Raw genomic sequence first — 72,089 nt, forward strand, 5'->3', positions numbered from 1 at the left:
CGTCTAGGCGCCCAAGGGGTATGGTGCCTTGTAATTATATGCATGGACATTATAAAAGATGTTTGGAATTCCCTGGTGAAGAAAAGCTGCCAATTTTGTGTTTTCCCATTGTAGTGCATTATCTCAATAGGCTAACATGAGAAGGCTTTCTTAAACTTTAATAATGTATAATTTTAGCAGGAGTAAGCTAAAATGATACTTCATAGGGTCTAATAATAGTTAGAAGGAGCCCAACAACATGCCAAAGTTAGATTTATTATAACTATGACAGAGAGAAAGGTATAGAACTTGTTTTTCCGTTGTGCCAAAATCCAGCTTTCTAGCTGCCTCTCCTGATTGGACAGCCTTAGACAGGCTGAGTCAAGCTGCTTTGATGAGGTGTGAGGTGGCCTGCATTGAAACAAAGGAAACACCTGGTGGGAGTAGAACTGATTTTGCCAAGCACAGGAAAGGAAGGGGACTGGATAGCCAAACTGGTCTTCAAAGAGCGAATGACAGTTCATGGCAGGAACTGGCCCATCCCCCACTTCCTGCACCCCACGCTAGATAACAGCCCAGTAATTAGATTAGCAGAAGGGCTGAAAAGGGAGTGTTAGGGAAAGTTAACCAAACCTGTTGTTTGGGTTAACTGGACCGTAAGCTCCAAGAGATATTTTCTCCATTTTGTATTTTGACAAACGGTACTTTCTGTGAGAAAGATTTCTCACGCTTTGGAGGAAGTTTTCATACCTGAAGGTAGTCTTTGTTTCCCCCTGCTTGTCACCCCAGAAGCATGGATAAATATGAAAGAGCTGCCCAGCAACTTCAATCCCTGCCTTGAAATTGTAAAAAGAAGAAGGATTGCCCTGCTGGACCCTTGGACTGCAGAATGGAGGACTGAACTAAAATGGATTTCCCCTGGCGTGGTGGCTCCTCCGCTATGGCAGAGAAGCATCACGCCACTGCTCAAAATTAAAAATAAAATGCTAATAATGTATTGTTAGGGGTCCTAGGGATAGGGGTGGCTATGAACTCTTCAAAATAGAGGAGATATCAGCCCCAGGATTGATCGCCATCTGCCTTCACAACTCATCAATGTGGTTTCCCCCGTATGTTCTCCTGTGCTTGAGACTTGTGCATTGAGGTCCCTGATAGGAGCTCTGTATGTGCTGGAGGGGCCTCCTTAACAGATATTTCAACACATTTTGTTAAGACAAAGAAAGGCAGTAGGGCTATAAAACAGCCATAATAGGATTTTTCTGTATAAGTTCATTAGTTAGACCCATACACGCAACTGTTTGTGATTCTACCACCAACAAATCACTACACAAAACTACTTAGCACATACAGAACAGTGGTGTCTATTTTCAACACATGTACTATCATTGATAATATTATTAATCTTTTTTTGGAAACTTCACATTTCCATCATTGGTGATGCCCAGTATTACACTCTGAACCAGGTAGCTGTTGCTTTGGATCCATGGAAGAGCATGTCATTGATCATAATTAGGCTTTCCTATGTTCAGTTTCTATTTTTGGCAAAATCTGGTGGTGTTTTTTCAGTGTTTTCCAGTGATTTCAATACCTCAACAAAACAGTGCTTTTCAGTGGTTACTCATTTTCGTGCCATAAAAAACATCTGAAATACAATTGAAACAGTGTTTTACCAGTGTTTAAGGAGCACTTTGCTTTTATTATTGTTTTTTCAATTTTTCTTCAGAAATTGTATAGTGCTTTATATTTTGGACTGACGAGGCATCAAAGCGCTTTTTTGGAGAATTGCACTCGACTCCGGAACCCATAAAGGATTAGTGTTGAATTAGTATAGTTAAATATGAAGTTAAAGTGAGTGTTGCATATTAGTCAGTTATTTGGATTGAGAAAGAGAGAGGAGGAATAGCAGAGGGAAAAGTTTGGCATTTATATAGTGCTTGTTACCTCCGATGGGGTGTTGAAGCGATTTTTTGGCGAGTAGCATGCTACTCCAGAACTCATTAAAGGATTAGTGTTAAAGTAGTATGGTGAAATAGGAAAGTAATTTGAGTGGTGTATATGTTAGTCAGTTATTATTAGTAGTAGTAGAAGAAGCAGCTGTGCCTCCTTGTGGTAGTTCTGTGGTGCGGGGGAGGGAGAGGGTTGGGGGGTAGTAAACTCGGGCATAAGGCCAAACGGAGGTCAGTTAATAAGTAAATAAATAAAACGAATTTCATTGCGCGCGCTGCAATGCAGCGATGCAACGCAGTGCATAATGAAATTCGTTTTATGTATTTATTTATTTATGAACTGAACTCTATTCAGCCTTATGCCAGAGTTTACTACCCCCCACCCTGTCCCTCCACCCCGCAGCATTCCCACGAGGAGCAGCGGCTGAGAAGAAGTCATCCTTATCTATTGTAACCACCATTAGGTCGTTATTACTATCCCTAATATTATTGTTTAATTTATCACTACTTTTACTAAGATCATTATACACATTACAAACTATCTCTTAAGTGAGAAAGCTGGTCTACTCCAATATACTTCAGACAGATGGACTAACAAATGATAAGTTAGAGAGAGCTGACTGGATTGTCACAACTATTCATTAAGGCTGTGACAAAAAACCATAATATCATATCTTTGCAATGCATCTGTCGTAGCGCTTTCTCATTTAAAATCCATTTCCAGGTGTTAGAAACTGGGTTATATGGTTTTAAACCTGATTTATAGTTCACAGAGTTATTTACACAAAATTTGCTGTTAATTTAACTAACTAATAAGAATCTCAACGTCCCTATTTTCGGTCAAAACTAGGGAACTGGATAAAGGTTTGTCACAAACATGCTCTTCACTTGGGGTGCAATTCAGTCCCCTAAGATCTGGATCAAAGACAATTCTAATTCAGTGAAAAGAAAAAAAAAACAATCCTCGTTTGCCCGCATCACCAGCTTTACAGTGCTTATTGGGTTTTGAGAAATACTGTGACAATGCAGGTCTTGCAAATAAGGTCACTGGTTTCATGCAATTTATACGGCTGTAGCATTTTCTGCACAGTTGTGAATTTGTCCCATTTGCCACATATCTATCATCTACAGCTCAATCTGCAGATTTAGCAGCAAAGAAAAACCTGTTTTTTGCTCAAACAGAAAACAAGTTGTAAAAATGCAGCACCATGTGATGCCGAGAGGTAGAAGGACATTTGTGTGAAGGTTGGCTGGTCCGTTTTTTTTGCTTATGGCTGTATTGGGGTGTTAAACTTGTAAAAACGAGGCATAACTTCTACCCAGACAGTATTAACGTGGGTCAAAATAACAAAAATAGTGAATCTATATTATCATAAAATGGGATACATTAAGCTGCATAAGTGGCATTTTTTTAGCACCTTAATGTAGTCAACAATGCCACATAATATGACCCTCTACTGCCTCATAATACCAGTTGCCATACTTTTCAACCACATACATGCAGTCTTAGATGCGAAAATAGCATGTCGCCAAACCAACAGACTGGCCGGCGTTAGTTTAAGGCCACACGCACAAAGAGGGTGGGGTGGCCCAAGCAAACAAAAAACACCTCTTGCATGAAAAACCTTTGGCATTCTCTGACACGCAGAGCAAATACAGTAACACAAGTCAAGGACTAGCTGCCACTCTCAGTCACTTCTATTTATATTAGGCAGCGTACATTCAACAATGCTCCGTCAGTCCCACAGTGAAATCTGATCCATGCCTGACATCCCATGCAAGGTAAGAGGTGTGAAGAAAACCCCTTCCTCCCATATTCTTGGCGTGACAGAATGGTGAATCTAAGCACACTGATAGAGAGGCTGGGGAGGGGCGACATTTTTGTTTACGAACTTCAGGTCTTTTGAACTTGCATATACACACGACGGCGGAGTGAGGCTTTCATGTAAAAATATGAAACACCCTGCAAGTACTGCCACTGTTCACGATTATTCGCGAGGTAGCACAATGATATACAGAAACAAGAATTATAAATGCAATAGGTCTCACATTTGTTGGAGCTGGAGCTATTTGCATTGTAACTGGCAATGTTTTGTACTTTGCAATGGGTCTTCTATTTGATGGAGCTATTCACATTGTAAATGGCATTTTTTTTATTTATCCTTGGGGTTTTATATAGAGCAAACTTGACAGCCTCAGTTGTGACTTTCGATTCATCAAAGTTTTGTGAGCCCTGACATTTGCACAAGTAAAGTGCTAACAGTATAAATATGTGCACTGTTTAATATACACAGCCACTGCAATACAAGAGAAAAGGTTGTGGTGGTGAGCCTCAGCTAGGCCTACCAGTGCAAGGCATTTGCCCTTCTCTGCACAAGTCCTCAGACCAATAGGAAGAAGTTCGCACAGAAACTGGAATAGAAAATACAAAGTTTTCTTAAACCTCATGAGGTGGAACTACATTCACACAACACCCTTCGGTAGTATATGAAGTAGCACCCTGAACTGAAGGAGAATGGTCCTTTTATACCCACACAGGGGCTCAAAAGAAGGCGGTACAAGTACAAAATACAGGTTTTAGGTACATATAAGGTCATACAGAAAACCTACAGTCAAAAAGTGGGTGGAGCTAGCAGTGGCTAATTCTAGTAAACACATCCTGAAAGTTACAGACTGGGGAAGGCTGCAAGGACAGCCTCAAACTCAACTGAGCACGTGCGAAGCAGGAAAGATTATATATACCTTGTCGCTAGGCAGAATACAAGAGCAGGGGACAGAAAGGTAGGACAGAGCACATGGCGAGCACATGGCATACAAAATGGCTGACAAAATAGCTGACAGAAATACAAAATGGATTCCACAAAACAGACAAGATAGCTTCTAAATACAAGATGGCTTCTGCTAATGCTAACCCAATCGCTGCCAAATTACATAAGATGACATTGTTTATCTTTTAGCATTAACTGAAGACATTAGTTCATCTGGGGTAATCTAGATATGCTTCCTGTACATAGCTGTTCATCATCTCAGTGATCTCTTTATTTAGCATTTGTTTGGCTTTCATTTCTGCAACATTTATTTTGGCAGGTGTACAAGCAGTGATGCACATGGAGCAAAGCATAGTACCACGTTGTATACAGGCACAGCATGTAAATAACATCGCCAACAGTATACATAAGATAGTCAGTAGTTTCCAGCCCCAAGTAGCAAAGAGTGTCCAGAACCATGTCGAAAAAGTCCAGTCTCTGGGTGAATTGCTGCAGCAATCTTGTGCAGTGTTGATATTGCGTCATATATTTGTGGAAAATTAATTCGTATTGATAAACATTATCTGCGCCATCTTGCCTTTTCCCCAATGCCACACTTTTTGTTGCACACAGCAGCCATTTTAGATGCCTTGATCAGACCCTCTCTCTGCACGCCACCGATCTCCAGCGCGGCTCCCCACCCTCGCAAGCATCTCCCCCACGCACTGGTCACCCCCGCTCTCTCTCTCTCTCATGCATGGGCCATAAACCCCCTCCATCTGAGCTGCTCTTCCCTGAGAATCACACCCCGTGCCTGCCCGACACCACCCTTTCATCCTATTCACTATCGCACCCTCTGACACTCCTCTTCCTCCGTGTCCGATTGTCCAGGCTGGTCCCAGGCTATGACCTAGCCCTGCGGATGCAATTTATGGCCCCAACTGTAAAGAATCACCCCTCTTCAAAGGAGTTACAGTAGATCAAGGCCTCCCCACCCCATGAGATTCGTCACACCACACGCATTCCAGGAATCGACGGAATGCCCTGCTGTTCCTACCACCTGATAACGATCCGGTATTGTGATTGGGGAGGGGATTCTCACTGTAGGGATGTGTGGGAACGGGCCCGAAGCGGAAGATCCTGGGGATGTCTTTCATACTTCAAAGTACTTTTATTGTAATAAAGAATGTCTTCCTGCCATAAATGCGTGTATAAGAGGCTAGGCCTCAGAGATGCAGTTGGAGCACCTCGAGAAGATTCCTTGTTGGTCTGATCTGATGTGTTCTCCTCCGGAGAGAATAAACCCTTGTTTCCTGCCTTCCAGTCTCCAGCGCCTGCCTCTTAATTGATGAAATACTTTGTGGGTTAAGAGGCGACATCGCCGGGCAATACTTAAGGTTATTTCGTTCATTGATTGCCTTCCTGTTTTACAATTGGCATCCCAAGCGTGGGGCCCATCAACGACACGTGGATCCAGTGGGAATGGTCCTGACGACAGAGTGAATGACTGCAACGATCGGGAAAGAGCTCCTGCCCGATAGACCCTCGTCTGGCAGCCGATCATCCGAACTTCACTGTTTCCGAATCGACCTCTCTCGAGTGATCTACGGTCCTGACTGGGAACCATCAGGAGTGCCGCGGCAATGTCGGAGATTGGAGGACGATCGGGCGCTGGAAGCGGAAGACAAGAAACAGCCCATGCGGTCCGGGTAAGGTCATGTAAAAACGACAAATTGCGAAACGATGATGGTTCTTTGAGACATTCGCTGCTTACAAACGAGGAAGAGTACAAATACTCTATCTTCCTTTGTGGACAGTGAAGGGTGGGTAACGCAGACTTTTGTCCCCCTTTGTAATCTGTCGTGCCTATCTTTTCTCCCCACTGTTTGTTTGATTGATTGATTGTCAGGGTAGCTCCCTTTTTGATTGTTAGAGTAGCTCCTTTTTGAGATATTCACTGTTTGCAAACAACGTAGAATAAGCAATATTCTGTCTAGTCTTTACAGATAGTGAAGGATAGGTAGTGCGTACCTTTGTCCCCCTTTGTGATCTGTCATGCCTATCTTCTCCCCACTGATTGGTAATTGGTTCCACCCGGACCAGTTATCAGAGGTACATCATCCGGCTCCGCTGGTGGGCACCACTAATAAAAATGACATATATAAAATACGGATTAGTCGTCGTATCTTTTTAGCTAACTATGGCATAAAAATCACTAGAAAAAGGAAAGAAAGGAAATCGAGTAAAATCAGTAGGCCACTGATAGGATCTTTTTGACCCTGCTAAAATAGAAACACTAGGAAATAGCCCTTCGCGAGAAATATGAAACTAATACGCAGTGACATTTTGGTTTGTGCTACTTGCCAAATTATAAACATATATACAGCACTCCACAAAGTAGTATGTTAAAACGCTTTATTAAACAAATATTTACACGGCAGCCTGCTGCAACATCAATCCCAATGCATTCACCGTCGGCTTGACGCTGTCCCTGCCCCTCCTTCCGTAGAGTAGCAGCATTGGGCTACTTTGGGCTACTTTTTAGTTGGCTTCTGGGCTATAGAAAGCCTACAAAATCCATCAGCCGGTGATGTGGCATCGGTGGAGGCCTGGGATGGCCGAGGAAGCTGGGCGAGGAAGTCGTTGTGCAGATAGCCCGGAGCTGACGCAACGTGCAGAGGCATGCCCCCAAATCATCCAGATATAGAGTCCAACCAGTTGCGGGCAGGGGGATGCCTTACCTGCGGCTCCCCCCTTTTTGTTGCCTGGTCCGGCCATCCTATAATGCTGCGCCGAGAGACGGCGTGGGGTGCCCTGGGGGGAGGCGACGCGGATGGGCCTCCCCCACCTCCCCAGGTGAAGGCTCCTCAACTGCAGCAGGGTGACCCTTAGCGTTTCACTCGCCGACCAGCTGCAGCAGGGTGACCCTTAGCGTTTGACTCGCCGGCCAGCTGCAGCAGGACAACCATTAGCGTTTCACCTGCCGGACGGCTGCACCAGGACTGCCATTGACATTCCACTCGGTTGGATGGCCGGGGGACTCGCTCCGGTGGCCGGGGTGAAGAACGGCTGCTGCTGCGGAACACTCAAAATGGCGGCCGACTCCCCGGATTTGGGCCTGAACGGCTCCGGACTACCCTGGAACTCGAATGCTTGCCTGCTCGGACATGAGCCACACTCTTGAAGACATTGTCCAAACTCTAAAGGTCCCCCTGGAGTCATGGGCATTCGACCCCCGCGGGTTTCCGGTTGGGGCACCGCCACTGTTGCTCGATCATCCTCCATTGATGTGCCCCTGCTCCGGGCAACAACCGCTTTATCCCCATCTGGTGCTGCGAGAGAGGCTGATCCAGTGCGTCTGCGGAGGGATACGCCTGCTGTCCCGCTCTCTGGAGTGGCCACGCCGCTGCCGCGAGATGGTGATGCTCCCATACTGACGCCAGTTTTTCCGAATTACCAAGGAACACTGTAAACTACCAACTCGATCAGTTCTGGTGGAACCTCAACGTGAGCTGGTAGGGAAGATTTTGCCTTTCCCCACCTTTGAGTAACGGTCCATGCTGCCTGTCCTTTCTGTTGGTGTTGACGAACTTTTTTGAACTTCCCAAAGGGGTTCTGGTCTGGCTGCGGGTTATTGGAAGGATTTGAACTAAAACTTTGGGCCTGCCCGACCTCAGCCAAAATGGCGCCAATATAGGCGGGACCTGAAAATCCTTACGGTACCCTGGCTGCTTAGCCTTAACGTTACGGGGTATGTACTTTGGACACATGTCGGGCGGACATGCAGACAGCCCTGTTGATATTGGCTTTGCTTGATTATTGATTATTGTATTATCGTAGCTTCAAAACAGTGTTGCTCGTGGTACTCGCCCACGGTGTGCATCTGGATGATTTTTATCATAACTGATCCTGTTATACTTTCGATTATTAAATTAACATTCACTGATCCTGCAACTATTAGACACAATCAGTTTTTAATGGCTCGACTGCTACGTTTTTGTATATACTACAGCGTAATGTCCCCTTACCTTATACGTTTCTAACATGCTCCGTGGCTGATCTATATGGTTGTAGACCCGTATTTGTGTATGGATGTTTTGTACAATAAAGGTAAAAGTACAGAGAATACAGACTCCTTGCCTGAATATTAGGATTGATTGAGATTTTTATCCACCATGCCTGTCTTTCTTAAGATTATGAGAGAATGGTTGCTTTTACTTGAACTAATTGTCAAATGTGAGGTATGGTATTCTGTCCCATAATGTACGACTAATCTAGGAAATACACGCACATAGAAGAAAACTCGAATTTAAAAGACAAGTAAAAACGAGGCAACTTGTTCCTAAAAACTTCACCAAAGAGAATGTCATCTCGTCTGACCTTAGGCAAGATACGTACTATTGAAAACTCAAAAACCTTCAGTGAAACCTGCCGCCCCCTATAGCTTCCATGCTCTGCGGATAGGGACGGCCCCATACCATTGTAGATTGTATCTTTTATTCACAGGAAAACACGAACCCGTCACCTCCTCCACCTTATACTGAGTACTCCTAGCTTTTGACCCTTTCCTACACGCGGTCTGCAATACCACACTCGAGCGACCTATGCAGTGAACCGCCGATAAGTCGGGTACGTGGTAGGTAAAAGGTTTTTGTATTCATGCGCGCTAATGTACTTTGAATGCTGCCCCCCCTCCCCTCCTTCTTTCTTCCTTCCTCTCCAATCTACAAACGGAACTCTCGACCCAAGAACAAAAGAAGACCTAAGCACCGTGTTCCACACAACAGGAGGACTAGCACAATTGGGTGGTATGCTGAGTGGGGAGACTATCTCTGGTAGCAAGGAGCGATTCGTATGATATGGATGCGTATGTGGCATTACTTGTGCAGTATGAAGATGCATGTATCGTGATCCGTGTAGTACGTACGTCTGCATCATGTATGCTTAGGCTGATCTGGGAATGTTTTTTTGTACGACAAGAATACTGACTGAGCGACCCGTGGGAGGAATAAAACAGGCCTGGACGTCGTACTTGTATATGACAAATAAATAGACACGTAGGGGGGTAGCTTACCACAGGGTCCTAGAGGGTTATCACAGTAACGTCAAACAATACCGAAAAGAAAAGCGCCTGACCCTGATTTTAATTAAGCAAGGGGCCGAGAGTACGAAATTTATGTAAAATAGTCCGTCTGTCTCTCTTTTTTTGTACTTGACGTATGTCCTGTTCTAACACTCGTATGTCCCAAACCGCATGCTTTATATGTAAAACAGACCCGTAATGTTCTATGTTGTGTATTGCACTGAATAGTCTATTTTTGTACACGATTACTCCCTCCCTCTCTTACAACTCTCTTCCTTACCGCTTTTCGATGTTAGCCTATTGTTGCGCATTACTCTCCCTCTCTCTCTCTCTCTCTCTCTCTCTCTCTCTCTCTCTCTCTCTCTCTCACCCCTTTTTCTCACCCTGAGGACTCGCTCCTAACCGACCAACCACGATACCCCCCTCCTTGACCCTTGGTACACGACTCAATTGGCTCCAAATACAACAGTATTTGCACAAATTGACTGAGACAAAATATCGTATTGTGCCATGTTACTACCTCTCCTTTCTGTTAACACTGATGAAACTTAAATTGGCTAAGAAGGAAAGGACAGGTAAGACGACTGATGTTCCCTAATCTGACCCTTGAAAGGGGAGCTATATGTCAGTGGTTTTCTAATACCTTAGGTAACTCGACCCTCACTGTCCAGATTGTCTCAATGCCCAAATTAGAGTGATCCAGATGTCCCCGTTTTCCCAGGATGGCCCCAGTTTTGTATCAGCTGCCCCCCCCCCTGGACCAGAGCTTGAAAAGTGTGGCTCGCACCCCGGTTGTAAGAGACGGGTGGACTAACAACTGACACAGGCCAACCGTTGTTCCCAGAAATTATTTAATTAAACAAGCAAGCCACCGAGTTTAGAATGCGAAAAATGTCCCTGAATCCTTGTTGATTGAACTGTAGCCTTCGGCTAGATAACACGCTTATGACACAAAGTAAGATGGTAAACCCTCACCCCAGTAGAAATTAGAATGATGCTTATGAAGTTGAATTAGATCGAAATAAAGAATAGTTGCAGTAGACCCCGCTGAGAGTAAAATGTTTAGCTGAAGGATAGGTTATACCGACATAATGGAAAATTGCTTAGCCCATGTTCCTTTCTCAGAAAGATACCTATCAGCCCATGATGATAGCACTTCACACTTTTTTTGTGAATTACAAAGCCCTGGAGGACAGTATAGCTTTGTAGGATTTGTACATGGAGTCCAACAAGGGCCTCATACATCGGCTGCAAATCGTGCCGAATGCTGCTGCACGTTTCGTCCTAGATCTTCCTAGGGCATCTTCTGCTACTACTGCGAGGAGAGACCTCCACTGGCTGCCTATCCAGCACAGAATTTACTTTAAAATTCTCTGCCTGACCTATAGAGCCCTCGAGGATGGACCTAAAGGCGCCATCAGCTCCCTGCTTACTCGCAACCATCCCACAAGGTGTCTCCGCTCTTCGGGACACTTCCAGCTTGTTGTCCCTCGTTTCAAGCTCACCAGATGGGGAGCCAGGGCCTTCTCTGTCTCTGCCCCCCAGCTCTGGAACATCGTGCCTGTGGAGATCAAAACTCTACCCTCCCTGGATCTGTTCAAAAAGGCCTTAAAAACGTGGTGCTTTTCAAGAGCCTACATAGGTTGAACTGCAGGGTTTTTGTTATGAGCTGGTTCTTGAATTAGGCGCCTTGACGCCCACTGGGCTAAGTTTGCGCACGACAAGATTCCTTTATTATTATTATTATTATTATTATTACTAGAAGAATAGGTCTCTGCCAGAGGAGCTGACCTGAATGTGATGAGCAATTGTAAAGAATAGGTCTCAGACTTCATATCACGATCATAAATGTAACGAAAACGAACGCCAATGACAAAATTATGATAAAAGGTTGTGGAAATACTTGCAACCCTACAAACCAGAAGTGCTTTATAAATTAGTAGCATACACCAATGTGACGGATGTTTCCCCAGTTGCTTGGGGTTGGGAGAAAAATAGACTTGTATAATTACCTTCCCCTGTCAGTTCACTAAAATTTGTTTTTCAAACTTATTTAAGGATGTCATACAGTTACCGGAGGAGAGGGGCCGGACTTGATGATGCACAGCCTGGCAACAGATCGTGGAACGTCTACAACCTCGACCTAGGTGGAACCGCAAGGTAAAGAGTCGCAGGACGAGGCACTACTTCCGACAAGGAGGAAAGAAAGGGCTGACCAAAAGCCCCCGCTTAATGATCAACATGTGCCGGAAAGTCCCAGCCCTCTGAGCCCGACCAATGGGCCCACCTGCATAGAATTTCTTGCCCCCCTGGTCTGTTACCGATCTGATCCCACTCCGCCCTCTCTTCCCTTGACTTTTCGAAAAGATTGCCCCCACACCCCCTTTTTTTCCACATTGATTTCGTGACAATTGACTTGAAGAAGAAACACAACATTCAGATAGAATAGGGCTCATTACGAAAAGGAATGGAATATGGATACCCTGTCTAAGGTACCCATGAAAGAGTAGTCAGGGTACAGGGCACAAAAGGACCTTTGGCCAGGGAACAAGGAATGGCCACGCCCTGCAACGCGAGATCTGGAATAGAGCTGGACGCATAGCTCCACCGCCGGTGCTCAACAGTGCCAACGGAAGACGAAGAAGAACACTGAGTACCTACCAGTAATGACTTGCTGTAATACGACGCTGGAAGGAGCGACACCCTCTTTTGAACATTATCACCCCCCCTCGACTATCACTTATATTAAGTCGCATTTCTCTCCCAAACCACTTCATATTGAGTATGCTCTAATTGGATGTAAAAAGGATTTATTTGTTGAGACACTACCTCAGTCACCTTCGCCTGTACATGTGTAACGAAGAACTTTATATGGTAAAGAATTGTAGAAACGACAGTTGTACATATGGATATACCCACTAGTTTGTATTCCCAATAATTGTAGGCCTCTGTGAAATGTACCCAATGCACTCTCACTGCAAGAACGTTTTTTGTCTGATATGGTGGTATTATGATCTTCCCGCATCATCCTAGTAATATACCCACCTCTAGATCTGAACATGCGCGACCCCACAAATGTATATGTTATGCACTGTTCCCCCACCTAAACTCCCATTTTTACTACCTGTGGTTATTACTAAAGACAAGGATAGGAAATAGGCCAGCAAGATGTCTTGGGAATGTTAAAGGGGGGACTGTGGAAAACTAATTCGTATTGATAAACATTATCTGCGCCATCTTGCCTTTTTCCCAATGCCACACTTTTTTCCGCACACAGCAGCCATTTTAGATGCCTTGATCAGACCCTCTCTCTGCACGCCGCCGATCTCCAGCGCGGCTCCCCACCCTCGCAAGCATCTCCCCCACGCACTGGTCACCCCCGCTCTCTCTCTCTCATGCATGGGCCATAAACCCCCTCCATCTGCGCTGCTCTTCCCTGAGAATCACACCCCGTGCCTGCCCGACACCACCCTTTCATCCTATTCACTATCGCACCCTCTGACACTCCTCTTCCTCCGTGTCCGATTGTCCCGGCCGGTCCCAGGCTATCACCTAGCCCTGCGGATGCAATTTATGGCCCCAATTGTAAAGAATCACCCCTCTTCAAAGGAGTTACAGTAGATCAAGGCCTCCCCACCCCATGAGATTCGTCACACCACACGCATTCCGGGAATCGACGGAATGCCCTGCTGGTCCTACCACCTGATAACGATCCTGTATTGTGATTGGGGAGGGGATTCTCACTGTAGGGATGTGTGGGAACGGGCCCGAAGCGGAAGATTCCGGGGATGTCTTTCATACTTCAAAGTACTATTGTAATAAAAAATGTCTTCCTGCCATAAATGCGTGTATAAGAGGCTAGGCCTCAGAGGTGCAGTTAGAGCACCTCGAGAAGATTCCTTGTTGGTCTGATCTGATGTGTTCTCCTCTGGAGAGAATAAACCCTTGTTTCCTGCCTTCCAGTCTCCAGCGCCTGCCTCTTCATTGATTCAATACTTTGTGGGTTAAGAGGCGACATAGCAATACTTAAGGTTATTTCATTCATTGATTGCCTTCCTGTTTTACATACTGAAGGTGAATGATCGAGTATGAACACACAACAGTTGCTACCAATGATGCAACATGCACCACCTCGATCAGCCAAAATCTCATCAAGCACCACTCTGTTTTGGAGTGCTACAATCCTTGCAATTTGCAGTGCTTCTGTAATGTTCCCAAGTGCCATTGCTGTCTGATTGGTAACAGCTTCAACAGCACGAGTTAATCTTCTTATTTTTCTACTGTTTAATGCAGCTCCCACAAAGAAAAACAAACCTAAATTAAAATCGACATATTGTTGCAAAGTGGCATCAGTCTGATCAACCTCATCTGTACTTATTGTTCATTTGTATCTGTTCTTGGAGATATCATTGTACAGTTTTAAATCCTGGTGATACGATGGAGTGGCTAAGAACACAGATGGTAACAAAAATAATATATAACAGCGTTTCCCAAACTGTGGTCCTCAGACTCCCAGAGGTCAGTGAGACATTCCCAGGGGGTCCGCAGGACTGAAGTGCCTGTCTTTGTAGTGAAAAATGAAACGCCCATGCGTCCTCACAGCACACAAGAGCTGTGAATGTTGGTGCAGGGGCGGCGAGACCACAACAATACAATCGGGAGGCGGGGGCGGTCAGGGGGCCTGAGCCGCAGGGGGCACAGTGGCTGGGGAAACGAGTGGAACAGAATGGACAACGGGCACAAAAACAAGGAAAAAACGAGTGGCACAGAAGGCAGAAGGGCACAAAAAAACCAGTGGAACAGAGGGCAGGAGGGCACAAAAAACAAGGGAAAATGAGTGGAATAGAGGGCAGAAAGGAACAAAAAATGAGTGGAGCAGAGGGCAGAAGTGCACAAAAAACAAGGGAAAAACAAGTGGAACAGAGGGCAGAAAGGCCCAAAAAACGAGTGGAACAGAGGGTAGAAGGGCACAAAAAGAACGGAAAAACGAGTGTCACAGAGGGCAAACTGGCACAAAAAATGAGTGGCACAGAGGCAAAATACAGAAATATAGAGGCAGGTAAGAACAGAAGGCAGAGAGACACAGGGGCAGCGAGGGGAACAGAAGGGAAAACCGGGCAGAGACACGGGGCAGCAAGAGGTACAGAAAGAAAGACCAGGCAGAGAGAGCACAGGACCAGCGAGGGGAACAGAGATAAGAAAAAGGGGCACAGACCACGTACAGGCAGCGGGGGAAGACAGACAACAGCAATCACAGACACAACAATAAAAATACAGGCAATACAATAAAAGCAATAAAGCGTTGAAAGGCACATGTGTATAGGTTACCGTTACTTGGCAGACAGATAAAAATAGATGCAGCCAGGATCAGCAGTAGGATTTTCGTGCTGCTGTCTGATTGCTCACTTTCCACAAGGCCTTGGGTAAATTATGTGTGCTGTCAAACTTCATATTCAGACATATCAAGCTCTTATTCTGTGTAGCCTTTGCAGTTTGTTGTTGGGAAGGGACAGGGCAGTGGGCATCCTAACAGGAGAGGGTCATGTCAGGTGCCATGCGAGGCCTCTCTGAAATATGCCTTTACTGCACTTCTCACTCTTTGGTGGTAAAATGTTGTTCTGCTGTCTGTGACTAAAGTTTATGACTAACAGGGGTTTAAGGTAATTGGCATAGCATTGTTCCATGATCTCGCTGAAACAATATGCCTCCTGTGCAGATACCTTCCTGCCATCTCTTGCACTTCCATGATGAACTCCTAATACAGACCTTCAATTTGCTCTGTACACTGGACTCATCGCTTTGTGCACTATGTTGTTAGAATTCTCACTATATTTGTTGCTCCTTGGGGCATGTCTTTATTATAAAATGCTCCATAATTGTATAATATTTTAGACCTTCTTAAACTGTAAATAGGTAAAAATGCTAATAATTCACAATCATTCAACCTGTTGCTGTAAGGAAGGGTCACCACTCCAAGGCTCTGGAATGAGAATGCAGAGGTGCTGTTATGACTGAGAGCAGGAGACTTGTACCACTAAATAATATACTGCTGTATGCATACATGTCCATGCCAACAGACCCAATTCAGACTGTCTCCCTCTTGAAATTGCCTCTGATTCAAAAGGCGTTTTTAAAATGAAATTTAAAATATACAAATTGCTTGCGTGTCCCCAGCTTCTAGTAGTGATTCAGTGGGGGTCCTCAGGAGTCACCATTGATATATAACATACTTCAGACCATCCAACAGGTAGTTGATAGTATCCCTTATTACCGCAGACAAAATACGTGTTATGCGACGATGTAAAACTACTATTATTAGCTCCTTCAATAGTCAATATCAAAATAAATTCACTCCGTCCCACTGGAATTCTCCCAACACTCCTATACACAAATCTGCTTTAACTCTGGTCATAGAAATTACAAAAGGTCCATTGTTCTTAATAGTTCTCATATTCGTGAAGACATATGGTGTCGAAGTATTGTCAGGTTGATACTCTTCCCATTCCCATTTAGTCCCTTTAGCTTGAGGATACCCATATTTACCTTAATAGCATACTTTATTGAGACAAAAGTTAATCCCACCTACTGAAGGCTTTCCAGAAGCAAACAAAAGCGCAAACCAAGCTTGACATTAACCATTATGAGAATACGGTAGTGGAACAAAAGGTATAGCGTGGCCTTTCTCCGTTTCCAAGATCTCTTGATGATCAGTCAGCAAAGCAGGCTCCACCAAAGCAGGCGATACTCTCTTACAGTGAGTGCTATGGGCCCAGTTCTCTCTGTTCGTCACTCGAACTGCTGTCCTTGTTGCTAGGTGCACCTGCTCCGATCCTCGCCACCTTGGTTCCAAACTGTTCGACCTCTCAAAGACCTTGATCATCACATGGTCTCCAGGACGGAGTTCGTTGGCCTCACCTGTAGATCTGTCTGGAAGCGCTTCTCAAACCTGTTGATGAATAGATATCAAACTGTCGGTTAACTGTGCCAAATAATCATTCATCAGAACACAAGGTACATCATGTACGGGTGTGGCTTAGGAATTCCCCAAATGTTCATCGGTCTTCCAAATACGAACTCATGCGGGGTAAGGCCAGATCGTGACACCGATCTTATGGACAACAATGCCAAGGGTAGTGTACCTGGCCATTTCAGAGACTTGGAAGCAAGAATTTTCGCTAATTTCAATTTCAAAGTAGCGTTGTACCTCTCCTCTAATCCTGCTGATTGTGGGTGGAAAACTGCATGGAATTTCTGCTTGATCCCTAATCCCTTCAATACATGCTCAACAACTTGCCCAATAAAATGAGGTCCGTTGTCACTCCACAAAAGTTTGGAAACACCATATCTAGGGAAAAACTCTTTCAGAAGCACCTTCGCTGTAGTGAGAGCTGTATTATCCTTTGTAGGGTATGCCTCTATACATTTGCTCAAGGCACATACTACCACTAGAACATACTTTAGATTGTTGCAGCATTCAAGTTGGATGTAATCCATCTGCAAAACTTCAAAAGGTGCAGTCGGTGTAGCAAACCCTCCTGTAGGAGTTTGTGTCCCTTTTCCAGGATTATACTGCCAACAGATCAAACAGGATTGTACTATTCGTTTCACTGTGCCAGCAATCTCTGGATGCTCCCAGACTTGTGTGAGCAATTTTGTTATTGCTAGAGCTCCAACATGTGCCGGCCCATGTGCCATTTGAACCATAGGCTGTAAATAAGCAGCAGGCAATTTTCTTTCTTACGCCAACAGCCCTCATCGTCTAACATTCCTTCTTTAGACCATTGCTCAAGTTCTGTCACGGAGGCGGATCTCTGTATATCCCATACTTCCTCTCTAGCATCATGCCAATGCTCAGCTTGTGATTTCACTACGTACATGGATGTAGTGCTTCGTTGCATCGCAGTCTCACAAGCTACGCCGTCTGCACAGGCATTGCCTTGTCCTATTTTATCAATAACTTTCTTGTGTGTGCTACACTTCATAATAGTAATTTTCTTTGGATATGTAAATGCAGTCAAGAGATTATGCACTACTTCGCTGTGCATTATCTGCATCCAGTGGGATGTAGGAAAGCCTCTTTCCTTCCAAAGTAGGCCAAAATCATGAACCACTCCAAAAGCATAGCGGCTATCCGTGTAGATGTTCACACACAATTCAGTGCTAAGTTCACATAATCGTGTAAAAGCTATTAGTTCAGCTGCTTGAGCCGACTTCTGTGATATGCGCGCTGTTTCCACTACTGCCTCAAGTGTCGAGATTGCATATGCAGCTGAGGTCGTGCCAGCTGGTAACTTCAAACAGGACCATTCAACCCACAGTTCCCCATCTATATCCGAAAGGGGCGTATCTTGCAAATCAATGCGACCCTTTGTCTGTTCCTCAGTAAGGAAGATACAATCATGAGGCTCTTTTGATTGAGACTCAGTCACAGGATATGGCAACAAAGTATCTGGGTTTAGTGTCGCACACCTCTTTAGTATAATGTGATGGCCTGTTAGACCTGGCACCTTTGCGTGAGTCTCCCTTCCACTTTTCGCTGATGTGCCTCATATATTTTGCTGGTGTTAGCTGCTCAGGGCATTGTGCCACTGCCAATCAGTGCCACAGTGCAAGTGCTCCCTATGAAAAGTGTATACATTGATTGGTGTCCATGAGTGGCTTATATGGTTTACTGTCAGTCCCCAGTAAAGTGCACCAGAAGTACCAGGGCTTGTAAGTACCAGCGCCGAGACGCCTACGGGTATTTGCACGCGCTCTATAAATATCATTAAATAAATAAATAAATAAATACAAATGCTGCTGGTGGGCCTGCGGAACTGGTTGTGCCACCCACAGTAGTGGCCTAGTAACATGTGTCTAAGGTCTGCCATTGCAGAACCTGCGTGCAGTCTGGTACTGTCATGCTGGCTGGGCAAGCGCACCCACTTGCCAGCCCATAAGCCTTTCCTTTACTTCATATGAGTCACCCCTATGGTAGGGCCAATGGCAGGGTGCATTGTAAAAAAAGGTAGGACCAGCCCTGATGTGTGTGGCAGGTCCTAATAGTGAATTACAGCCATTTTCGTTTTTTACTATTGTAAGGCTACCTGTTCCCATAGGCCAGAATGGGCTGATGGAATTATTACACTCTATAATCCCAGCAGGCTCAAGGAACATGGTAGGAAGTCAAGTTTAGTATGCCTGAACTCAGAATATGAAAATACTTCTTTTAGTAAAGTTTATTTTAATACCCTGTGTTTGCAAATGCTACTTTTAGAAAGTTAGCATTTGCTTGCCTGACCATTTCAGCCCGCCTCTGCTAGGATGTGTATCTGCTGTCTGGTTTCTGTGAGTGACAGGGCTGGGGAATTCCAGGAGACAGTCTGTGCTGCCAGGTAGTGAATAGAGGGATTGCCCCCAGGATAGGTAGGAGGAGTACCCCTTGACTCTGAATAGGGCTGTGCTCTGCCACCACAATGCTGACTCCACCTCCAGCGGAGCATCCGATGTCTCTGCCCTGCACCCTGAAAGAAACAGCAAGGGTCTCCAAAACAAAGTGCTCCAAAACTGGGTTGGACCAGGATAAGGCCCCCTGGCCTGCAAAGACAAAAGAAACTGTGTGTAAAAGTAGGAGCTCTGCTCCCAAACACTAGATCCTGTTTTGACCACGACGAACCTCTGCCCGACTAGAAGGACCTGGAGAAGCTGGAGGAGGAGTACTGTCCCTGACCTGAGAGACTGGCCTGCAGTAGGTGCCTTGCTGAGAAAGGAGAGGAAAGAGGAAAAGACCAGAAAGGACTCTGTAGAACTTGTGCCTGAAACAATCTCCAAGGGCCTGGAAGTGAGCTGGCTCCCAGAACTGAGCCCTAGGACCATTGGGCTCTTCCTGCCTTCGCCCATCTGCTGTTGACCTGCTGTGTCCCTCCCTCGCTGGAGCTGTGATTCCCAGTGCGCCTCTTTGGGCCGTGACCCTTGTGCCCGGCCGCCCCCACCGTCCTTGAGCCTCGCTCAAGTTCGAGCTGCTCACCCCACGTCCCGCTGGGCCGCCCGAACTTCGTCACCTCGCCCGCCTTGCTGCGCACCGTGTGCCTCACCCCTCCCGCCGGAATTAGACCCAAGTGCGGTTTTGAAGCCCCGGACGGCCCGTACTTGGCCGCCCCGCTCCACACCCTCGAGTCTTAAGAGGCCGCACTGCACGTAGAGAGCCGCCGGTATGTTCCGTACTAGCAGCTCCGTGCCGCGCCTGCCTGCATTTGGACGCTGTCAGCCCCGCAGATCCGAAGGTACGACAACCAAGGCAGCGTACCGGTGGAGTATGCCAAAGACGCTCTAGATCCACGAAAAGGTACTGTGACAAGCTGTACTGCTCCCCGCGTCCCGGATGGAAGTGTCTGCGAGGCGCATATCCATTGGCAAGGTTATTGTCGTTTTTATTGTTTCAAACACGGTACGAGTCGCCCTAAAGCTTATGAGTCACACCGCCCTTTACAGACCAAAGCTGCTGGTACCTCTGCATCGTGCATCGCACCCCGGACTGAAGTGTCCGCGAGGCGCGTACTACTTGGAAAGACTTCTTGTTCTATCCCGTGGTATGAGTCACACTGAAGCTTACGACTCGTGCCCCCTTTACAAACCCACTGCGTCGTACGCCGCGTACCTCGAGGCGCTTGGGACTTGGCAGGGCCTCCCTTTTTGACGCGCCCAGAGAGCGAAAGAGCGCTACGAAACATACAGCCTCTAACGAATCTTGCGTGGAGTGTTCTGGGACAGTTTAAGTTTAAAGAACTGGTGGATTGAGCCTTGTTTAAAGCATTTTAAAGAACTCTTTACAACTAAAGTACTGTCCTGATTCAAGAGGGTATCAACCGCATGGGGTACTAGCACCAATAGTTTATGTGACAAATTAAACTATCCCTTCATTCTGACGTATGGACACAGCTGTTGCTGCAACTGAACGAAAGCACCCAGGCAATGCACGAGCAACAGGATCAAGAACTGCAGAAAAATACGCACAGGGGCACTGCTTGTAACCCTGTTTCTGTCCTAAAACTGACAATGCACACCCACCTTTTTCCCTTCTCGCAAACGGACTGCATCAGCACCCAGTTTAACCAAACGTCTGATTGTGTCAGCCACCTGGGAGAAGACAAAAATACCATAACGCAGTTGCTTACACTCATTTGCTATATCAACGGGCTCCAATTCTTCTGAAAACTTCCTAAACCGCTCATGGACTTCTGCGGCAAAAAACTCAGTAAAATATATTTGCTCCCTTTCAAGCCAATCCTTCATACTATCTAGAAGTTCAGAAGAATAAGTAGTACTATGAACTGTTTTACGAGCAGCAGCTCTAATGTCAGCTGCACGCACAGCATAACATAGAGCGAGTTTCTCGGGCTTTGTCCTGGTCTGTAGGAGAGTCCTCATCCGACTCATAAGGAGCAGAAGGAAGATTATACGGAGGTGGAGAACGATATAATAAGAGAGAGTCATCTTGTGATTTATTAAGAATAGGATAAAGAGGTCTACAAACAGCGTATGGGCCATTTACCTGTAAAGGATGCTCCCTATCTTCCCTCTCTTTAATTTCTTTATTTTTCATTACTAATGCTTTCGCATGAATGCTCTTATGTTGTTCTTTTTCAATCAAGGCTTGCTCACGCTTTATTCGCTCATGCACTTCTTTCTACCACATTCGAACACAGTCCAACATATGATGTGATTTGATTTGATTTGATTTGATTTTTGGATTTATAGAGGTCGTAGATACCCAAGGGCGTCCAAGCGCTATAGTATCAGCTTGAAGTGCTCCTGGGGTGGAATTATTGGGGGAAGAGCAAGGTCTTCAGTAGCCTGCGGTATGACAGCAGGTTGGATTCTTTACGGATGCTAAGGGGGCGACTATTCCAGAGCTTAGGGGCGTTATATGCGAAGAGGCGTCCACCTGAGCGCGCTCTTCTTATTCTGGGGATGCTGGCAAGGAAAAGGGAGTCCGACCTGAGCTGTCTGATGGATTTATGGGGTTTGATGAGTGGTTTTAGTATTGGAGGGCTTTTACCTTGTAAGATTTTATGAGAGATGCATAGGGTTTTAAAGGTGATGCGCTCTTGAATGGGGAACCAGTGAAGAGCTTTGAGGGAGGGGTTAGCCGAGCATCTGGATTTCGTCCCCGTGAGGAGTCTTGCTGCGGCATTCTGAGCGTGCTGAAGTTTTTTAATGACAGCTACTGGGGCGCCCAGGTACAGGGCATTTCCATAATCCAATCTAGAGATTATAAGGCCCTGGATAAGAATTTTTCTAGACTGGGGTCGTATAAGAGGGAGGATCTTCCGGGCAGCTCGCATGAGCCCAAAGCATGTGCCGGCTGTCTTTCTCGCTTGGGATCTGAAGCTGAGATCCTGATCGAGCCAAAAGCCTAAGCTCTTGATTTCATTTTTTGGTGTGGGGGGAGCCCATGCTGGGTGGCCAGGCAAGGGATGTGGGGAGTTTGTGTGGGTCGCCTAGGAGCATAATCTCTGATTTCTCACCATTGAGTTTTAATCGGGAGTCGCCCATCCATTTGGATATATTATGCAGGCAGGCGGCCAGATTCTCCATGGACTGGTCGGACTGATTGATGGAGACGACTAGTTGGGTGTCGTCGGCGTACATGACCACCTTTATGCCAAATGGTGAGGCTATGTTGTCTAAGGGGGCCATGTAAACGTTAAAAAGTGTGGGGCTCAGGGAGGATCCCTGGGCAACCCCACATTGAAGGGGAAGGGCTTTGGAATGGCCGTGACTGTCAGCCACTTGGAAAGTCCTATGCTCCAAAAACAATTTTAACCAGGCCAGGGCGGTCCTAGTGATTCCAGTTTTGTGGAGACGGTGGAGAAGGATGGTGTGGTCCACCTTGTAAAGTCGGCGCTCAGGTCCAGGAGGATCATTGCCACTGATCCCCCTGCATCCAAGATGGATCTGGTCTCCTCTGTCACGGCCAGGAGGGCGGTGCCAGTCCCCTGTCCTGGTCTGAACCCTGTCTGGGAGTGGCGAAGGAGGTTGTTGGTCTCTAAAAATGTTGATAGCTGTTCGTTCACGATTTTTTCTGCCACTTTGCTAATGTCTGGAAGGAGGGAGATAGGTCTAAAGTTTGAGGGATCCGTGGGGTCTAGGTGAGGTTTCTTGAGGAGTGCGCGTACTATCACACTTTTCCAGTTGGCGGGAACTGTCCCTTCGGGAAAGGGAGGCATTTATCACACTGGTTAGGAGGGGGGATATTGTAGGAGCAACAAATTTCAGCTTGCTCATGGGCGCTGGATCGTCCGGGGACCCACTCTTCACTTGATTGAGGGTGGCCACCAACCTCTCGATGGAAATGGGGAGGAAGGCATTCAGGAAGGGGGGTCTTAATCGATGGGCCAGGCTGAAGGGTCTGACGGGGGGTGGAGCTGGGGGAAGGTCTTTAGGATTTTGAGAATTTTAGATGAGAAGAACTCGGCGAGTTGGGTGCATCTGGCGCCGGTGGGGTCCGCGGCAGGCTGAGGTTCGGGGACTTTCATAAGTAACCGTACTATGCAGTAGGAGGAGTTGGCTGCAGCTAGAATTTTCCCTTCGAAATAGGCAGCTTGCGTGTTTTTTATAAGAATTTTATACTGTTTCATGGATGATTTATAAGTTTCTTTGCTGTTTGAGGCCCAATCTTTCCTCCAGAGACGTTCAAGTTTTTGGCATTTTTTTCGTAGTTCACGCAATTCAGGAGTAAACCAGGGTGACTTGAATGATCCCCTCTTACTGGGGAGGTGTATGAAGGGGAGGACCAAGTCTAGGGAGGTTTCTATCCACGTTCGAATTTGGGTGTCTGCTAGTGAGGGGTCCGGATCCAAGGTGGGGGTGGAAGCTGTCAGCTGGCTGGTCCATGCATCCGTGTCTAGTTTGTGCCACGGGTGAGAGGGTGCTTGGGGTGGAAGGCTGTGGGTTGGTTCGGCAGTGATTGGGAGTTTGAGAAGGATCAGGTGGTGATCTGTCCAGGGGATGGGGAGGGGTACTGATGTGGTGAGTTCCGGGATGTTAGAGAAGATATGGTCCAAGAGATGGCCCTTATTGTGGGTGGGGTGAAGATTTTTCAAGGAGAGGCTGAGTGCGGCTAGATCTTCTTTGAAGTCTCCAGCTATTTTGGTCCCTGGGTCATCAAAGTGAATGTTAAGATCTCCTAACACTGTGAAGTTGGAGGAAAGACAGGCTAGGGAGGTGGCTGTGTCCACCAGTGAGTTAGAGTACTGTCCAAGTGGGGTAGATCAATAGTCCCAACAGAGTTTTCTCTGGGGAAAGGTGAATGGAGAAGTGAATGTTTTCGCAGTCGAGGGTTGGGCTGTCCTTGAGTTGACAGGAGAGGTGGGCTTTGGTTATAATTGCTATGCCACCTCCTGGCCCTCGAGGTCCGTCTAGGTGTTTGATTAGGTAGCCCGGGGGTAAGGCGTGGACTATGTCTGGGTCTAATGCTGAGTTGATCAGGTTTCCGTGAGGAACAGCACTTCGATGTCGTTGTGCAGTATTAGAAGGTTGATCTCGGTGCTGTGTTTGGGGAGGGATCTGCAGTTGAGCAGGGCCATTTTGATTGTGCTAACTTTGGGGGAGGAGTGGGGGGTGGGCCTGTATGAGCAGTGGTTGCATTTGTTATGACGCTCTTCGGGTGAGATTGAGTGGAGGCAGGGGGCAGGGGTACTGATCATGAGTTGCTGAAGTGTACCTGCAGAGTAGCTGAGGGGTGACGAGCTGGAAGGTGCAGGGGGACTGGGCCCATGGACCATCCTGGCGTGGAAGGGCGCAGAGGGGCTTGCCTTTGGCGCGCCTTCGGCGCGCTGACGGCACGCCCGCAGTGTGCGTCCGCAGCGCGTCCGGCCGAGGAACCTTCGTTTTTAGGGGGAGTGAAGGGTTGTGGGCTCAGGGCAGTGGCCGTGGCCTGGCTTCCCGGCTAATGGCGGCAACTTAGTGCTCTGACCCGCGGTAGCGTTTAGATCGGCTGCGCGGGGTGATTTTGAGTAGGGATTAAGGAGGGGGAGTGCCCAGGAGAATGTGCAACAACAGGTAAAAACAAGCAATTAGAATTTCAGTTTGGTTAAAAACAAGCGAGCATTCCTCCCGGCTTCCGCCTCAGGAGATATCCTTTTAAGCTAATGTGAGCTTTGTTTCCAGCGCGGCTTATGTAGTGATTCGAGGGGCGTGGCCTCAGGGCAGTGGGCGTGGCCTGGCTTCCCAGCTAATGGCGGCAACTTAGTGCTCTGACCCTCGGCAGCGTTTAGATCAGCTGCATGGGGTGATTTTGAGCAGGGATTAAGGAGGGGGAGTGCCCAGGAGGATTTGCAACATCAGGTAAAAACAAGCAATTAGAATTTCAGTTTGGTTAAAAACGAGCGAGCGTTCCTCCCGGCTTCCGCCTCAGGAGATATCCTTTTAAGCTAATGCGATCTTTATTACCAGCGCGTCTTATTTAGCGATTCGAGGGGAGTGGCCTCAGGGCTGTGGGCGTGGCCTGGCTTCCCGGCTAATGGCGGCATTTTAGTGCTCTGACCCGCGGCAGCATTTAGATCGGCTGCGCGGGGTGATTTTGAGCAGGGATTAAGGAGGGGGAGTGCCCAGGAGAATGTGCCACAACAGGTAAAAACAAGCAATTAGAATTTCAGTTTGGTTAAAAACGAGCGAGCGTTCCTCCCGGCTTCCGCCTCAGTAGATATCTTTTAAGCTAATGCGAGCTTTGTTTCCAGCGCGGCTTGTGTAGCGATTCGAGGGGTGTGGCCTCAGGGCAGTGGGCGTGGCCTGGCTTTCCGGCTAATAGCGGAAACTTAGTGCTCTGAACCGCTGCAGCGTTTAGATCGGCTGCGCGGTGTGATATCTTGCCTAGCCTATCGTTTAAACATTAGTTGTTCCACATACTGAGTCTTTCGCAAATCAAATGACCCATGCATAGGCCAATGCAACCCAGGATCCTTACGAGTATATTTATTCCATAATGTGCTGTACATTATAGAAGAAATACCATATTTAATATACATATTCCTATTAGGCATCCCCTCCTGGGGAGCCGGTTGTGCTTCATTCATTGAGTTTCAAATTGGTACCACTACAAAAGCAACACATCCTACAAAGTGTGCTAGAAACAGGCATGCCAAAAATAGTGCAGAATATGCAGTATTATATCCAAAGTAGCACTTAAAGTACGCTATGTATGATGCGCCGTTCAAACCAATTCAAAATAAAGAAAATTCTCCTCATTACCTGCCTATATAAATTGCAATTCATATATTAATCCCATACAAATCCAAAGTTGGCCAACACAATTCCAAAGCTACAGTAAGCGTTACTAAACTACCTTACCAATCCCAGGAATCAAAACCAACAGCAAGCGCCGCTTAACGACTCTTACCAATCACATGGTGTTCAGGTTCCAACTGCCAAGTTCTCAAATCGACCAAAAGGTCACTGCACAGCGAATCAACAGAAGAGATCTCAGTCGAGGACCAGCACCACTTGGATGGTTAGGTCGGAAAGAGAGAAAAAACGCTGTGGTTTGCCAAGACGCGGGTCCCCTCGGGCAATGATCATCTGTAGCGAGATTCCAATCCTTCGTTTTGACCACTCTTTAGGACATCCGAGTCGCCGATGAGCCCCACTGGTTGGGCCCCAATTTGTGGTGGTGAGCCTTAGCTAGGCCTATCAGTGCAAGGGGTTTGCCCTTCTCTGCACAAGTCCTCAGACCAATAGGAAGAAGTTGGCACAGAAACTGGAATAGAAAATACTAAGTTTTCTTAAACCTCATGAGGTGGAACTACATTCACACAACACCCTTTGGTAGAATATGAAGTAGCACCCTGAACTGAAGGAGCATGGTCCTTTTATACCCACACAGGGGCTCAAAAGAAGGCGGTACAACTACAAAATACAGGTTTTAGGTACATATAAGGTCATACAGAAATCCTACAGTCAACAAGTGGGTGGAGCTAGCAGTGGCTAATTCTAGTAAACACATCCTGACAGTTACAGACTGGGGACAGCTGCAAGGACAGCATCAAAGTCAACTGAGCATGTGCGAAGCAGGAAAGACTACATATACCTTGTCGCTGGCAGAACACAAGAGCAGGGGACAGAAAGGTAGGACAGAGCACATGGCAAGCACGTGGTAGCACATGGCAAACAAAATGGCTGACAGAAATACAAAATGGATTCCACAAATGCATATATTAATCCCATACAAATCCAAAGTTTGCCAACACAATTCCAAAGCCACAGTAAGCGTTACTAAACTACCTTACCAATCCCAGGAATCAAAACCAACAGCAAGCGCCGCTTATCGACTCTTACCAATCACTTGGTGTTCAGGTTCCAACTGCCAAGTTCTCAAATCGACCAAATGGTCACTGCACAGCGAATCAACAGAAGAGATCTCAGTCGAGGACCAGCACCACTTGGATGGTTAGATCGGAAAGAGAGGAAAAACGCCGCGGTTTGCCAAGACGCGGGTCCCCTCGGGCAATGATCATCCGTAGCGAGATTCCAATCCTTTGTTTTGACCACTCTTTAGGACATCCGAGTCGCCGATGAGCCCCACTGGTTGGGTGCCAATTTGTGGTGGTGAGTCTTAGCTAGGCCTACCAGTGCAAGGGGTTTGCCCTTCTCTGCACAAGTCCTCAGACCAATAGGAAGAAATTGGCACAGAAACTGGAATAGAAAATACAAAGTTTTCTTAAACCTCATGAGGTGGAACTACATTCACACAACACCCTTCGGTAGAATATGAAGTAGAACCCTGAACTGAAGGAGCATGGTCCTTTTATACCCACACAGGGGCTCAAAAGAAGGCAGTACACCTACAAAATACAGGTTTTAGGTACATATAAGGTCATACAGAAATCCTACAGTCAACAAGTGGGTGGAGCTAGCAGCGGCTAATTCTAGTAAACACATCCTGACAGTTAAAGACTGGGGACAGCTGCAAGGACAGCATCAAACTCAACTGAGCATGTGCGAAGCAGGAAAGACTAAATATACCTTGTCGCTGGTAGAATACAAGAGCAGGGGACAGAAAGGTAGGACAGAGCACATGGCAAGCACGTGGTAGCACATGGCAAACAAAATGGCTGACAGAAATGCAAAATGGATTCCACAAAATGGACAAGATACCTTCTAAATACAAGATGGCTTCTGCTAATGCTAACCCAATCGCTGCCAAATTACAAACAAGGTGACAGAGTCACTGCTTCTGTGTTGATGGAGTAGCTTACAGTCAATGCCCGTTAAATCTATCTATCCCACTACTATGAGTTAATCAAACTTAATGCTATGTTTTGTTATGTTATGATTTGTTATGCTATGCTGTTTTGTGTTGTTATGCTATGCTATGTTTTGTTATGCTATTCTAAGTTTTCTTATGCTATGTTTTGTTGTGTTTTGTTATGCTGTGTTTTGTTGTGTTTTGTAATGCTATGCTGTGTTTTGTTCTGTTTTGTTATGCTATGCTATGTTTTGTTGTGTTTTGCTATGCTATGGTATGTTTTGTTTTGTTATGCTATGCTATGTTTTGTATTGCTATGCTTTGTTATGCCATGTTTTATATTGTTAAGCTATGCTATGCTATGTTTTGTTATGCTCTGCTATGTTTTGTTATGTTATGCTATGTTTTGTTATGTTTTGTTATGCTATGCTATATTTTGTTATGCTATGCTATGTTTTGTTTTGTTTTGTAATGCTATACTTTTCTTTGTTATGCTATGCTATGGTATGTTTGTTTTGTTATGCTATTCTATTTTTTGTGGTGTTTTGTTATGCTGTGCTATGCTTGTTATGCTATGCTGTGTGTTGTTGTGTTTTGCTATGCTATGCTTTGTTATGCCATGATATGTTTTTTTGTGTTTTTTATGTTATGCTATGTTTTGTTATGCTATGCTATGTTATGCTATGCCATGCTTTGTTATGCTATGCTATGCTTTGTTTTGTTATGCTATACTATGTTTTGTTGTGCTATGCTATGTTTTGTTGTGTTTTGTTATGCTATGCTGTTTTGTTATTCTATGCTATACTTTGTTATTCTATGTGTTGTTGTCTTTTGTTGTGCTATGCTCTGTTTTGTTGTGTTTTGTTATGCCGTGCTATACTGTGTTTTGTTGTGTTTTGTTATGCTATGCTATGTTTTGTTCAGTTTAGTTCAATCTTTATTTCGGTTGAACAAAACATAAAAGGTTGACAATAAAAAGTACAGTACAAACAGCCAGCATAATTTCATGACACACTTAGAACACAATATCACAAAACATAGTGGGCACTCTATAAAATAATCAACCATATTTTAATATTAAATTAATAAATATATCAAAAATGTTGCAATTCCGCATTTCACTGAAAACAAATTATCACAAGAAAAATTGATGTGAGGAATATTCATTTCAGGCACGCCAACAAGATTAAACTATGCAAGTCAATAAATATATCCAAAATAACATATAAAAAACACGTATTTCAATAGTAAGCGTAAAGACTAGTCTGTAGGTTATAATACATTTCATTTTGTAACCAAAAGTGCATCTGCCAATTTATCTCTAGTGTATCAACCTAGAACTTTAGGCCTTCCCTTTTCCTTATTAAACTTACACCACACAGGTACCTACTGATGCTAAAAACCACTGTATGCATGGTGTCTGATCGTAGTAATCTTTCTGCCTCATGGCAGGATCTAATGCCAAGGATTCGGCACATAGGTTTAATCCATTTCCTCCTACACTGTGAATAGACTGGGCAGAAGAACAATAGGTGCAATTCATTTTCTATTCAGCCTGAATCACATAAAATGCATCTACCCTCCTCTGTTTTACCTGACATCAATTTACTGTATTAGCCTTTATCTGTAGGACAACATACCGGAATTTCAAACATAAGGGTTTGGTTAACTGTGGTTGTATTTCATCTACAAAGGGCTCAAACTTCCAAATTGTCTTTATTAGGAGGAACCGTGTTGTCAATGAGCCCACTGTAGAGGAGCGAGATGAAGAATTATGTATGAAAGACCAATACATTTGCTTTAGAAGCTTTTATGAAGCCATGGTCAAGCAAAAGGGCTCCTCCCAGAAGTGCTTGAGACCCAATTTAAAAACCAATCATTTACGTGCTTCAACCAACTCAAGCTAGTACCTCCTTTAAGTCTTAGAATTTCCTTGAGCCCCTCTCTGTAATAAATAAGTTCATCTCTAGACCACAGGCGAACACAAAATAATAGTGGCCCTAGGTTCGCCTGATCATCTATATGACGACAATTTAGGTCCATTAAAACTGGGGTTAGTGGTGTTCGAGTCGGAAGGCTTAAAAGTTTCCTTAGAAACTTGTCTTCACCCACCTTGAATGTATCATTCGACATGGAGCGCCACAGCTCCGCCCCATATAGTGATGCCGATTGCGCCTTATATTTGTATACTTCAAGAGCAAGAGAAACGGCTTTAGACAAGGTACTTTCGACTTTTCTTATTATTGGGAAGGTATTTTGGAGTAATATAGTTTTACTTTTTTCTAGCTGTGGTCTCCAAGTCGTTTTTTTGTCCAAAGTAATACCTAAGTGGGTAAAATCATGCACATACTCAATTATTTGGTTTTGTGTTGGTTGACTGCCATATATTTGGTTTTACTGGAATTTATTTCCAAACCCTTAGCGCCACAGTATGTACCAAAAGTATTTATTAAACTTTGGAGGCCTTTGGAGGTTTGCAAAATTAAAATTGTATCATCAGCGAAGATGAGTGCCGGTACAGGCACCCCCCCTAGCTTGGGAGAGTCATGTTCACAACCCAAAAGGTATTCAGGGATGTCGATGACATATAGCAAAAATACAGTAGGATCCTGCACACATCCCTGCCTTACGCCCCTTTTAACCTGAATAGGCTCAGTAAGTTCGCCAGGGTGGACCCCATCTAACCCTAACCCAGTTATCTTCATGTAGTCTAATTATCTGCAGGAGAATTTCTCCCGGTACCCCCTGGTCTTTTAAAGACTTCCAGAGGAGATTTCTGGGGATAAGGTCAAACGCTGCCTTTAGGTCCATAAAGGCGATATATAAGTGACCCTTCCTAAATGTTGTATATTTCCAGACTGTAAAAAGGAATCAAAAAAACCTGATTAGTCGTACTAGTCTTTGATCTAAAGCCTGCCTGGGATTGCGATAAAATATTATGTTCCTCAATCCAATCGGTCAAATTATTTAACATTTGCCCTGCGTATATCTTCTGTAAAACATCAATTAAACTAATTGGTCGATAGTGTGAAGGATTAGGGCGATTACCCTTTTTAAAAATAGTTATGATCTCTGCCACTTTCCATGTTTCCGGTATAGATGCACCCGAGACGATGGAGTTACACAGCAAATTGATATAAGAGCCCCAAACCTCCTTATCATGTTTCCATAAGTTGCCAGGTATCTTGTCAGGGTAAGGACCTTCCCCGATTTCACTATGTCTATTGCAGCCATTGTTTCTTTCAGAATAAACAATAATGGAGCCACGCTTGTGGCTGTTTCATAACCTTGCGGGCAAAAGTTAATATCTTTTAGGGATGAAGAGTAAAGACACGAAAAGTGTTTTACCCAGATATTTGCATCTAGGAAAAGGTCTTTGCTACATCCCCCGCTCTTATTGCCCTTCGATAGCAGACGCCAAAAGACAAATTGGTCTTTTGCTTAGGCTGCAACCAACAATTCGGTCCAAATGTTATCTTCCCACTCTTTTCTGGTATAGACCAGTAGTCTCTTATATTGAGCCATTTTGTCCCTTAAGGCCACTAAATCTTTGATTTTAGATGCCAAGATGAGCTCTTTTTTTGCCAATCGACATTCTTTATTATACCACGGACTTCTCAACTCACTATCTTCTAAGATCCCTGTTAGACCTGTCTGGCTTTTTGCGTAGTCCCTCCAATTTATTATTTATTTTGTCCCCTTTTTGCCCCTCATACCTTTAATAATTTTTGTCCACTAACTTTTTCTAGGTGTTGGTCAAGGGGATAGGTGTTCTTTTTCCCCCTCATAGTTGTTCACCTCAGGCCCAGAGGCCTGTTCTGACAGAAATAGTTGGTGTCACAAAATGGTGGCTACCAACTGCCCTAACTGCCAAACCCAGAACCAGCCCCATAGAGTAGTATAGGGCGTTCCAGAACCTTCTGGTCCCTTCTGGACTCCTGAGGGTCAGCCTATAAAAGACGGAATGCTGGACAGCCATTTTGTCTGTCAGTGAGGAGCAGCTAGAGTGAAGACTGAGGTCTGGTAGGGGTAGGATCCTGAAGGGTGGATTGCTCTACAAGGGTAACCCTCTGTCAAGGCTTTTCCACCTCCCATTTCCTGTTGTCCTAGCCAAGTTAGTGCATCCTGCTGATCCTGGACAGATAGGTGAAGGGGTTAATTCCAGTAGTCTTGGGAGCTGAGAAGGACCCTGCCCTGGGAGCTGAAGTAAGAGTTCCCTGGTGCCCCTAAGTCTGTCCAGTAAGGAGGGATAGGGGATTAGTGCTGAAGAAGAGCTCTGTGGCTCTACTCTGAAGGAGCCCCCCTTTTACCCTCTCCTCTCTATAGTGTGGTAAGGAAGCACTTCCTCGATATAACAACAGGATATCCTTACTACTGACTGGTCCTGTGGTGTGTGGCAAGCCTTCCAGCCTGTTAGGTGGAAAGTGAGGGGCTAGGATCTCGTTCTCTTCATCAAATTGGGAGCGGGACCCCTGGGGCACCGATCGCGCTCCAGTCGCGTTGCTGTGCAGCGCCCCGGTTGTCAGGAGAGAGTGAGGGCGAGACACTGCCAAAAGGCGCCTTCGGGCATGCCCAAGTCGTCGCAGTTATCTCCTCAGGAGGGGCCTAGGACCGAGCAGGCCCGTGTGAGAAGCGTTCTTCCCTGGGCGCTCGCGCAATAGGAGGCGGCACCAGTGTGGGCGTTCCGCGCATGACAGCGGGAGAGGTGTCTTCGCCGGACCGGCACTGAAGAGGAGCGCCAGGAGTCTCGTCTGCCTGAAGTGTGCTCCGCCTTTTCCCTCTGCTCGCGCGCCACACGGAGGAGCTGGCCCGAGCAGGGAGGGAGAGCTGAGGGGCCCGGTAGGGGCCTGGGGGCATTGTGAAAACGGCCTTTTCCTTCCGCTCGAGCGCCACGCAGAGGAGCTTGCCCGAGTGGGGAGGGAGAGCAGAGGAGCCTCCAGAGGCGAGAGAGCCTCTCCCACACTCGGTTTCTTGGCCATATCGGCGGTGAATTCCCCCTTGCTTCTGGCGCAGGATGATCCCAGCATCGTGGTAATCACAAGTAAGGAGATAAACATGAGGGGGAAGTGACTTCCACAAGAGTAAAACTGGTGCCAGAGATTGAGGCCCAACAAGTGAATAAACAGAGAATCTGTCCCCAGGAGTGCAGTGTCCATGAGGAATCCCTGACAGGGCTTCATTGAATGCTGGTTTAATCTGTATAGCCAGAACTTCTGTGGTCAGTAGTGAATGGGAAAGAAAAGTGTAACCTTCTCTAGAGGAGTATAGGTTTTTCTGCAGGGAAACTCTTGTTCTTTGATGGGAAGGTGACAAGCTAAAAAGGGGAATTGTAGGGTTATCTATGTAATGGTTATTGCATACCTGACTAAATATATGTGCGGATCTTGCCTCTTCTGAAGTAATGCTGTGAGGAGAGTTGCTGAGGAGTAAAGCAGAGTACAGTAAATGCATATCTGAGCTATTGGAGTATAAGTGTTACCTGCCAGTTTTGGTTAAGAGGCCTGACTAAATGTAATGTACTGTAAATGCTGGTTGATAATATGGTTTAGTAGCTTAAAAGTATAGTTATTTCTTCCAAGACAAACTGAAATGCCTAAGTTGTAAATTTTGAAACCAAAGAGCAGAGTATATTATTTTTATAAACCAGTACATATTTTTCTAACAAATTGGTGTAGTGTCCTTTTTAAGTGTTATTGCGTGGATTTACTGCTGGGTGGTTTGCAACCTTCACACTTGTGCCTCTAGAATTGCATGTCTTACCCTAGGACAGGCTACCCTAGGTGACCTGACATCCCAGGTTCCAACAATCCCATTTTTAGATTTCTTCGGAATCTTGCTTAGTATAGTTGTCAAATATTTTACCAATCTACAATGAATTTCCACAATTGGGATCTGGGAAGCAGATAAATCTACATACGGGGAAACCATATTTACAAATGTGTCATAGATCTGCTTGATTGCTAATTAATTACCCCCTATCGAAGGCCATTTCAGAGCTCTATGGCTTTTACTTAGTAGTGGCTCTACATTACCGCTATCAAGTTCTCTAGCCCTCATAGCAGCAAGCTGAAAGAGATGTACTGCAAGTGTGAAACATAATGGTTAATGGTCGCTCTCAGTTGTAGCATTAACTACTAGGTCGTGAACCTGTGGCCATATATCAATCGAGACAAGTATGTAGTCTATACAGCTCTTTACATTACTTCTACAGAATGTAGGGGCATTTGGGCTGTCAGAGGGCAGTCGGCCATTACATGCTCGTAGGCAGTGCCCAGAGTCAAGTCTTAATAATTGCACAACAGCAGTTGTGCAGGGTACTACCGGGGTTCTTTCCAATAGTGGGATATTATTGGCAAGGACTTCTTCTTTGAACGTGTTTTCGAATCCAACCGCAGGTTTGAATTTACGATTGAAATTGCCTCCCAAAAATATCAGAGCCTTTCACTCAATAGAGCTTAAGAAGTTGTCCAGGTACTCAATGACCTCTGATTCCTTACTTTTTAAAATATAGCCTAGAGCAGAGTTCTTCAATCTGTGGGGCGCGCCCCCCTGGGGGGGGCATGACACCGTCTCAGGGGGGGCGCGCACTCCTCCATAAATCTCACCTTTGTCCTCCACTGATTGAAGAAACAAACGGCAGAGTGGAGATGCAGGGGCCCGAAGAAGGGGTGAAAACCATTAAAGACTCATTAGCAAGAAAAAGGTCTTTTAAAGCCCGGACAGACAGGTGGCGTCGAACTTAAACTGACGTCACTGCAGTCAGTGCCCACTGGTAAAGTTAATTGACTTGCTGCTGCCGCGCTTTTTGAAGTTCTGTGGAGCTCCTGCTCCTTCTAACCTCGCCGCAATGCTGCCCCGTTTTCAACGCTAGTATAGAGGATTAAAAATACTGCTTTTGCTTTAGGCAGTGCAGGGCTGCAGGCCAGGCTAAGAGCTGCTGATACAGCCATCTGCGGTAGAGAAGTAAAATCTAAAGCAACCGGGACCCAGAGCCACCATCCGAGCACTTCTGCCCAGTGATGATCATGATGAATAATCAGTAAGTGCCTGGGAGAGGGTAATGTATTAACTGTTGTGATCAATTGCATGTTAAAAATACTTCTCCGTAACTGCATATATATTGCAGCTACAGTACTGTCCTGAGCTATGTGACTAGGTTCATTGTAGCGTACTAACGCGCTAACATTTGCAGTGCTTTCCGATATTTATTTCCTCCCTCAGCCTAAGCCCCTACCCCAGCCCGGGCCCCTGGTAACTATAGTTGTCTCCTGACAACATTCGAACTCCTCATGAACACTAACTGACTGACTGAAGTACTTGTAAAGCGCTCGAATGCCGCGGCATCTTGGCGCTGAGTGACTAGAGAGCAGTGTGAGCCAGTTTTAATACGAGGAGAAGAGCCAGGTTTTCAGTGCTTTTCTGAAACATAGTTTAGATTTTTGTGAGTGCAGTGCAGGGGGCAGAGAGTTCCATAGTCTGGAAACCTGGTAAGAGAAAGATCTGCCACCCCAGCGTTATCTTCTTATTTTAGGTTTGCAGATAAGATCAAGACCGGCTGATCTCAGCGCACGTGATGGCACATATCGAGGAAGAAGTTTGGCAAGATTGTCTGATCCCGTACCGTGCACAGATCCGTGGGCCAGACAGAGGGCCTTAAACTGTATTCTACACCTGACTGGAAGCCAGTGAAGTTTCCTAATGACTTTAGATGTTGGGTGACGATAGGGTAGATTCAGCAGAACCCTGGCTGCAGCGTTTTGAATTGCCTGCAGCTTGTTCAGTTGTTTTTCTCCTGTACCCAAGTAGAAAGAGTTGCAATAGTCCACTCGGGACATTACCAGGGCACCCATAACAGTTTTTTGCAATGTAGGGGGGATGTAAGGTAGAACTTTCCTAAGGACCTTGATGGTATGGAAGCAGGTAGACGTTACCTGGTTAATCTGAGCCTTACAAGATAGTTCTTTATCAACCAGTAAGCCAAGATTCCTGACCTTTTCTGCTGGGCTTGGACAAGAGCCCGCCTCCGGGGGCCACCAGAGGTTGTTCCAGATCAAAGGTTTCTGACCGAACTCGATTATCTCGGTCTTGTCTGCATTTAGTTTTAGAAAGTTAAGGCTCATCCAGTTTGTTACACTGAGAAGACAGTTCTTAAAGCGCTCCGCAGTGGCTTGGATGGACTGGGACACTGAGACTACTATTTGAGTGTCGTCAGCGTAGGACACTAATTGTAGACCATGGGATTGAACTAAGGCAGCTAAGGGGGTGACATATAAATTGAACAGGGTGGGAGATAGTGCCGATCCCTGAGGGACCCCACCTGGAAGGGAGAATTCATCAGTTGTAAGACCTTCCCAGTGCACTTGTTGGATTCGAGAGTCCAGAAAGGATGTTAAGAGGGCTAGGGCAGCGTCCGTGAAGCCAAGTCTTTTTAATCTGTTTAACAGAATTGAGTGGTTCACGGTATCGAATGCCGCTGTGAGGTCCAGTAAAATCAGGGCAGTTCTGCCACCGTCGTCCATTGTTCTTCGAATATTTTCAGTTGCTATAATCAGGGCCGACTCTGTTGAATGGGAAGGGCTGAATCCATGTTGGGAGGGGTCTAGGAGTTTGTTGTGATCAACATAGCGCATCATTTCTAGGTTGATGGCTTTTTCCAGAATCTTGGCAGGTAGCGGCAGGCAGGATATTGGTCGATAATTCTTTGGTTCGGCTGGGTTCAATGAATCCTTCTTCAGGATTGGTCGAATACATGCTTTTTTCCAGCTGTTTGGAAAAACACCCGAGATGATAATGTTGTTAATCAAGGGGGTCAGAACAGCTGCCACTGTCAGCGGGATCATATGTAATATACGCGGTAGACAGGGATCTAGTGGGGATCCCGACTTCATCAGTGTGATGAGGTCTGCCACCTGTGACTCCTCTAATAAGGGAAAGGAGGAATAACTAGGACCAGACCGGGGGACAGTGTCATTATTCTCCTTGGATGTGATCGATGCCGATGAGCTAAGGTCGTCATAAACTGTCTGGACCTTATGTTGGAAAAAGGTAGCAATATTAGTCACAAAGTTTTGGTCAGGGCTAAAGACAGTGTCGCGGGGGGTCTTAGTGAGATGAGTGACAGTTTTAAATAGTTCTTTTGGAGTATTGGAGGCTGCCTGGATGTTATTTGTAAAATAGGCTGATTTAGCCTGCATTATTGCTGTCTTGTATTCCAGCAGGGCTTTGATGTATATTTGTTTGTTTTGAACACTAAAATCCGAGCGCCACGACCGCTCAAGTCGTCGGCATTTTTGTTTTATGTGTTTCACCTCCGTGGAATACCAAGGTGCAGTGGCAAAACGTCTTCTGTTTTTTTTTATTTCTACAGGGGCTACCTTGTCGACTGTCTGCTTAATCCAATCTTGGAATTTGGCCGCTCCTAAATTGGTGTTGCCGGTTTCAAGAGCAGGGGGATCTTTTGCAAGTTACTCTGCCAAAAGGGCGGGTTCAAGCTTGTTCCAAGGACGTGTCTTTTCGGGAATCATAAGGCCTCTTCGATGATGTGTACGTTTAGTCAGAGACATATTAAAAAAGATAGCATAGTGATCAGACCAGGGGACTGCTTTGGTCGAGATAGCTTTGATATGGTTATTGCTAGTAAAAATGCCATCAAGGGTGTGTCCTGCGATATGAGTGGGGTTTGAGACAAGTTGAGTCATCTCAAAACTTAGAAAATTGTCAATTAAAGTCGTTGAGTCAGAGTCATTATTTGCTTCTAAGTGAAAATTAAAGTCACCCAGAACGGTATATGTGGTGGAATTAGATGTTGATTCAAGAAAGGTGTGCAGTGCTCTGATAAATGGTGTTCTCAGACCAGGGGGGCGATACACCAGTAGGCCAGCAAATATAATACAAATTTTTTCTTTAATTTTAAAGCTCAAGGCTTCTGCTTCTAGACCATGCTCGGGTAATGAGAAAACTTTTAAATGGGATTTGTAAATAATCCCAATACCACCTCCCACTGCTCCTGGTCTGTTAGCAAATTCTACATGATAACCTACAGGAACTGCGTCATTCCAGTCCGGTCCAGAGGCATCAGATGCCCAGGTTTCTGTTAGAAACATAAGATCAACGTCATGGTCTGTGATCAGGGCAGAAATTTTGTGTTTGTGTTTAACCATAGATCTTGTGTTCAACAGAATAGATTTCAGAATTCTATTTTCAGCTACCGGGTGGGTTACACCCTTAGGGTTATTGTTGGTAGGCAAATGGGAGTTCTTAGTCTGACGTTTACAAATAGCCGCAGGCAGATTGTAAAACTTCTGGGATTGCGGAGGGGGGTTGTGGGGTATGTGCAGGCCACAGGAGGCGCAGCAGGAGGGTGAGGAAAGATCTCCAAGGTTTACTTCATGCGTGAGGTTACACGGATATTGGTTTAGCTCAAGGAGCTGTGGGCTGGAGTAATGCAGATTTTGGTGATTAGGAGAAGTGGCATAATGTCCGGCACTGGGCGCGGGACTGGCGCGGACGGGCGCAGATGGGCTTGCCTTTGGCGCGCCTACGTCGCGCCGCCGGCGCGCCCGCTGCGCCCGTCCGCTGCGCTCCCTGTGAGGGGGGGGTCATTTTGTAGTTGTGGTTGAGGGAGGGGCCGAGCACTGGACCGCTCGCAATTTTCCCCAGTAAGATGGCAGGCGCTAGAGCCAGTCACAGCCCTGTCAGCGTTAGTTCTGCTGCGAAGGGGGTGGGAAGGGTGTGGGAAGGAGTTTGCTGGCCTTTCACTTTTCTCATGGCTATGCATATACTGGCGGAAGGTCCTCGCAGCCCTCTCGGTCATGATAGGATGTGATATACCCTAATTATGCAGCCCAAATAGTGCTGAGACGGTCGTCTTTCTGCCCCGTGAGACATTCTTATGCAGTGATTGCTTAATGTTATGGGGAAGGGCATTTCATGCAAGAGATGAGAGTCAGTCTGGAGCTGAAGAAAATGGCTCATAATCCAACTAGCCTGAACAGTAAGTGCTCAGCTGTAGGCGACCCAGCAAATTTGTATTTTAGTGAATAAAAGATACACATTTGGTTTTCCCCGGCTTAAAAGGATTGCTTTAATCAGTTATTTTTTCTTGTTTGAAGCAGCCCTTTGTTGTTTTTTCCTATCTAAACGGAGCAATAATACATTATAAGGCTGTGCCCATTTTAACATGCCTGACAGCCAAATTATTAACCCCCTATCTTCCGAGGCAAATTATCACGTTAAAATTGTAACGAGTTATTTTATGTGCTGTCTTTATCTTTATTGATACATATTTGGTGTTGCTGTTATATTGCTGGTACTTTCACAAACCGACATCAATTGTGCGCCAGAAACAAAAAATAATTACACAGTTGGCAATCTTGTGGAGAGTGCTCAAAAGGATTTTATTCAGAATGTGAAACACACCTCTGAGAGTCTTAAGACACTGGCGTCATGTCTCTAATGTGTTAAGTGTCTGGTGAGCATTATTCACAATATTGACCATTACAGTTTTGTGATTGTGTCCATCATAGAAACGATTATAGAAACCTGACTGGAAGTTATTAAGTAGTTAAATGTTTTAATACATTATCTTCCCTTGTCGGAATTCACTAAAGTTTTGGTTGTAAATGAGCATCCTCCCCTTGCCACCTCCTCCTTTTTTTTCTTTTCTCAGCGGCTACCTGATTTTGTATGGTGGCAGAGCCTTGTGGGCTACAGTTGCTTTCATTGCAGATAACTTTGAGTTTCTGTGGGGAGTGGAGCTTGGCTCATGGAAGCTGATGCTGGGTTGCTATGAGTTGGTCACCTGTGGTGCTGTCCACATCAGAGCAGCCAGGATGATGTGATGGAGTATCAGTAATGCAGCACACACAGAAATCACAAAATTGATTTTTTTTAAAGAGTACAAATACAAGGCATTTTGCTTTTTCCATGTGTGCTGCACACATGGATGAATAAAAAATGAGGAGAAATAATGCATTTCTCCTAGTTTTGCCAGCTTAAGACCAGGTTTTCCCTGTTCTTAATTTTAACGCTGCCTCACTTTTACGCTGCCCTTGTAAATAGGGCGCAACATCAAAATCAGTGCCTGTTGCAGTGGAACGCCCACTGCAACCCCCACTGCCCACCCTTTCACGCTAAGCATAGTTTGAAAGCGTTAAGCCAAGTTAAGTGGCTTAACTCTGTCGTGTAAATACGACAATGCCCCCATCACCATCACAATGTCTTAAAAAGTGATGGTGTGGTGTCTATAGGGGCTTGTACATATGCCCCTGAGTGGGATGAAACTATGAGTAGCACTATAAAAAAAAATATAGGTTTGCCAGAAAGGTGCTATAGAGAAATGAGGTGCATTGTTGGTGATTGGTAGTGAGGGAATTCATGGAGAAGGAGGAAAAACTCATTGTTTTGAACATTATTTGCCGGATATGGCCAGGGATATGCGGGTGGCAGTCGATTATATAGTGTACCAGATTCCAGAAATTTCTGTCAGGGGGTGGGGGGGCCCGACATTTAAAAAAATTCAGCTGGGGGGGCTCAACCTTCAAAAGTTTGAAGACCTCTGGCCTAGAGTATATGTTTAATATATAAACTTCTTTTTTATCAGGTGTAATACATTTTATTCCCAGAATATCCTGCAATGGGGTTTCAACTAATTTAACATCTGCACCTACAGTCAGCTTTACCCAAATTAAAAGACCTCCTGAGGGCCTTCCTCTAACTGAGGAGATGGCATCTATAATAAAAATATTTCAAGCCTACTTTATGAAGGGATTCTAAGACCCAAGTTTCTTGCAACAGAATGATATCACTCTGTCCAATATATTCTCGCCATAAAATGTCTTCCATGTCCTTTTAAAGCCCTGCAATATTCCAGGAGATTAATTGTATTCCGCCTTACCATGTTCCTTTTGCACATCTTCGGTTGCTGAGTTATACATAAGATGATGGTCTCTATTATCACGTTTATGATTCGTGGGTAGATTGGCTAGCTCATTATTCAGCCTGTTATCCTCAACCAAGAGTAGCCCATTATCCTCAACCACTTCTGGCGATAATTATTATCATGTACTATGGCATCCTCTCCCTCTTCAGAGTTATAACTTCTATTCTGGTGGCTATTATTTGGATCTGACCTTCCTCCCCCATTTATTAGGATGCTAGAAACTGGTTCATCTCCACCTTGGTTCATACTCATTATTAATTTGTTGTCATTTACAGAAATCTTAGATGTAAGGGCCTGTGACCCGACCGCCAGTGCTCTAGCCAATTGTGGTACAAATGATTGTCAGTCTTGGGCATCCAAGTCTGATAGTGCATGGAATCTATTAGCAGTTGGTACAAGTATGGGCCTATTATTTACCTGGCCTAACTGCGGTCTGTAAAAAACCCCTATGGCAGTGCACAAATATCAGTGCCTGGGGGTTTTGGGCCATTTGATGCCTCCTCTTCTGTACTGTTAAAAATAGACTTAGTAATTTTGCCACCCTTTTAATCCCCATTGTAGGCTGCATGTTGGCATCCATCCACCACTTTCCCGTGGTCCCCCCTGCTTGACTTATGTGCTTTTCTACCTGCCATGTCATGGCCTAAATCTTTTATTACGGTATCCAGATAGTTCAATGTTTCCCAAAGCTGTGTGAAATTATTCTCAAGCTATTTTTGGACATGGATTACTGTTGCAACTGTAATTATTTTGTTAATAGCAACATCAGTTTCATTGGAGGCCTACTTGGCGTTAATGTGTCTGCGACCGTGAGGCACAAAGTACATATCTGCCTGTGTGCCAACAGAACTGCTTTTAAATTGACACTTAGATATATAGTGGTCTATGTTTGGGCAGTCAATTGTTTGGGAGCCCTTCGTGAGTTTAGATTTCTGTACAGGTGCCCTCCATTTCCTTTTTGCTGGCAGAGCTTCCTTTCTTCGTGCTTCAGGACCCTGGTCCTAGTAACTCTGCCCACAGACACTGGTGTAACAGTTTCTGGATCTAACACGGTGGAAGAAGAACAAGATGTAAGAAAGGCATTAGTAGGGGAGTTAATAGACAGTGGACATGGTCTCCTGCTCCAATTACTTGAGTGCCCACTAAATGATGGTCCCAAAAAATGGATGAATCCAGAGAAAGGAGTCGCTCAGTTAATTCTATCTCATGGGTCAGTAATGATTCTGCCCTTTCCAAAAAGGCGTCTAGCGTGCCCGCCACTCCCTTTCGTTTTATCCATTATGTAATAACTCCCAGTTGTAAAATATAAAGAACAAAGTCAAAACAATGATTTGCAGAGGGTTCCACCATTGACAGTACCTTTGTTATAAGTGAATTCCCGGTCAGTCACTCTTGGAGGCAAGATGTTAGAGAACTTGCCCAGCCCAACCTCTTCCAGGCTCTGACGGGCGTTCCACGCTGCGGGAGGGCTACTCGGCTGTTATCGCGCATCCACACACCACAATGACGTCCCCAGCAAGCGTCAGGCAGTGCATGCTGGGGATTGTGAATTTATCACTACTGCTGTTGCCCTCATGGTGGGAACCGGCCGGTATCCCCCCGAGCCGTTCCCCTCATGGCTGGATTTCTGCTATCAGAGGGAAGATGAAAGATGAAGAGCTGTTCCCTTCATTGCACTGGTGTCAGAAACAGGTGAGCAGGTCCAAGCTCTAAAATGGGCACTCTTATTTGGAATTTGAAGTTACTGCGGGCCAATCACTATAACCCCCAGATACTCCCAAGAATTCTCCCCGGAATACTCACAGGTACTCCAGATACTCCGCTCTACAACTCTTTTTCTATTTTCTTTTCAGTTTTGCCTCTGCTCCCTGCTCTCTGCCAACACATGATTGTTCATCCTGTAAGCCCACTCAGGAGGTTCCGGTCACGTGAGATGCGAGCAGCCAGGCAGAGCAGAGCAGAGTCACGGAGCTATGGAGCAAGCCGCGAACTGCCGCGAACCGCGAGCTCTGAGCCACGCTGCCCCCCCAAAGGTGCCGTTCACCGTTTACCGTCGCCATCCTTGTGCTTATTCCGATTCTGGTGGCGGCGGTGCGGTGCAGGGCGGGAGAAGCGCACGGGCTGCTCTCCGTGCTTTGTGTGCTCCTGAGCATCGAGGAGGAGGAGCAAACAGCCTCGGTTGGCGGAAAAGCGAGGAGAGAGGGGCGCGAGGCACTGGCATGAGGGGCGGCTGAGCCTGGGGAGCCTGGGGAGCCTGTGAATCTTTGGCAGTACAGCACAAGAGCACAAGAGCAGCACAAGAGCATGGAGCGGAGCGGTGTTGGTGTAGGGGCACTGCCGGTGCCTGGAGCTGGTGCAGTAACCGAGGTAGAGCCGAGTTCTTGCACGCTCGGCAAGTCCGCCCCCTCCACCCCGCCAGCCAAGCCAAGCTAAGCTAAGCTCAGGTGGTTTTGGGAGTTTTTGGAGCTTTGGAGTTGCTGGTGTTTCCTTAGGAGAACTAGACTCAACGCCAACGTCAACGTCAGGTCTTGCAGCTCACCTAGCAGCCCGTCAGCCCGCCAGAGGAGACTAGGCTCCGAGTCGCACGCAGGTGTGAGCGCTGTGAGAACAACACCACCGCTAGCCCTCAGCTCCAGGGAGGAACTTCAACGTCAGGAAAAGCTGCGGAAAAGCAGCAAGATCACCAGGGAACCCTGCAAGCAGCAGCAGCCTGTACCCGGCAAGTCGGTGAGCCAGGGGTGGGCCGCAGCGGCGCTTGCAGCACATACGTTTTCTCACAACATCTTACGGCGGTGGCATAAGGCATAAGGCATAAGGCTGAACACAAAAAGGGAGACCCAAGGAGCTATATGAAGGTCCAGTGTCCATGCTCCCAAACCAATATCTCAACAAGAAAGAGGACACTGTACCTAGACGTAAGATGCAAAAAGTCATCTGAAACGTCAGGGTGCAAAAAGTCACCCATTCAGTCTAAAGTAAAGGAAAAAGAGGTAAAAGAGAGGAAGAAAAGACTAGGTGTGAAAAGAGACAATATTGTCCATAGTAGCCCTCACACACCCATAGGATGTCATGCTTCATCATCGGGCCATTTTGCTCCACGTAGGGCCGGCGCTGCAATTCCCTACGGGCCCCATTCAGGGACACTTTGGCGGAGATCTTTTAGGACAGCCGGATGGTACATACGGGTGTGCGGGGTTTAGCTGATAGAGGGAAAGTGCGTGCCAAGTGAAAGTAGGAATAGTAAAAAGGTACATATGCAACAGTTCGTCATATAGGTGTACCTATATAATGTGATGGCTTGTTTTTGTAGGCATGTTAACCCCAAAGTATCATAGGTCGACATGTTTCACGCCTTAATCGCAAAGGTGGTCGTTGGCGTTTCATCTGGACCAAAAAGCTTAAAGCAACATGTGCACGTGAAATGTGTTAAAACCCTCTCGATTTGGCATGGCGGGCAAACAGATTATATACCTTGAAGCAGGCTATATCTTCAATAAGGGTCCCGCTTCTGTACAACACCTAGAAAAGAAGACAGACACAGATATATATGTATATATGTATATGTGCACCAGTAACTCCTTGATGCCATACAGTGTGCCACCTTAGCGTGCACATTATCAACACAAAAAAGATAAGACAGGAACTAAGCACGCGAGATACCACAAACACAGTTTGTATAGAATAAAGTAAGAGCGCCCTATACTAAGGACAAAGTCTTAACGGCTCGTTAGTAGAATGGCCTGTTGGGGTCCTAAATGTCAAATGCAAGTAAAATTGTCCCCTAGAACACATAGTAGTAACAATATTCAGGGACCAGAAAGAATGCTCGTTATTTGTGGGACCAAATTGAATGCTCGCCGTACTGAAATGATGGTATGCTCACCTCGTTCTTGAGGAGTGACCCTGCTGGCAAGGACAATGCACGCCCACACCGTACCGAAGTTACGATCAATGAGCAAAAAAAGGGGGGAAGAGAGGCGAAAGTAAGCAGCTGAGTGGAACCTGTAACTCGCGCCGGAATAGTCCTAGAGTTACAGTACACAAAAATTCTCCAGGGGGCCTAATAAACACTTACGTTTTTGAGGGTGCTTCCAAGGGAGCACCTGCACGTTCCGAGGCCAGTGAAGAATATGCCCGGAACTCGGTGTTTGTTAAATAGAGCAGGAATGCACCCAGCACGCGGCATATTGCCAGAAAGCTTCCGGTGACTGCAAGATCGGCGTCTACGCGAGAGACACGAGTTAGGTGCGCAGGCGTACAAAGCGTATAACTAATCCTCCGCACATGCGCAGAGTGTTAGTATCACAGGAGCAAACAGCCGGGAGACACTGTGTTGGTCCCTGGGCTAGGTGGATAGCTTCCTGTTCCATACGAGCTCTCAACTTAATGTTTAATCATATGATAAACGCAGACCACATTTTGCAGTCCAGGTGAGAGCCTACGAAATACGCAGGCCCCCTATAAATAAAAAACATGTGTAGTGTAATTAGCTGCTAGTAGACTACTCAAAATACGAAAATATTAATGTATTATAAGGAAAGGACCCAGACATGGGGCAGTATTTCGAAATACCTAAAGGGTTCCTTAACGAACGGTGGTGGTACTAGAAGTTTAAGTACCACTCACAATGTCGGCCAAAGGCAGGTCCAATTGTGTAAAATTAAGGGGCATCTCGCGTGCCTGCTCCAGAGGAGGAAAAAAGAAAGAAGGAAAATACAGAAGGGTCTACGGCTGATCCGCCGTGCAAATATTTATGAACACAAAAAGGGAGACCCAAGGAGCTATATGAAGGTCCAGTGTCCATGCTCCCAAACCAATATCTCAACAACAAAGAGGACACTGTACCTAGACGTAAGATGCAAAAAGTCATCTGAAACATCAGGGTGCAAAAAGTCACCCATTCAGTCTAAAGTAAAGGAAAAAGAGGTAAAAGAGAGGAAGAAAAGACTAGGTGTGAAAAGGGACAATATTGTCCATAGTAGCCCTCACACACCCATAGGATGTCATGCTTCATCATCGGGCCATTTTGCTCCACGTATGGCCGGCGCTGCAATTCCCTACGGGCCCCATACAGGGACACTTTGGCGGAGATCTTTTAGGACAGCCGGATGGTGCATGCGGGTGTGCGGGGTTTAGCTGATAGAGGGAAAGTGCGTGCCAAGTGAAAGTAGGAATAGTAAAAAGGTACATATGCAACAGTTTGTCATATAGGTCTACCTATAGCTGTGATGGCTTGTTTTTGTAGGCATGTTAACCCCAAAGTATCGTAGGTCCTACCAGTTACTTGTATCCCCCATCCTTCTTCCGGTTACCAGACGGGGGTCAGTTTGAAGAGGGTTTATTTTGAGCCCTCACTGAATCGCCCAGGAACACGGACTAGTAGGAGGGGTAATTGTCACAGAATAGGACTAGATCTTGCCTATATGAACTTAAGTAGGACCTTGCTGAATAATTCTGTATAATAGGTGAACCACTTGAGGTTATTACGGACCTAATATAGGCTGTTTTGAGAGGTTATTTTATATCTGGACCCCAGCACTTATTTGTAATTGTATTTGGTCCCTGAATTGATTGGAGTAAGAAACTGTTTATGGCTGTATGGTATTGTTTTTTCTTCTGTTTTGTTAGTACTGCGGCTTGTCCACATCATTTTTTCTACTTGAGTGCCGTCCTTGACCCCTGATAGCATCTTTACTTTATTGTAAATATGCCTAGAAAATTGGCCCCTGTAGCCTCAGAACCACTTAATACCTTAGACTCCTTTTTAGTCCAAGTGGTTAAAAAAATAAATAATGAAAGAAGGGAATCCCTAGGTTTGAGCCAATCACCAATCTTACTTCCACCGAGCCCTGACCCCAATGCACAAATGCCTGGCACACCACCACTTGATCTTACAACTTACATATCCGACACTAATTCCCAAGATATTGGCAACGATGATGGAAACTCTGACCTGCTAGTTGACCTATCAACAAATGCAGTGTCTGACTCCGAGCAACAGCAAAATATCGTAGCAGAAGTTCCCTCACCCTCGCTGCCTGTTACATGGCCTGTGAGAACTTGTAGAAAATCACAAGCTAAACACGGGGGGAAACAGTCAGGAAGGAAAAAGCTTACCTCACCACCTAGACACAAAGGGAAAAACGTGGAGCGCGAAGATGCCGATGAGCTTAGACAAATCATTGACGATGACCTATTTAATAGGATCTCGGATATGATAGATATTAAAATTAAGACCATCATCAAGCCACTTATTGGGAAGATAGATAAATTAACAGCAGAAGTAAAAAAGATGGGTGGGTTCGCAAAGTAAGCTGGTTAACGATTTGGAGAATCTAGCCACTCACGTTATCAAACCAGTAGTCATAGCGGAGGAGGTCACGGGCGTTGACACAGGCCCCATGGAAGGCCAAATACAGCCCACCCCGGTAGGGCAGTTACCACCACCTGCGCCCAGCCAGGATGAAACAAGAGAGTCCCCCACTTTACCATCTGTTGTGCCAGCACCACTGAATTTAGGGGATGATTCATCACAATTTATCATGGAAGCCTTACCATTAGTTCTGGTATTGGCGAACGTCCCTGTCCTATCTCACGGGCAAAAAGAATCCACTCAAGGACTAAAAGATAAAGCTCTATATTGGCTCACCAATAATATGCACATGGCATACCAGGGAGTTGACCAGCTAGCGGGGGAAATTGTCATGACAAGGAGGGTACCATGGATTGGGAATAAGCCAAAGAAGTTTAAAGGGGACTGCGTAGTATTAAATTTTGCTAGCGCAGAAGTACTCCCAAACATTCTTGCTAACATCTTCCCACCTCAACGTAGAAGCGGTTCCATAATCCCCCTTACCCTGAAATTCTTTTATAACGAGAATCAGATTGCGACCTCTTCTAATATCTCCAGGCCTAGAAGGAAGGCAAGAGTTAATTACTGGGGTGGGGAAACTAGACCCAGATTTAACAATGACCGTTTTCACCCTATGATTAGTCTTGGGACAGGGCAACACAACTTTCCGACTGGGCCAATGGCCAGAACACCGGGGCTAAATTGGCACAATATAAATAGGTGGGGACCAAGCACCCCGGGATATGATAATAGAGGCCAGGGAAACGGGTTTATGGCCAGGCCGGGAAATGAACAGTTTCTGATGCGCCCTAATACTCCACAGCCTATGTGGAATACAGCAGTAAACGGATGGGGTCAGGCGGCCACCCCTTTTGACTGGGGATTTGGAACAGGGAACAGGTATGGAGTCTTGTCCATCTTAAATGACTGTGACTGACATATAGAGGTCACTAACCTGGGAAAAGATGCTATAGATCAACAATTTGATCAGAATAGCCTACGCATTAATGGTTTAGATCCCAGTGAGCCCATCCCTCAGTCAGGGCAGGAAGACCAAACTACATTTAGACATGATCATCTCCCCATGCCATATCTGTCTGAGCACTGTGCGATCCAGGGTTTCGCCAGTGATAACCTACAGAGCCTATCAAAAGTGGGACCTAACGAAGTAACCCAATTATCACGAGAGACTGAAGAGGCATTGGTGCAGTACTCAGAACCTAAGACACCCATAGACTCCTGTAAGCTGATAAGTTGGAACATAGCAGGGCTAAACGGCAAGCGACAGGATAAGGCATGGTCAAGCTTTGTTTTAGGCCACCACATTATTGCGCTCCAGGAAACCTGGGACACCTCTGCCAATCTTTGGTGGGATGGGTTTACTAGTTTCACCAAAGCAGCAGTTCCCAGCCGTATGGGGAGGGCCAAGGGAGGCCTTCTAATCTTGTTCTCCTTAGACCTAAAGGGAAGCTGTAGGCAGATTAGCACCGATTCTCCCAATATTTTGATGGTAGAAAGAGTGACTAATAACACCAGCAGGACCGTTTATATAAACCTTTACAACTCAGGGAATAGTGACTATAGAGGTTGTAACATCACTGACTTAGATAGCATTTTAAATTTGGTTAGTCAGAATACCAAGTTTGACATAGAATATATTTTATTAGGTGATTTTAATATCCATCCGTGTAACTTAATCTGTAGGAGAAGTAGCAATGAAGGGGATGATGGACTAGAGGGACCTCATTTCGAACATACCACAGAGGGAGAGGAGCTGGAAGATTTTCTTGCCAACTTTGACTTGCATGAACCAGATGGTGGCACCAGATTGCCAACTTTCACTGGCATCCCTCAAGGTACAATTATAGATTACATATTCATATCACTAGGTATTTTAAACCGGGTTATTGCTTACCGTACGGTACAATCACATTTTAGCGACCATAATCCGGTAGAACTTGAAGTGGCGTGGGGAGGTCATATGGGACCATCGCCATCAATAGTAAGGCCTTCCCACCCTCTGTGGACTTCTGACCAAGGTAGACGTATGAAATGGGCAAAGGTGGTACCGGAAAAATGTTATGCTGAAAATTTCTTAAAAATTAAGGACCAGGTTGAGATTTGTAAGAATCCCTGTGCCCAGGGTCAAGAAATTGTAGAGGCATTTGAGGTAATATGTGGGCAGGTGTCACAGGATCTTCTAGCAAAGACAAAAAATGGAACTCCAGGAAATAAGCGCTGGTTTGACTCAGCATGCTCAAAAGCACATAGATCATTGCTTGCAGCCCTAAAAAATACTCCTAGGGTAAAAGATGAGATCACCAGACTCAGGAAGATCTACAAGTTAGCCGTAAAAAAACGAAAGGACATCAACAAACAAGAAGCATGGGATAGCCTCCTTTCGGTGGCAGTCCTGAAGGATAGTAAAAAATGTTGGGAGATTATCAAACAGCCCTTTTTTTCAGATGACAATAATGAATCCATGGACTGGGTTATATCTGACGAAAAATGGCTGTCTCACTTTAAAAACGTCTATGGGGATACTGTCGATGCGACTAAAGATGTCTTGTTGACAATCTCAGCCACCCGCCCCATCTTTTTTAACCGACATGAGGTGGAAAAAGCCATTTTGGCCACTACAAAGCATAAGGCACCTGGCCCTGACGGTGTTCCCGCCGACTTTTTCATGTATTCACCAAAACTGTGGGCTGAAGTTTTGACACACGTGTTCAACGCAGTTAATGGTAACTCTGCACCTGCCTCATGGGACACCTCTACCATTGCCCCTATTTTTAAAAAAGGCCAGCGGGATGATCCAGGCTGTTATAGGCCTATATCGCTTCTGGACTCATCAGTAAAAATTCTAGGTAGAGTTCTTTTATCCAGGTTGAGGGAGAATGTTGAGTGCTGTGGCGGGCTGTCTGAAATCCAATAAGGCTTTAGGGAAAGAAAGGGGACTATCGAACAGTGCGCCAACCTACATCTGCTCATCTCCAAATACACTGTGGCCAAGGAGGGGTCCGTGTATCTTGCATTCATGGACCTCTCCTCGGTGTTTGACCTTGTCAATAGGACAAAGTTGTGGTCCATCTTGTTGGAGATGGGTATTGATGAGGCATTGGTTACCTTTATAGCCACCCTGCACCAAGAACTCTTTTCAAGTGTACGCGTAACGAACGAGGGTAGGTGTACCCCTCTCTTTAGATCATTAAGGGGGGTGCGGCAGGGCTGCATTTTAGCCCCCTTGCTCTTCACCATCTATATCAATGGCCTGGGCGCACATCTAGGTGGGCAGGAAGCCGACGTCCCGCGTGTAGGAGCGACTAAGATCCCGGCGCTTCTATATGCGGACGACGCCGTGCTGATCGCTCGCACGGGTGTTGGCCTCCAGCGCCTTCTGAATGCCTTTGGTTCGTTTATGGAGCAACTGGACCTTAGGATAAACGTAACCAAGTCACACACAATGGTGGTGGGTCAAGAGTGTCGTAAGAAGAGAAATAAAACATTTACATGCAGGGGGGACACGGTTTCTAGGGTATCTACATTCCCCTACTTAGGCAGACTGTTCGATCAGAAAGGGTCCTGGGGTCCCCAGGTAGGAGCCAAGAGGTTGGCTGTTATTAGATCATCATCAGCACTCCTGGGCTTTGCTGGTAGGCTAGGGGCTAGGCCTATGGAAGCTATACTAAAAATCTATAATAGTAAATCTGTGGCTATTGCACTATATGGTTCCGCATTGTGGGGATATGTAAATGTGGAACCAATTCAGAGAGCGGAGAATAGATTTATCAGAACCCTACTTTCTGTACCCCAGTCGACCCCAACCTATTCCATTCATAAAGAAGTGGGCCTACAGTTTCTTTCTGATAAGCTGAGTATGGCCCCCTTGATTTTTTGGCTAAAAAAGTGGATGAATGAAGAACTCCCATTAAATCACAAAATTATGTCTGACGTTCTGTCCCTGGATAAATCCAACAAGATTCCTTGGCTGGCTTATTTGGCCAGGGCATTTTCAGACCTAGGCCGCCCGGAGCTTTTTTCCTCCCCTGAGAATATTAGGATTCAAGACATTGACTTTGTGAAAAAGTCCTTTATGGGAAGGAAGGAAGTATGGCGTGAAGAACGCAAATTAGTAAAACCGTCAGTGAGGGATCATTGTTTACTGGTTAACTCGTTATCACTTGCACCCTATCTTGGTTTTGTCACAATCCCCTTCCATAGGTTCCTTTTAACCAAATTCAGATTTAATTTGTTACATTTTTATTTAGGCTCTTTTAATAATTGGCAGAAGCCAGAACTAGCCCTGCCCTGCAGCTGCGACCAGTTCCCAGTGCAAGATACAACGCATTTTGTCATGTTCTGTGGGTTGTACTCAGAGCCAAGGAAAAAATATTTGTTGCCTATTCTTAAAGAGGCCGGCTTCACTCAAGTGAGACCGGCTCTGCTCTTTTTACAACTACTGCCCAATCCCCACATTACTTTTTGCATTGCTAATTTTCTGGTAGCCGCTTCAAGGGTGAAAGCTGTCTGTCAAGATTAGTCTTAGAGTGAAGTTTTTTTATCATCTATGTCTATGATCAAACGCAACACTTTTTAATTGTTTGTTACATTTTTTAAACTTGTTGTTTACATTTAATGTTTTCTGTGTAAATAGGAAAATTTAGTATGAAATGTTTTTTATCTTTTTTCTCTCTTTGTATGGCTTTTAAATAAGCCGAATAAAGATATTCTGACTGACTGACTGTCTCTTTTCACACCTAGTCTTTTCTTCCTCTCTTTTACCTCTTTTTCCTTTACTTTAGACTGAATGGGTGACTTTTTGCACCCTGACGTTTCAGATGACTTTTTGCATCTTACGTCTAGGTACAGTGTCCTCTTTGTTGTTGAGATATTGGTTTAGGAGCATGGACACTGGACATTCATATAGCTCCTTGGGTCTCCCTTTTTGTGTTCATAAATATTTGCACGGCGGATCAGCCGTAGACCCTTCTGTATTTTCCTTCTTTCTTTTTTCCTCCTCTGGAGCAGGCACGCGAGATGCCCCTTAATTTTACACAATTGGACCTGCCTTTGGCCAACATTGTGAGTGGTACTTAAACTTCTAGTACTACCACCGTTCGTTAAGGAACCCTTTAGGTATTTCGAAATACTGCCCCATGTCTGGGTCCTTTCCTTATAATACAATAATATTTTCGTATTTTGAGTAGTCTACTAGCAGCTAATTACACTACACATGTTTTTTATTTATAGGGGGCCTGCGTATTTCGTAGGCTCTCACCTGGACTGCAAGACGTGGTCTGTGTTTATCATATGATTAAACATTAAGTTGAGAGCACGTATGGAACAGGAAGCTATCCACCTAGCCCAGGGACCAACACAGTGTCTCCCGGCTGTTTGCTCCTGTGATACTAACACTCTGCGCATGTGCGGAGGATTAGTTATACGCTTTGTACGCCTGCGCACCTAACTCGTGTCTCTCGCGTAGACGCCGATCTTGCAGTCACCGGAAGCTTTCTGGCAATATGCCGCGTTCTGGGTGCATTCCTGCTCTATTTAACAAACACTGAGTTCCGGGCATATTCTTCACTGGCCTCGGAACGTGCAGGTGCTCCCTTGGAAGCACCCTCAAAAACGTAAGTGTTTATTAGGCCCCATGGAGGATTTTTGTGTCCTGTAACTCTAGGACTATTCCGGCGCGAGTTACAGGTTCCACTCAGCTGCTTACTTTTGCCTCTCTTCCCCTCTTTTTTTGCTCAGTGATCGTAACTTCGGTACGGTGTGGGCGCGCATTGTCCTTGCCAGCAGGGTCACTCCTCAAGAACGAGGTGAGCATACCATCATTTCAGTATGGCGAGCATTCAATTTGGTCCCACAAATAAAGAGCATTCTTTCTGGTCCCTGAATATTGTTACTACTATGTGTTCTAGGGGACAATTTTACTTGCATTTGACATTTAGGACCCCAACAGCCCATTCTACTAACGAGCCGTTAAGACTTTGTCCTTAGTATAGGGCGCTTTTACTTTATTCTATACAAACTGTGTTTGTGGTATCTCGCGTGCTTAGTTCCTGTCTTATCTTTTTTGTGTTGATAATGTGCACGCTAAGGTGGCACACTGTAAGGCATCAAGTAGTTACTGGTGCACATATACATATATACATATATATCTGTGGCTGTCTTCTTTTCTAGGTGTTGTACAGAAGCGGGACCCTTATTGAAGATATAGCCTGCTTCAAGGTATATAATCTGTTTGCCCGCCATGCCAAATCAAGAGGATTTTAACACATTTCACGTGCACATGTTGCTTTAAGCTTTTTGGTCCTGATGAAACGCCAATGACCACCTTGGCGATTAAGGCATGAAACATGTCGACCTATGATACTTTGGGGTTAACATGCCTACAAAAACAAGCCATCACAGCTATAGGTACACCTATGTGACAAACTGTTGCATATGTACCTTTTTACTACTCCTACTTTCACTTGGCACGCACTTTCCCTCTATCAGCTAAACCCCGCACACCCGCATGCACCATCCGGCTGTCCTAAAATATCTCCACCAAAGTGTCCCTGTATGGGGCCTGTAGGGAATTGCAGCGCCGGCCCTACGTGTAGCAAAATGGCCCGATGATGAAGCATGACATCCTATGGGTGTGTGAGGGCTACTATGGACAATATTGTCTCTTTTCACACCTAGTCTTTTCTTCCTCTCTTTTACCTCTTTTTCCTTTACTTTAGACTGAATGGGTGACTTTTTGCACCCTGACGTTTCAGATGACTTTTTGCATCTTACGTCTAGGTACAGTGTCCTCTTTGTTGTTGAGATAAGGCATAAGGCAACACAGGGTCCTACAAGGCTTTCCACCACACGCGAGCGCGGCCGCCGATAGAGGCAGCCGCTGAGTAAGAGCCTGGGGGGTGGCCGGAAGGCTGCTCGACTAGGTCGTGCTGACCTGTGGCTCTCCCCACGTGCACCGCTAGCAACAGCAGCGACTTCCCTTTGACCTCTTAGTGCGCCTGCCTTAGACCATCCGACACCCTGCAATTACAAGACAGCCTACACCAAGAAAATACCTGCCAGTCCTCATGTGAGCCATCAACCACCAGCCGTCAGTTGCACCTAGCTGCCAGCAACTAGCAATCACTAGCAATCACCGGCTATATCTGTGATCAATCCAGGAAATCCCAGCTAACTGACCAACTGGTCTCTAGTAGGTCTCAATAGTAGGTATAGCCACACTAGCGGCGCAATCTACATCTACAACTACAAGTATAACTCCCGTTAGGGTCGTGTTTAAGCCTAACCACAAGCAGACAAGGTCAAAACATAGAGGCGTCAACCAATCAGAGCAATGAGATCAGGTAGAGTCAGGCTACAACTAAAGCCTAAATCAAACGACACGCCTAAAGCACGGAAAAGGAAACTTGAAAATCTAGAACCAATGTCCACACTAAATCTAAATAGCTCTCAAGCCGTCAACTCATACAAACACAATAAAAAAACTCAGGAGGATCCACTTATGTCTGCTATGGAAACTCCATCTTTAAATCAAATTTCAACTTCACCTCCAATTTCGACGACAAATAAAAATGATCAGGCAAATATCCCCTTGGGATCACTCCGGCCAACTCTGGCCCCTCAGCGCTCAAATAGGCCTGCACAAATTGAATCATCGTTAAAATCAAAGTCCTTACCAAAGACCTCACCAACAACCCTGGCTAATCTTATAGCCATCGACGGTCTCCCAGCAAAGAAAAGGTCATGTACTTTTCAGCCCAAGATTTACACCAAATTCTTCTTCCTTAAAGACCCGGGGACAGCAATCTACTCTAAGTCGGGGAACCTTTGTGGCCTTTGAACTCCTCTCCTACAAGCTGAATCTCCCTGCAGCCACACGGTGATGAGCCACGACGGCCCACCCCAACCGGCCAACGTCTTCCTTCCATCTAGGAATGGGGCCGAAGCGGGTAATTACACACCAACATCACCTGATCTACAAAAAACTGCTGCCTACTCCATTCTAGCTGATCATGATCCTCTCACGCTCAACCCCCTGGCAACGTACTCGGATAATAAAAATTCCCCGAGAGTCTGGAGCCCTCCACTGAATGCCATTCTCCTTGAACCAGTTACCGATGGACATCTGGCGAGATCCAACGCAGAAATCTCAGTCCACTGTCCTTAGGAAGCAAAACGCGTCAATGGTATTCAAGGCCATGATACACAGAGAGGAGCCAAGAGACGATGCGCCCAACCTCTAGCCTGTCAGCAGTTCACCAATTGCAGCGAAGTTTACCCGAGATGAGTGCATGGTTTCTCAAAAGGACGCCAAAGGTCAAGGAGGCAAGCCTCCATCCCCCCAACCTCCCAAGATCCACCTCGTCCCGTCCAAAATACTTCACTCGAACCAGAGTTGCACCAGTGTTCAAATACCTCCAAATACAAGGCCAGCAACACCAACGGCATTACCAACTGCATCTCAACGCCGCACTTTATTGCCGTTTATTGATTCCCATTCCATAAACAATTCCATCAACGATGACATGTCCTCAATAGCAGTCCAGGAGTGGGAGGAATTAGTCGCTACATACAACCGCAACCCTCCTGAAGGGAAACTGACTATCAGCGCCTCGCCCAAAAAAGAAAGGCACAACAGCCTAGACAAACCAGCCCTCGACACTCCATGGATAACAATCTTAAATACCCTGCAATACTCGGCCACCGCTTTGGACTTCCAATCACAAAAAATGGATTTACAACTTTCTGTCCTGCAATCAATGGCTGATTCCATCTCTGGGATTGATCGAAAAATCTCAGAATTGAACGGCCTCATAAGCCGAGGCCAAGACGCCGTCTTTGCAGCTCAATCATCTCCGTTAAAATTGTCACCCTACGACCCTCTCCTAGACAAGCTCTCATCTCTTCCATCGATACTAGGGGTCTTGATAAGTGACCTAAAATCAACAGCCCTTCAAACCCTAAAGTCCCAAACCCCTGACCCAAGTCCAGCACCTTTTGTGACGACAACATGCCCAGTGACCAAGCCCCCTGCCACCATCTTACCCTCAGTTCAATCACTATCTCCCGGATCTCATGAAACAGAGTTAACGCCTACCACTCGGATCATAGCTGATCCCCTTCACACTCCAATGTTAAGTCCCGGAGAAAGAATAAAAGGAAAGGCAGGTATCGGGCTCTAACATGCGCCATGCGTAAAGTTGAAGATCATTTGAGTTCCTCTCCCTCATCAGCCACCGACACCCGGAGCCTGACAACCAATGTCGAGTCATCTCCACTGCACAAGGCCCCACGTAGTACCCCTTTGGTGTCTCTCTCACAACCAGGACTCAAATCTACAAAGAAATTGTCACCTACAAAATACAAACAGAATCTTTTACAATTCAAACCAATACAACTAGGCCAAAACACCGCCTCCATAAAACCCAAACCAGCTGACGAGGCCTCAACAGCAGGCTATGATGACACCCCATGGCCAACGTGATGGAGATACCCCAACAGCCTACATCAAAACTAAACAGCACATTGGGGTCAACGAGGTTAGGCAACGACCAAAGTGGGCTCTCCCCTGCCTCAGAGACAACATCCTCAGGTTCTCAGACTGAACAGGTGCAACAGGAGAACAAGAGTCCAGCAATAGTCTCAGCAACAACGAAGCACCCGAACATCCCAAATTCGATCTTTTTCATTCCTGAATATAGATCTAGAGGCAAGGACGATATATTGAACAGGGGCAATATATTAAAACGTATGCACTCACTAACAAACCTTGCAAAAATCAGTACCGCTGACCTCCTACAAGTAGGGTTCCAGTCCAACACTGCCCCTCAGTGCCCAGACATAACAAAAACAACTTGGAACTCTTCGGAGACAGCGCATAAAATAATGAAAGAAGAAGCAATGTTCCAACAATGGGGGATTGCCCTGAAGCTCGAAAAGCAATCCCGTTACCCGACTCCTCTTCTACCCCCTACCTGGTCACAATCTCAAAAAAACATCAGTTCAATACTAAAGGGAGCCAGGAGCAGCTCACCTGGGTCTCTCACCGGAACCGCAAAAAGTCCTCGACTTGCACTAAACAAAAACCATGGAAGTCAATTCTTGTTTAAATCCGACCTCAATTGGAAGCCAATTCAGCGCACAATCTGCTTCACGACTGCAGACAACTGACAAAAAGAGCAAGTTCTCTCCAATCACTCAGCAAAGGGCAGGGATTTAAGAATCTGTTCCTGGAACATCAACGGCCTAGAAAGCAAAAAGACCGACTCTGAATTTTTACAATATCTACTCACATTTGACCTCCTTTTATTACAAGAAACCTGGGAAGACAAAGGATTCAATCTTCAGGGGTTCACGCCCTGTTCCATACCGGCAAACAAAAATTCAATCTTTGGACGCAGTTCGGGAGGGTTGACGGTCCTTGCCTCTATATCAACAATAGGCAAAATCGAGGCAATGGACTTTCACATTTCTCCACCAAGTGCCATCCAGGTGGTAAAGCTCTCACTTGGGCTAAAAATGCAGCCCCAAGAAGCAATCATAATCAACACCTATGTTCATCCCAAACAGAAACATAAGGCGGTAGAAGAGCTGGTGAAAGTCTTAGAAAAAATAAGGGAAGCCAGTGTGTCTGATCTATTCATCGTGGCTGGTGACTTCAATACGCTTCTCATCAGCAAATATCAAGACAGCGACCTCATTCAAGAACTAAACACAGCATGGGGTGTGCCGCCTCAAGGAGCCATAAAAAATAACACCCGAACGAAGCTCTCAAAAAAATTCCTTCTCCATTTGGAACAACTCAATCTAAGGGCCTTAAACGGTCGCTACACCGAAGACGACCCCCCAGTAGCCACCTTCCACTCTAACTTGCATTCCTCGCACCTCGACTACATCTTCGTTTCTCTGAACATGTTTTGTTGGTTTTCTTCCTTCAAAATTGGAGCGAGCGACTTCAGTGACCACTTGCCCCTAGTGGCTGAACTAAGATCTATCTCAAAACTGGAAATTGTGCCCTTTACTGGCCCAGACACAGATGTTAGTTCAAACTTAAAGCAGCTACGGTGTAACTTTGGCAACATTGACTCCATCAGCCTCACCGCGAAAACCCTTTTTCCCCAATTTTCTGGGTCCTCTACCAAGCAGTCGGATGTCTGGCAAAACTTCATCGACGCCATGATGGGGAAAATGATAGGTATGGTGTCCAAAAATCCAGGCCAAACAAAGGGGTCTTCGATCTGGAAACACCTAACCACGGACATGAAAGTACAAAAACGAATAATAAATCAAACCTTGAGACTAATGAGAAAGGACCAGGCAAACTGCAGCTTGCAAACAGTTCTCCGGGAAGCTAAAAAACAGCTCAAACGGATAAAATGGGAAAGTCAAAAGCAAAGAAATGAAGACTTTCGGATAAAACTTGTCCACGAGGGGAAGCAGAAAAATAGCTCCAGGTTTTGGCGAATGGTAAAAAGGTTGCAGAACCCTGACCATTTAGGGCAAAATTCTCATATATCTGAGGAAGTATGGACAAAATACCTATTATCACACTTCAATGATAATGACACTATAGGTGCCACGGCAACAATGTCTCCTGGCATAACACCTTTAAGGCCTGGAAACAAGGAACAACTCAATTACCACAAGGTCGCGAGCATATAAGAAACATGGGAGTGTGAAGGAATAAGGCTAACGAAATCTGACCATCCAAAAGAGGAAGAAAGACTAGCAAAGGACATTGAGCAACAGCAAATAAAAATTATCCCAGCAGACATCAGTCGGCAAATAAAAAAGGGAGACCCAATGGAGCGCCAGGGCCAAATGGAATACCATCTATGCTGTATAATCAGATGCAGATTTTTGGAGTGCATCTCTGGCCCCAATATTCACCAACTTAGACTTCACTTTCACGCTTCCTGACTCATGGCATGGGTCCGTCATAAGTCCTATTTACAAACACAGGAACAAGAGCCATCCAAATAGTTACCGTCTTATTACTTGGATTGACGTTGAAGCAAAATACTTTGCAGGACTTATCCTGGAGGAATTATCATCATGGGCCTCCGAAAATGCCATCATCCTACTCAATCAAACGGGTTTCTGCAAAGGCCAAGGGACCATTACCAACATCATGGCTATGTCCCTCCTGATGAGCTCAGCAAAAGCAGCTAAGTCACCCTTATTCCTTACATTTATCGATTACACTGCCGCCTTCAATCACGTGGATCGCAACAAACTTTGGCAGAAACTCTACAACTGGGGCATTCCGAAGCACCTCTTAGACGTCCTAATACTGCTCCACTCCAATACCTGGATTAAAATAAAGCTTGGGGCTGGCACACACGTCTCATGGCCGATCAGGACGACAAAGGGATTAAAATGGGTTGCCTACTAGCACCCATCTTATTTAATCTCTTTCTAGCGGATCTGCCTGCAGAATTAGAGAAATGCCGTAATCACGTGCCCACGTTAAAGGAAAATCACCCTCTCAAATCTGTTATATGCCGACTACCTTGTGCTGATAAGCCGCTCTCAAGTAGGTCTCCAGCACCTCCTGAACGCAACCTATGCCTTCTCAGCAAAGAACGCCCTCCAAATAAATCTTCATAAGTCAAAGTCCATGACGGTCAATTACAGGAAAAAACAGAATCCTCGCTGGTACCTGAATGGAGAAAAACTTGATAGGGTAGCCTCATATAAATATCTTGGTGTCCTCTTGGATTCAAACAACAACTCTAGACCTCAACTCCACTCCATCAGAGGGAAAGCCACAATGACTTACCTGGCATTAAAATCTCTAAAGGCAAAACTCCCTGATCTCACACTAAAACCATTCCTTGAAATCTTACGTGCGAAACTACAACCAACGCTCACGTATGGGAGTGAATCACTTCCTGGGAAGGATGCCGAACTGCTGGACATAGTCATAGCCAACTCCTATAGGGCCATTTTCAACCTTCCTACATATGTCTCCCCTGCCCAGATTCGTTTAGAATTCGGCATTATCAGACAAACTCTAGAAAAGCAGAGTGCGTATGTAGCATCCTGGCGCAAAATTCGCAATGCAGAGGCCGACTCCCTAAATGCCAACATATGGGTTGACCTACTACGGCACCACACGTCGCTGCATAGAGTTTATCTTTTTAAATCAATTGATGTCCTAGGTTTGTCTGACACTTGGGAAACGTCTACAGACCTCCAGTCCTTTAAAAAACTGGCTATAAAATCAGCACGTATTATCTCTGTGATTGAAGATAAGAAAGTCTTAGCAAACAGAGCGCACAGATGGACAACCCTTGGTGGATATGGCAAAACACAGCCACAAGCATACCTTAACATCGGGATGAAAATACAAGTCAAAGAAAAGTTTTTAAAACTGCCCCTTGGCGTAATCCCGATATTGCCACACCTGCCCCCTGGGTGAGACCACCCTTTTTGCAACAGTGTCGCCTGTGCAAGTCTGGCATGGAGGATATTGTCCACGTGATATGTATATGCCCTAGACTGAGGGACTTGAGGCGCAATCTCCTGCTTCCATCCTTTAAGTCACACACTGTACGGACCTGCAGGCAGGCAGTTATACTATGCTTTACCTCTAGCAACACAAAATTTAACTGCCAGGTTGTGAAGTTCTTTGACTCAATAAGAAAACGACTTGATATCGTTTGAAGTTCTTCACTAGCACCTGAGGACATCTTTGATCTGATCACAGTAATGCAGTGTTCTTTTTAATCCTAATTACAGTTTGGTTTTTAATGTCGCTACTGGTATTTTATATTTTTGTAAAGATTTTAATTAATCATGTACAAATAAAAATATTACTTACTTACTCACTAGTTGGCTGACTGGCTGGCTGGCTGGCTTACTCGGCCCACTCGGCCGCCCAACTGCACCTCCGTGATCCTTCCTGTACCACTGCCGTCCTCACGAAGACTATGTTCTATGTCTGTGCCCTAGGAGACACCCACACATCTTGTGTCGGTGCAACCTTTGTCCTCACGAAGACCACATGGCATTGAAGTCGCACACACAGCCACAGCTGATTGTCAGCTCTTTCTCCTGAATACTCCCAGTGCAGCAATCCAAATCAACTCTGACCTCCACGCTTTTCCCAGGTTCAATCAGCTCAAACAGCCTCCCCTCGGCCTCCTAGCAGTGGCAACTTGCCGAGAGGGACCAAGAGCCGTTCTTAGGGCGAGGTGTTCCGGTGTATTCCACGACCCGGCAGCAGCGGCAGTTGCAGTGGCTCCCCTGCGGTAACATAGCAGGGTATTTCTCGCTGCGCTACAGCACACAGGGTTTCCAAGACTCCACTCTCGGCTCTGCTCCCCCTGCCATACTTGCTCCAGTTCCGATCGCAACTTCACCTCACACTGGCTCCGTGGAAAATGCCACAGTGGGTCATGGTGGAGCTTTGGCTTTGGCGATATTTCTCCGGAACTGAGCAGGGGGGAGCAGTCCTGGCATCCTCCAGGCGTTCTCCTCCTCCTCTACCCTCGGGCCGCGCTCTCGCTCTCCCCCTCCTTCCCTTGGTAACAGGAAGTGCACTATGTTTTGTTGTGTTTTGCTATGCTATGCAATGTTTTGTTTGGTTATGGTATGCTGTTTTGTTATGTTGTGTTTTGTTATGCTATGGTTTGTTATGCTATGTTTTGTTTGGCTATGCTATGCTATGCTATGTTTTGTTATGCTATGTTGTGTTGTGTTTTGTTATGCTGTGCTACGTTTTGTTGTGTTTTGCTATGCTGTTTTGTTTTGTTATGCTATGCTATGTTTTGTTATGCTATGTTTTGTTGTGTTTTGTTATGCTATGTTTTGTTTTGCTATGCAATGTTTTGTTATGCTATGCTATGCTATGCTTTGTTTTGTAATGCTATGCTGATTTATTTTATTATGCTATGCCATGTTTTGTTATGCTATGCTATGTTTTGTTATGTTATGCTGTTTTGTTATGCTATACTATGTTTTGTTGTGTTTTGCTATGCTACGCTTTGTTTTGTTATGCCATGCTATGTTTTGTGATGCTATAATATGTTTTGTTGTGTTTAGTTATGCTATGCTCTATTTTGTTGTGTTTTGCTATGCTGTTTTGTTTTGTTATGCTATGCTATGTTTTGTTGTGGTTTGTTATGCTATGTTATGTTTTGTTATGCTATCCTATGTTTGTTTTGTTTTGATATGTTTTGTTATGCTATGTTATGTTTTGTTATGCTATGCTATGTTTTGTTATGCTATTCTACGCTCAGTTTTGTTGTGTTTTGCTATGCTATGCTATGTTTTGTTGTGTTTTGTTATGCTTTGCTATGTTTTGTTGTGCTTTGCTATGCCATGCTATGTTTTGTGTTGTTGTATTATGCTATGTTTTGTTATGCTATGTTATGTTTTGTTTTGTTATGCTATGCTATGATTTGTTATGTTGTGTTAGGCTAGGCTATGTTATGTTGTGTTAGGCTAGGCTGTGTTATGTTGTGTTAGGCTAGGTTGGGTTGTGCTTTGTTTTGTTACGTTATGTTTTTGTTTTGTTATGTTTCAGACATGCACACAATGATAGAGAAACATGTGGATGGACACACAACGATAGACGGGTACAGAGACATACAGACATGACACACACACAGATACAAAAACACATGACAGTCGAGTAAACAGACATGCACTTATTGAGAGACACACGGATAAAGACATGCTCAAAAACACACCGTGACAAAGAGGTGCACAGACACATGCACACAAACACACACACTGCCATTCGTGTATACCGTGGGTAAATCAACATTTCTAGCCGTGACCGAGGGATGTGTGCAAGGCCTACCTGCTCCAGGAGGTCTAGAGGTGTGTGGTGGGTCTGGCAGGGGTATTTTAATACCCCCACCCCGCCAGTCCGGTTCGGAGATGAAGGGCGTGAACAGAAAACTCATTTCCAATGGCAGGCCACCGTTTAACATAAACGGTGACGCCAGCCAATGGAAATGAGGGGTGGGGCTTACAGCTATTTTCTGAAAGCTCTCTCCTACAAAATCTCTCGTGGAGCAGAGCTTTGTGCTGCAACTCATGCGAGACCTAACAATAACAAACAATTTACACACTTACCTTCCTGCTGGTCCCGCCAATGGTCTTTTTAAAGACCTGTGAAGTACTAGGATGGCAGACCACAGCAGCTCCTCTCCTCCACGTGAGCCAGGCATGTGCTGGACTTACCTAGAAGCAGTAGTTCCCCTGACACCTCAGCGCCAGGCCACCAGAGGCAGGCCAAAGAGGGTGTGGAAACAAGGGATGCCGGGCCTTCTGAGCTACTTCCTTATCTGTAATGCTTTGGCTCCATAAGGTGGCCAAGTGGTGCAACAACTCTGAAAATCAGTGACACTCGGTTTAAACCGAGTCAGCTGATTTTCATTCGGTAGGATACTGTCAAGCACAGTCGGTTTTAACCGATTTCCGGACAACTTAATCATAATGAATTCACTTCTGATGAGGAAGAGGGAGGGTTGGAATAAATAAATTGGAGTTGAACATAGAATATTTGAAGACTCATCTTTGATGCTATTGTCTGGCATCTACTCAAATTACAAAGTAAAGCCTAACTAGCGATGATACACCTGGTTTTGAGCATTTACTTACAACCCCGATTAAGTCCCTTTAGGACAAAACACGTTTGCTAGGCAAGATTCAGGTGTACATCTACAAAAAGAATAGAAATAAATCAAGATTTTTCATCTAGATTCCATGACTCCTGTGTATTACTAATGTACACTCTGATAATTACAGGTTGGATAATGTATATATTTTTTCTATATTAATTATGATGTCTGGGCATCATCAATGATGGAAATGTGAAGTTTCTAAAAAAGATTATTGATCTTAACAATGATAACACATGTGTAGATAATAGACACTCCTGTTCTGTATGTGCTAAGGTATTTCAACACAGTTGAATTACCAGGATTCAGAAAAGTGGTACTCCTTTCATCCTGGGTGACTTGTGTCCCCATGAAGTGATTCTGGTAATCATTCTATAGTCAAGGAGTGCAGCCCTTTTTATCAGTAACCCCACAGTGGTGTGATTGCCTACTGTCTCTTCCTATTTAAATCTGTGTGTTTGTAGTGATTGAGGCCCTGACCCACCCTTCTCCCATTATAAGGGACATGTGTAAGGTTTTTGTCTAATTACGTGATAACCATCACATACTAGTTTCTGTAATATTGTGTCAGGTGCTCTGCTCCTAACAGACACACACACACAGTCTCTCTCTCTCCACTCCTAACACACACACACTCTCTCTCAATCTCTGTCCGATTGACCATAAATTGGTGTGTATTTTCTCTTCTGAATCCTCACACGCTTTGATAGTGGATTGGTTACAAAGTGGACTGAAGCAGATATACCTGCACTTCTTGTTTTGATACACTCACATGAAAGTACTTAAAACACTATGGGGACCAGTCCTCAAAATGCACCAGTCGTCACACAGATAGTGCTTGTCTGGTTCAGTCAGGGTTTTCCCATGCTATGAGGATGGCTCTGGTCCTCACAGCACGCACACATACATACACACTCAGTACAAGTCTTTGCACTGCACCTCATTGTTTTAAAAGCTTGACAGGTTTTCCCTCATCTTAATTCTAGTGCTGCCTCCTATTTATGCTACCCTTGTAAATAGGTAGCAGCATAAAAATCAGTGGATGTTGCGGTGGAACGTTTACAGCAACACCCATTCCCCTCCCTTTTCATGTTAAGCATAGCGTGAAAGGGGGGTTTATTTACAAGGCAGGGTTAAGCACATTAAGTAGCTTAAGCCGCCTTGTAAATAAGGGAAAGGGTGTATCGCCACAGGATCAACATAAAAAGTGCAGCTCCTGTGGCAATAGATGTTTGTACATATCCCCCATTGTGCTTGTTTGTATTTACTGAACAAGCACGTGATCTGCACCCAGTCCCCAGTGGTGTGGAACATACAGAGCCTCTCCCCAGCCTCCCACACTCAGTCCTACCGCTGCTGCTGCACATATTGGGACCTTCGATGCTCTTAGCTATTATTTTTTTTAATTGTCCTCAATGCAGATTTGATCCCATAGACATACCGAACTATGAAGCCGCACTTTTTAAGCTAGCTTTTAACCCCCAACTTCACGCTCACTGGTTTGCTTGTTTATCACCCACCTGGACACCTAATACCTTGGACTACCTCATTCCCTAGTTATATTACTCCTCTACTCATGAACTCCAAAAACTTCACGCTCTTAGGCGACCTTAATCTGCATCTGGACGATCTGTCCATTTCTACGTGCAGCAACTTCATTGCTGACTTAGCTGCACTGAACATCAACTTACTTAATTCCGGCCCAACACATAAAGCTGAACACCTGTTGGACCCGATCTTTTTAAATCTTTCCCTCATCAAATGCACTCCCGCAGTACCTTTATGCTGGTCCAACCATTTTCTTTCCAAATTTAGTTTTACCCCTTCTATTTCCTCGGCCTCCATCTCCCCTTCCTTGACGACATCTAAAAGAAATTGTAAAAAACTCGACTTCGCTGCTCTAAACACGATCCTATATATGCACCCTTCACTGACCATCAAGTTGACACTTCCGCTACTAACAATCATAGCTGGCTTTCAAAAGCAATAGACTCCTGTCTTCCTCTCTCGTACAAAAAACGTAATAACCATCGACCTCCTGCTCCTTGGTTAAACGACTCCCTAAAAAAGGAAAAATCAAAATGCAAAGCGTTAGAAGGCAAATAGAGGAAAGACTATGTACCTGAATCTAAAACCATTTACACCAAGGCCAGAAATACTTATCATAAACTGTGCAACTCTACGAAGGCCAGTTTTATCTCAAACACCATTTCCAAAGCAGCCAACTGCTCAAAAACTCTCTTCAGTCTGGTGAAAGAACTGGCCGGCTCCAAAACTACTGCCAATCCACTTCCACTAAAAGAACATCAATGTGACGATCTCACCCAATTCTTTACATCAAAGATTGAAAAAATTCATGTGGAGATCACAAACTCTGACTCTGGCAGACCTTCTCAGCTCCAGTCCACAACTCTGCCCCAAAATGCATTTTTTTCCTCGTGGCCACACAACGGCTTCTCAGTGCAAGTCACTTCTGCAATCCTTCACCCCTGCACCACACTTGACTCCTGGCCACTTCTAAACTTTGACTCCCTGAAAACTATCCTTGATAAAATCAAATCTGGTTCAACCAAAGACCCTATCCCAATATCTTTAATAAAACAACTAGACACTCCTCACCTGCAGGTGATTCTAAATACCCTAAATTCTTCGCTACTCGAGTCAACGGTCCCGGCATTCTGGAAACATGCTATGGTGACCCCCCTCCTAAAGAAACCCACCGCTGATCCAGATACTCTTTCTAACTATAGACCTATCTCACTTCTGCCAGATTTCTCTAAAATCCTTGAAAGGCATATCCACTCCCACCTTGCTCAGTTCACCGAAAAAAACAATATCCTCCCTCCCTCTCAATCCGGATTTCAAATTGTTTTTTTCCACAGAGACAGCTCTGTTGGGAATCACTGAAAGATTATGGCAGTACATGGATGCCAGACAGATGGTTGCGCTAATACTATTGGACCTCAGTGCGGCGTTTGATAACATCTCCCACGTCCTTTTAATCCACACACTAAAATGCTTAGGCATCTGCGGCTCTGCCCTAGACTGGATTATCTCCTTTCTGGACAACTAAACCTTCCAAATTTTGTCTGCCAAGGCATGCTCCAAGGTTTACCCATCTCCGAATGGAGTTCCCCAGGGCTCGATCCTCAGTCCTTTGCTATTTAACCTGTACGTCAGATCACTAGCAGACATCGCGGAACAAGCCTGTTTAACTCTTTTTACTTATGCTGACGACTCCAAGATAATTTTTCCCTTTCCAATTCTGACCCCTCTGCATCGTCTCTTCTTCAACATGGTCTTAGCAAAATCTCCAACTGGATGAATCAAAATTACATTAAATTAAATGGTGAAAAAAAAATATTTAATCCAGACAAAAATAAAAATCTCTGGAGTCCTTCACACTGACCTGCAGGAATGGGTAATCTCCCAAAGCCCTCCAGCCATGTTCGGAATTTGGGCATCATTATTGACGACGCACTGACCATGCAACAGCAAACAGTTAAGATCACAGCACTTTGCTTTACCATCCTAAAATGGCTCAGAAAAATCATCTGGATGCTGCATATCGCCACCCAAAAAAACATGAACAATGCCCTCATTACCTCACGGCTAGATTATGGGAATATTCTATATCTTGGCTCAAATAAGGCAATGACCCGTAGATGTCAGTTGGTACAAAACTCTGCAGCCAGCCTTGTCTGCAGGATTCATAAAACTTCCCCTATTTCAGAACATCTACGCGATCTACATTGGCTCAGGGTGGAGAACCGTATTAATTTCATAACCCTGAGCGGCATGTTTAAAATCAAAACAGGCATGGCACCCCAGTACCTTCAGTCACTCGTTCACCCCTACATTCCCCCTCGTCAACTGCGGTCTGAAACCAAGTGCAGGGTTGTGGTGCCCAGGGTCAAACTCACCAGGGTGGGGGAATATCTTTTTCCTACTCAGGCCCTCTTCTCTGGAATGCCCTTCCCCTGGCCATCCGCAAGGAAACTGTTTACATTAATTTCCGCTGAGCTCTTAAGACATGGCTATTCAATCCTTAGCCCAATTCACTGCCTAACTGCCTACTGTTTTTGCTCTCTGTCCGCTGTCGGCGTCGGGAAACCGTTTTTGGGTTGCTCTCGCGCCTATCAAATTCTAATTCTTAGTTGCAATAGCTCTGTTAAAAAAATAAAAAATAATAATTGCCATTGTGAGAAGTTGGCCTGGTATATAATGCTCACTAATTCTTAGTGATCACTTTGTACCATGCCAAGCAACCCTTATGATGATGGTTGTAATTCAACCTTGTAGACCAGTTATCCTAGTGGTAACGTGGACAAAGCAGTCTTAGGCTAAACTCTGAAAGGCATGTGAAGCCAGCTGTTATACCATACACAACCCCCTTGAATACCAAATGAAAGGGACACCACACAGATATATATTGAAAATATATATTGATTTATTAACTATAAAATCCCCTGGACTCTTTATGAGCACAGAAGCACAAGCGTTAAATCACAAGACAGTTTAAAATACACAAAAGTTGCACAATATGGATGAGCCCTAGGGGCCACCTAAACCATATACTAAGAAAGTGGTATAAGAGATACCAATAGGAAAGGGAACAGGCCTAGGGCCTTGGGAATCGCTGGAGCTATTCGAGACTAGCAGTGACTAAGTTGGGAAAGGCCCGCGGGACTCGGGTGCAGTGTTCAAAGTGCACGCACTTTCCAATGCAAAGTCTATGGTGCGTAAAAAGTACAAAGTTAGAAAGTTAGGAACCTTCCAAGTGACCTACGGAGCTGAAACTTAAGACACAGGCCCTTGAGATGTGTACCAGTGCAGGAGCACCGGCGGAGCTGAGTTACCTCACCCACAGGAAGCGGGTGCACAGGGTCGAAGTAGTGTCGTGTTTCGTCACGCTGGTCGATGGTGCTTGGAGCTGAAGATGCTGCAGGCGGCTCGATGTGAAGAGTTCCGGTGGATCCAAGGGTGAATCTGAAGTGGTGAAGACCTGCAAGCAGAGGGGACAATGTTCAAAGTCACTAGCCAGTGACAACCGTGGAACCAGATTGGAACCAGGCGATGTTGGGTGCAAACAGGCGTTGTTGGGTAGCTTCTTTCTGCAGCCACGTGGATACCCGGGGTCAAGGACGTCCAGGAGTCGGTCACGAGCTGTCCCACGCAAGTTTCTCGCTGTTGGCGGTGTCGGCAACCTGATCGGAGCAAACAGGCCTTGGCTAATGCAAGCCACGCAGGAATCGAAAGATGCTTAACACTCAAACGAGCAAGGTCAGAGCGAGGGCTCCTTTTCACAGGAGCTTGGGTAGGTCTGGAGCAACCATACCTGCTGTGTAAATTGTCGGTTTTGTCGCCAAGATGGCCGCTGACCACGTGGCTAGTGGCCGGGATGGCGCGTCGAGTGGCACAATGCAAAAGGGCCCCACGCAGATCGTGGAGATGCTGGGGGGCTGATCTTCGGTGCAAGAGCTGCTCGGTGGTGGGGGTTCTCAGTCCCCAAAGCACAACGTCGAGGATGCCTCAGAAGCTGCGCAGTCAGCTTTTCGAGTGTCTTCTAAGAGGTCCGGTCCCACGTCACTCGGTGCCTCCACGGGTCCCTTCTTTGCAGGGACTGTGGATCGGGCTCTGAGAGGTCTGGGAGTCTGGTTCTTGGTGGGCTCTGGGCTCGGGCTCCGGCAGGAGGCGGCGGCAAAGCAGACGTCGAGTTGCTGGTTGGTGCCTGTGTTCACAGGGTGGCCACTCCTAGGCCACAAGGGAGATTCTCTTCAGTCTTCTGAGCAGCAGAATGTCGAAGTCCAGTCTTCTTCTGTATTTCAAGTTGATTCAGGATGATCTGCTGTGCAATGGCACTGCTCCCACTCTTATTCCCAATCTGAGGGGTGGATCACCTACTAGCTCCCTCCTCTGGGAGGAACCAGGAAGGGGGGCGGTTACACCCCCTTTCCTTTGTCCAGTTCCGCACCAAGCCTGGGTCTGGAAAGTCCCAGGACTGGTTTGGACTGAATTATGCACGGGGACACCTTCTGTGCCCCGGGCATGTCTGATTCTATTCAGCCCTGTCCTACCCAATACACAAAACCCTGTCTGGGGTGGTGCTCGCACCTCCCAAGGCAGGAAACCCTTTGTCCAGGCCACCATCTGCCAAGTTTCGGTCAGCAGCAGGAGGCCAGACTCGTGTCTGTGGTGGCAGCATCCATTTTGTGATGCTGAGGCTCTGTTTAACTTTAACCGGGGTTAAGGCTACACACATGTCGTGTCCCTCTAGAAGGGTGGAATGCTATCCCCGTCGACAGAACTGTCGAGGGGATAGTATTCCAATTCGCATGACACCTTACTCGACATGTTTTGATAAAGCCAAACCAAAGATAGCAAATAACCGCGAGGATTATAATGCACTTAAGAGTATATGGTATGGCAATATCCCGGAACAGTTTAGGGAGTGGTTCCCGACAGCTGCAGACAGGCTCAGCTCATGCTAGAGCACCATCTCACATATTTCCAAGCACTCTGCCTCCAGGATTGATGAGGCCTTCCATAGGAGTGGCTGATAGGAACATATGTGTCCAGTTTAGGGTTAGGCACAGACATACTGTACCTAAGTAAGAGGTGATTACACCAACTTACCCCAGCTGAGTGATCAGCCAGTTGTGTCAAATATGGAGGCCAGGCCAGGGGTGGCACAATACATGCTGCAGCCCCTGGTAGGCCTTGGATACACCTATGCCCTGGGTACAGGGGCCTATAAGGTGAACCAGTTCCAATTCGTAATGCATGATTAGCAGGCCCTCAGCCACATTAAGTCATAAACCAGTGAAGCAAAAAGCAAAAATTTGGGGTGACCATAGGATAGCAGACCCTACTCTCCTACAGCCATCTCTAGAAAAACAAGGCCAACCTTATGGCTGAACGTAATGGTGCAGAGTTTACTCGGGAGGAATGGAGAACTTCACCGAGACAAGGGAAGAAAACTGTTTCTGGTCACGTAGAAAAAAGTTGGAGGAGTGGGTGGAGGGACAAGTGAGCTCTCTTTATACTTCCGCTGACCCTGTGATAGAAAATGCTGGAACTTGTATCATCAGTGCCTTTGTGCTGTCTTGATTGTTCCAATGCACTGAGTGTTCCTGTACAATGGCTCAGTGCTCTGTGTTTGTTTGAGGGTTGCTATGCACGAAGTGCTCTTGAGCACAGGGTGATGGCTTCTGTGCTCTTTAATAAGGTGTTATTGTTCTGTCAGTAAGTCTGCAGTATGCGTGCGAAGGGCCGCTGTTCGGTGTGTGTCAATCAGTCCCTGCCTGGAGGTTCATACAGACTGACGTCTATTACACGCTCTTGTCAGAAAGGCGCTGGATTCACATTGACGTGGAAACCTGCTTTACTGGCTTGTAAGGCACGAGGTGAGGGTTCGGCTGGTGTGGTGCACGCTTAATATCAGTGTTTGGAAATTGAGTCGGGTGCATGTAGCGCGTTGAGAGCCCTGCTCAAGGCTGGTAAATGTTGGGTCATGTGAGGGGCGGGGCTCGCATCTCCTGACTAGCCCCCTTTCACCGTCAGGGTGGAGTCGGTCAGTTGTGATCAACCCATCGGGCCCCCGTGAAGAAAAGATCGAGTCGATCAACATTTTCCAAACAGCAAGGCCCCCACTTACCTGTCTAGCAGCTACAGGCTGGTGCCTGAAGACAGCACCCTCTCTGCTTGTGTTTGTTTGATGCTAGGATGCATGCAAGCCATAACACTGAAAGAAGGCAGGAAAAAGTCCCCAAAATGCAGCTAGTTCAGTTGCATTTTGGTGAGTCTGTGTTTTGAGGAACAGGGGTTCTGACAAAATTAAATATATTTAGAGAACTATTAAATGCAAAATGGTGTTTAGTTTCTATGCAGAGCTTACAATTGTATTTTTTTAAACTTGAAACATTGTGGATTTATATTCAGTTTCGAACATAGATGTAGATTTTAAGCAGAGAAATCATGTGGTAGTTTCAGCTTTCTTTTCCGCAAATGAACCATGTTTCAAACTCCAGACCACAAGTGTGTCCTCCAGACCTTCCTATGGGAAGAGTTCTGATGCCCAGAGTGCGCCCTAAGCACTCACTACCCTGCACATGGCGCAGAATAACGCACAAGGCTTGCATGCGCGGGAGCGCTCCAGCAGGAT

The sequence above is a fragment of the Lissotriton vulgaris genome, chromosome 4_1 (assembly GCF_964263255.1).
Source record: "Lissotriton vulgaris chromosome 4_1, aLisVul1.2, whole genome shotgun sequence".
Classification (NCBI taxonomy): Eukaryota; Metazoa; Chordata; class Amphibia; order Caudata; family Salamandridae; genus Lissotriton; species Lissotriton vulgaris.